The sequence below is a fragment of the Phaethon aethereus genome (assembly GCF_964289735.1).
Source record: "Phaethon aethereus genome assembly, chromosome: 14".
Lineage (NCBI taxonomy): Eukaryota > Metazoa > Chordata > Aves > Phaethontiformes > Phaethontidae > Phaethon > Phaethon aethereus.
This window is the reverse complement of record NC_138590.1, coordinates 8543331-8610765: the sequence shown is the minus strand read 5'-3', so window position 1 is coordinate 8610765 and position 67435 is coordinate 8543331. Positions and strand designations below refer to the sequence as shown.

General features: G+C 38.6%; 1 protein-coding gene across 2 annotated transcripts; it reads right to left on the bottom strand.

Moving 5' to 3' along the window:
* Positions 1-7587: 7587 nt before the first annotated feature.
* PWWP2A (PWWP domain containing 2A) lies at positions 7588-33750 on the bottom strand (the record flags this gene model as incomplete). 2 transcript variants are annotated; one of them, XM_082006286.1, is made up of 3 exons in its annotated part: positions 7588-7622; positions 19239-20206; positions 33050-33735. In XM_082006286.1, 3 exons carry the CDS (start codon positions 33733-33735, stop codon positions 7588-7590), a joined length of 1689 nt encoding a protein of 562 aa, XP_081862412.1. The 2 variants fall into 2 exon arrangements, with proteins under 2 accessions (XP_081862412.1, XP_081862411.1); XM_082006285.1 differs by lacking the exon at positions 7588-7622 and having other exon boundaries at positions 18526-20206; positions 33050-33750.
* Between the last annotated feature and the right edge of the window lie 33685 nt (positions 33751-67435).

The window sequence follows — 67435 nt, the reverse complement described above, 5'->3', positions numbered from 1 at the left end:
CACTATTACCGAGCGGCATTGCGCAGGACTGGCTTCATCGCTGAAGGTTGGGTTACTTTTATACTTTTGTCACCGAACTACTGGAGTGAAGATTAATCACTGGAGTAATTGCAGAACTCTGAAATCTGTCTGGCTAACCTCTCTTGTGGGCTTCACAGTCACGCAGCCAATCCAGCAGACTCCCACAGCGAGACCCTACCAACACAATGTCACAAAGGAAAAGCCATTAGTGAGCAATTACATTTCAGCAGGATTTCCCCTCTCCACCACAGCCTAATGAGGATAACCAATTCAAGAGGAACTGCTGCAAGAATGAATGAATAATGAGAGGAAGAAGATGGGAGTTCCTGTAATCTGGACAGAACAAGAAATAAACCCAATGAAGGAAAAGAAAAACATATGCTGGAGCTCTGCTCCAAGCACCAAACAGATGTGGACGTTCACTCACAGTTACAGGAGGCACCAACTGGTTTCAAAAGCATCAGAGAGGCTCAGGGCCATGACAACAGTTGCTACAGACAGCGTACATGCGCACAATCCCTTCAGTCCAAAAGTTAATTCAATTTTGGGGAAAGACTCCTGACTATCGATAACAGGACACTGCAATGAAAAACCTTACCTACAAAAGGCAGTACCCCTGTATCACCCACTAGTTCCTGGCATACTGTGCGCCATAAAAAAAAAATGCCTCCTTGAAATAAGAACCTCCTAAAAATCCAAGTTTACCTGAGCATCTCATTTTTTGTTTAGCCTAGGAGCTCAACTAAAATTGGAGCACGTTTTTCTTTACAGTAATAAAAAGTGCAAAATTTTTTTGCAAAAAAATCTATATAAATGCTACCTTCTATTTAGTGGGAGAGTGCAACTCCACAGATTCTGCCATTTGAAGAAATATTTGCCGCCGTGGCCCTTTGACTGCAGTGCCAGCGATGGAGAGCTCCGGTACAGAAGTTAGCTGTTACAGCACAACTCGCTTCCCCTCCTGTAGGGCACCACGGCGAGAGAACGCAACTCTGTGCAAAGCATTTCTTCCCAGAAATGGAGAAATACCCAGTTACACTTACCTGCAACGGACAGGCCTGTCTGAAACTGTCAGTATTGCAAGTGAAAACCAGCCAAAGAAAAGATCAGCAGGCAGCGCGCAGGTATTCAAAGGCCCAGCGCTGCCTCTGTGTTTCAGCTGCTTTGTGCCTTGCTGCAGCTGCGACAGCACAGACCTCTGCTCGCCGTGCGGTTCGAGCTGGCCCCCGGCTCTGCAGCTCGCTCGGCACTCACCGACTGCGCTGGAATCGCATCTGCAAGGGGCAGCAACCTCTTCCCATGGCATCCACCTTCCTGCTTTAACCGGGACTTAGCGTGTCACAGTCGCAGCCATGGAACAGAGCCATCAGGGCTTCTTTGCATCTGCCTCTACAATACACATATAGCCTTTTCTTGCTAATTACACAAGAAAAAGAGAAGTTTTTTCCTATTGCTTGTGGGAAGCATCCGGCTGGTTGAGCATAACTTGGTACCTTTTAGCCACTGTGGTGAAAATTAAGGTTGGATAGACACTTGTCCACGTGACGGACTTCCAGCAGTGGACTAGTAACCTCAGTTTAATCTTTAATTCCGGAAAAAAAAAAAAAAAAATTAACATAAATCAAAGGCTTTCGCATCAAGGACTAATGAAACAAGAAAGTTAAGACATCAAAACATTCTTGAACATTATTTCCCCTTAAAAGAGCACTGAAAAAAATCAAGGCTTTATTTGAATAAATGTTACACAACATTCTTTATCATTTACTTCTCAGCAAACCTTAAAGGGTGAATCATATTTTCCTCATTCAAGTCTACAAAATGAAAGAGGCATAGTGACCATTCAATATACAGACAAGAAGGTAGCATGGAGCAAAGCTTAAATATTAAGCAACTAAAGCAAAAAAGTTAAAAGCAATACATTACTGTAATTCTCTATCATTAGAATATCCCTGACAATTTCATTTCAAAATGAAAAACTGGTTTCAAACAAAATGGCTGCAATACTTTCTGTGAAAACAAATGCAAATACAGTTAGCTACCTTGTCTATCTTTATGCTATTTTCTTATATACCCATATTCTCCAATGCAGAGACCTGCATCTCTCCTAAGTGTATTCTCTATAGTTCAGCTGCTGTGCACAAGTGCTCACGAAGGTGAGGAAATACGAGCACTGGTTAAGAGATGTCACACAGGCAGGCACTACTGGCTTCTACTTACAACATCAATCAGTTTTCAATCCAATGTGCAATAACCCTGCTATTACAGTCCTGGGCCTTTTTCCTGAGCAGAAACTGTTTTGTGCCATGTTGTTTGGTGGCTTCTTTTTTGTTTGGTATTTTGTTTTGTTTTGTTTTTTGGTGTGTGGGTAAAAATGTGATTTATTAGGCCAAGACCCTCATTCATTGTCAATACAGTCGGGGTTTGGTCTCCGGAGGTGAAAGGCTAGCACATACATGACATCAAATCGCCTCCCCTTTCCTCAAATCGGATGTCTTAATTTTTCTAAATTGGAGTCAAATGTCAGGCCACAAACAGGATCAGACTGCTGATCCTCTTCAACTGGTAAAAAGGAAAAGCACTGTAGAACATTAACCTCAAATTAAAAAAAAAAAAAATTTGTAGTTTATTATGAAAAATGGTACAATTTGAACCTACTGTACAGCATTATACAGCTCGCTTCTAAGAAGTAGGCAGGAAGTATTCAATTTCTGGCTTTATAAAGAAAGAATTTACCTCTGAAAAATAGAAACTGAACCAGCACGAAGCATGAACTGCCTCGGTATGTGTGTATCACTGATATGCCTATCCTCGATTTGGATGCCTGTCCCAGCCTCTCACTTCCTTCCTCTCCGACTGTTTAACAACTATAAACCGGTTGCCAATATCAAACCCAAACGATAGAGTTGTCCTAACTTCCAATTCTATGTGATTAATTCAGGCTTGATACATGAAAGCTGTGAAACTGCCTTTGTGCCGATACAGATGCCTCTCAGAAAGGTTTCTCTTTTTTAAATGATCTAGACAAAGACACTCTATTTTCTCCAATCGAATCAGGATATTAGTAAGGAGGAAAAGAGTTTACTACAATTTTCATTTCTACAGAAACAAAAACTTTACTTTTAGTAGATTATGTGCACGTTTTCATTTCTTCAAAACAAATACTTATTTTCCCACATTATATAATAAATCCCCTAAGACCTTGGTAAGAAATGATACTGCTGAGAAAGTGTGCACACAATGTCAAATAATTAGTGACAAATAAATTAATATTTAATAACTCAATATTTCAGCAGCGTGTCCAGCATTCACAAGCTCCACTGAAATAAGTCTTACCAAACACCTTTGGGGGAAGAGAATGAAATCGATAAAACCCGCTAGGTTTCTTTTTTTGATTTACAGCTATTCAAAGAAGTCAATGCAACTCAGATCAACAACCATCAGAAACACTAATAAAACCTTTGCTCTACTTAGTTACCTATCTGAAAAATACTTATGTCAAAAGGAAAAATTAACCCATGATTTGAAATAGAAATGCCATTCCATTTAATCACTCTCCATTCACGATTCCCATCTTGTTATAGTATGATAAGCAAAATGCTGCTCTCTGCGTTGTAGCCCTTCTTAAAGTTATTCCACAATCCTCAATTCCCTACGTGTTACAATAGCATAAATAAAATGCAACCATATTCACACAGAAGGAGCTTTCCCATAATACAGAGATAGATGGAGTTTGTGGTCACTGTCCTTTCCATCACCTCTGTGGGAAATATTGGTCTCATATAGCAGGACTGTTCATATTGTACAATACAATTGGTTTTGGACATGCTTTTGATCACAGATCACAGCTCTGCTAACACCTGCACTAAATACTAACTAAGCCTCATAGAATGGAAAATTGCAATGCTAAAGTTAAGAATTAAAATAAAAGTTCAAAAGTTACAGTCAACTTCCCAGGCAACTGGCTCCGTCACTGGCACCTATCAAAACATACGAACGTGACTGTCACATTACAAAAAAACCCAGTCATTTGCAGTGATTCTTCATACTAATAATTCAAGTGGTTCCTTGCATGTAAGTGTCATACAGTCTTTAATAATTTCATGCGTCATTTATTGCAAAAAAGTTTTATAAAATATTTCCTAACATCTTTTTAAATTTTAAAGAAAATGTACATTAGGTACAGGTGCCCTAACAGGGTGTGAGGGGGAGCTTTAACATATTTACCCCCTTTGCCCTTCAAAAAATGTTTACTACTTGGTGAAGATTTCAGAGGAAAAATAGGACAATTCAGTCTCAGATTTCTTTCAGTCCTGATGAGCTGGTGCTCTTCGTGGCAGTGTAGTGAGGTTCCATAAAAACAGCAGTTGACTAGTGTCTCTGAGCTGAAAAGGGGAGAGAAAGGGAAAATGGTTAAATGTCTTCCAGAATATATTGCAAAAGTAGGTAAGCAAAATCTGAGGTGGCCAGAAAAGTTACCAGTTCACCTGCTTTGTGCACTGTGTGCAGAAGACAAAAAAAGTATTTACGTTCTCACAAGACATACACAAGTGAACAAACTCCTCAGTTGACTGGAGTTTTAAGAGGAGCTACTGTACCAATCTATGTTATATCTCACCCCGTTTCAGCATCCAGAGAGAATTTCGATTTTGAAAGATGTTTAAAGATAGCTAACAAAGGAGGGAGGTTAATACACAAAGTCTGTACAATGATGTGTAGTTCACAATACGAAGCTAAATCTGACACTGTAATGCCATTCCAAATGCAAGACCTAAGTGTGCATGGGAGCACTGAAGTATAAACCTGCAATCTTGTTTCTTTTCCATTATTACTTATGTTTTCCCCTTTGCTCCACAGAACTGGAATAAAATGATGATAAAGCAGATAGAAGCAGTCCAAGTAATAACTACTGCATGAGACCACCACCCGTCAGGAATCATTTAGGGTAGTGCAGAATCAGCACGGTCTGCACAGACCTGCCTCTTGTGTAGCGTGCAGAAAACACCGTTCTAGAATAACCTAAGTATCCTCTGGGGATCATCTGATCCAACCCCTTTACTCAAAAAACACACAGGAACAGAAAAAGGTTCCAACAGGACCAGGCCAGTCTTGTTGGTTCCTTTTACCATTCTGTTGGGCTTTTGACTGCTAGGATTATTTGAGAGGTATATATACATTTTCCAGTACTGACAACAGCATTGTGAATAACCCAACTGAATTGTAAAAAAAGAGACTCATAGCATGGACAGGAAAATCCTGAAGTTCTTTCTAAGAAGACAACTCTTCTGAATAATATCCAAAAGAAATACAAAAAAAATGAGAAGTAGGAGAGAGGAGTTTGTGAAAATGGTCCTACCACAAGAGGAGGCAGGGAAGACAAAGGGGTAACTATGGAGTATCTCAATTGCTCGGTTGCTCACTGTGCCCCAAAATGACAACACAAACCACAGAAAAATAATTCATTTTATATCCTATACAATGCAGTAGAATTAAAATAGGAATGGAATTTTGAGAAAGTTAAACAGAAGCAATGAGGGCTAATTACAAAATGTAACAGATCCGGGCAAAGATGCACTGAGCTGCTATATGCTGACAGTAGACTAGCAGGCATCCATTCCAATATCCAGTAGACCTTCATTTGGGTATGATACACAGCATTTAGATATCATTAAACCTATTTTAGCTGTGGTCCCCTCCAAGATGCATGAGAGAAACCTGCAGAGCCTCTAATATGCTAGGCAAAGTTCCACTGTATTCAATAGTACTTACTGTTGGTGCAGGTAACTAAACACCACAGTATTCCAGGCTGCAAAACAACCAATATTGGGTATTAAAGCATACGTCCAATACGAAATTCTCAAAAATAAGATTAATACTAAATTAGCGTCATGTATCCATGAAGTCTTGCAAAGAGAAGCTTTTATAGTACGTCAGAGAACGAGACTCTACTCAGAAATATCAAAAATACCATAAGAAGTTGGATGACAGTTCAGCCAGTATGTCCCAACACCCAAATTCAAGCTTCAGTGACACTACTACTAGCCCGCAAACTTCTGTGATCTACAAAGGAATAAACGAGACAAGAATTTGGTTCAGTTATCTGAGCGTGCATACAACTACTGCTAAGCCTAAGGAAATGGCCGGTTCACTTCAGCTCGGGGGTTCCCTCATTCTCATGGCAGGCAGTTTTACTTTTCACACTCTACCTACCAACTTAGCAGTCAATGCAGTTGCAGTGATTTTCAGAATCAATACCTGGCAAAGTCTGTTCATTACAAACCTGGCACTCGTGTTCCGGCCCGAGTCCATTCCTACAGCTCTCTTTTTGATTCTTACCATTCCGGAACACCCTTAGCGAGCATCAGGAGCTTCGCTTCCCCCACTGATGTTTATGTGCCATCGCTAGCGGATCCAGACCACAAACATTACTGGTCTTATCCTCTATTATAGTCCAGTCTTCTGTTTTACCAGCAACAAATCTCAGTTTATAAAAACTGAAACCAATGGATATCAAATATCTAATCCCAGACCTAAGGCAATAATACAGTACTAGATCAAACATTTTAATGTTAATAAAGTAAAAATCATGACTTCTTCATGTACATCAAGCTCCCTTTACAGCAACTGCATGTTCTCACTGCCCTATTTCCTCTCCGTGTCAAAAAAAAAGATAAAAGAGACGTGCACATATCCATGACAGATCTAAGTAGTAAATACATATTTGGGCTAGAATTCCCAATAATGTTCAGCATCTGCTTGGCTTTAAACATGTACCTTAAATTTCCTTATAGACTTGGGCATGCACTGAAAGTTAAGCATGCTTGTTAAGTGTTAACTCCCACAGATCAGGGCTTTGGAAAGGAAGAAAAAAAAAAAAAAGAACACAGAAAACAAACTTCATTTTCCTAGAAGAATGGCTCCCTAACTCTGGTCCATATGTCATCTGTGTGTTTCTCAGAGAGATCTTCCTGCTCACGTTTTCAGTTCTTTTCCTTGTTACTAAACTTCTTTAAAAAGACTAAAATGCTACTAAATTCTTCCCTGATTTTACTTTCACACATCAGCAAAGGGAGGAAGCTGTGCCTACAATCACAGGCAGCAGATGCACTGCTCACAAGGTAGATCCTACTAGGATGTGATCCACATAGCAAAAATTTGAGGATTGCTGGTTTAGGAAACAAAAATCTTTCTTTTTAATTTTTTTTTTTTTACCTTTATATTATACCTGTGAAGTTCTTTAATCTGATGATGTAATGCAAACTTCGAGCAGCAAGCCTAAAGAGAAACTTCGTGTGGATATTTTCAGTAAAATATGTACCAATCCTGACATCAGGTTAGGTCAGGGAAAAGAGCTGTATCTGAAGTGTTCAAGTAGAAGAGGGAAACAAAATAGCAGGTAGCTCATTACCTCTGTCCTAACCTGCTTTGCATAGGATTAGTTGATAGTGCACCCTTCACTTAAGGCAGGGCTTAAACCAGACAGACCTGCCAATCTCACTGACAACTTCAGTGCCCCCAGCCTGAATCCACAGTGGTCTGTCAGACACTGTATGGGAGCAGCAGGACTCGTCAGTCTGATGTAAAATGCTGCCATTTGTTGAGACCTATGGTAGAAAAAATCCAGTTAACAGGAGTAAAGAATTGGTGATGGTTTAAAAAAAAAGAAAACAATTAACCTGCTTGCCTGCCTGAATTCTTACTGAGTGTACTCCTACCACTTCCCAGAAAACAGCATACCATGAAAACATACTAAAAACTCACAGAAAAATCAGGTATCAACTTTTCTGAGCTTAAACTGGACTTTACCAGCAGAGTTAAAGGAAAATTACCATCATTTAGCAAACTAGCAGACAGCAAAACAAAGTATCTGCTTGTACAAACATCTATGCAAACACTGTACTGCCCGCTGAAGAAGTTGGTGCTCAAAGCCAGAGTGATACTATGAAATTTTGCCGGACAAAGTAACTACCTAGAATAAGTGGAAACTGGAGCAACGGATTGTAATTCATGGCAACCATGACCTTTCTGTGTCTTAGAGCAAAAAAAGCAAACTTAGGACACTATCTATTCAATATTGATAGCATTATACATCCATTGTGTAATGCAGCCTGTGATAAACCAGATATTTTCATATACTGAGAAATGCAAACAAGTGCGAAAGCGAGGCAGACAACTTGCCCTTGCAGCAATACTGGTAGCCAAATCTAGTTAATCATTACTTTCCTCCATGTCTTAGATTCGTCTTGCTTTCTAAAATGTAAAAACCACCAGCTATTTCTCCCCATTTTAGGACATGACTCAGACGAGACAGCAGTTTTCCCTTCCAGGTAAAAAACATAAAGATGAGATTGTGCCTTCTTTTGGCTTTGTATCTTCACACAAAACTGTGAGTGTACACTGCATGTCATGGTCAAATTACCAAGAATTTCTTTATTATAGTAATTAAATTTGCTTGAAAGAGAAGCAGATGAATCACAGTTGCAGAGTATATTGGAGTTTCTTTGTATTTTGCTTCTCATTCGCTATTACGAGTACTATAAAAACTGTTCCCATTTGGTTGCTCACACAGTCTTTAAACTGAAATTCAAAGCCTTCTTGCCAGTGGCATTATAATCTTTGTTGAAGCGATTATAGGATGGAAGAAAACAGAGACAACAGAAGGTGAAAAAGCAAATAGACCCGTTGCTCTCATGGATGTTATGATTTGGAGGCAAAAATCCAGGGTAAAAAGTAGATTAAAAAAATATAGGTTTATTAATTTCAAGAGAGTGTTTCCAACTGTTGCAGAATCTCACTATTCCCATGCATACAAACCACACACTTGTTACCTAAACATTTGTCAAAATTAATGAATATGAAATATTTTGTATTGTCACAGTGAAGCCGACTTCAGAATGCTGCATGTAGATTTAGCCCAGACCAGTGAGCAATAACCTTGGGCTGGATTGCTATAGGTATGAAAACTGTGTAGGGGACATCTGATCTGTCCAGTTAAAATATAATTGGTTTTACATTGTTTTACTTGCATCAATAGCTGTGCTTAGTATAGGACAGGTTTAAGGCAGGAGTATACGAGATTAGGCTCCTCAGATACAGTGACTGAAAAATAGCGCCATACATGTGCAGTCACGTATCTTATTCTCCTTGTATTGGGGAGGAACGTTTCTTACCCTGAAGCTTTCCCTGGTGTGAACCATGCAGAGCAGGGACCAGCAACCCCGAGAACAAAAGGTACAAAGAGCGGAGTTGCCACAAAGGATGAAGTGTCCCCGAGTCCTCACAGACTGCGCTTCGACATTGGTAAGCTGCATGCGTTGGCTCAATATCCATGTCATTAAATTCCCTGACCCTTGTGAACACAGCAAGTTGTCTGTTTTATCAATCAGTCAGTGAGTTCATTCACTTCGTGTAATCCACAATTTGTAAGCGAGTGATAGCAAAGCCTAATTCTGAGGGTAGGGCTCTCGCGTGATGTACAGTATGCTCACAGCAGTCTGGGCTCTCTTTTAAGGCAGTTTCATTCAACTGCTGGAGACTATGGAGTCATCACAAAAATTACCACCAGTAATAAACATAAGCATGTGTGTTAGAACAAGCGCTGACGTGGCTTACGGCCTTTCACCACTGACGTTGGGAACATCTGCCCCACTCAACTGCGTTGCACACAGCCGCTTTCCCGGGAGCCATCACTGTAATGGGGATTCTGATTTTTTTCAACGTGCAAATTTCCGTGATCCTGTGTGTTCACTAATGTCCAAAGAGAAGCACTGCCTTTGAAAGTATTTGTTTTTCTCTTCAAAGGCAAAGCAGAAAGACAACAGGCGTCGTCAAGAAGAAGAAAAGACAGCCCAGGACAAGGTAGAGTAAAAATAGCAGTATCTCCGATCACATGCTCTGAAGGAGAACATACACAGCTCAAAGTAGAGACCCCCAATTTAAAAATAGGTACAGTAACATATATGCAACTTCTTTAGGGGACTAATACTTTGCCTATATGCAAAACTATGTAACAGAAGAAACAGTGGATGTTATTTTACTGCTACAGATTCAAATTTTAACTAGTTAGGAAGAGTTAAAATAGGCTTCTCTTCCAGATAAGGAATTACTAAAAAGAAAGCACAGCTATTGCATTCCCGTATGGCCCAAGACAATCTTCAACAACAGGGCCTCAACTACAAGGAAAACCAAGAACAGTAACACATTCTTCAGTTTACATGCCTAATTCTCTGAAATATATAACACAGTATCAAGAATTTCTAAAACCCGGCCAAAACTAGCTTGTTCACATAAATGTATTAGAAGAGATTAGGTCCCTAAATCCCTCAACACTTGAAAAATCTCAAGGAAAGATTTTTTTTTTTCCCCCCTGAAAATAATCACATATTGCTAATGTGATATTCCAATCAAAAATATTCAGTGCTCAAAACCTTCATCTATGATTTAACAACAACTTGTAGAGGGAAAAAAAAAATCTGGTTTTGTTTTTGGTTTCTTGTTTGTTTTGGTTTGTTATTTTCCCTAGCAAAAATACAAATATACAAAATACAAAAATACAAAGCAAACAGGTTCACTTTTTTCTTTTTTGGGGGAGCAAAGCTAGAGGGGGGAGCTATTTTTAGTACTAAGCCTTCTCTCTCTTGTTTTTCTTGAGGGACTCGGGAATCAGGAGTGATTTGGGAGCTTTCACAAACACATTCTCAACGTCTTTCATGACGTCCAAGGTAAATGAGCATCATGAAATCATTAAAAGTGATAATTTCCTCCTCCTATTGCTCAGACTTCAGTCACTTGTTATTACAACCCCTAGCAAACACATTTCCTGGTATTTTTACCAAAAAAAAAATGTTTGTGTGTCAGAACCAAAATCTCTGCCTATTACACAAACACTACAGATGGCCAAAAGAACACAACTTTGTTGTCAGTCACCTTCCAGTTGAGGTTCCACACGAGTCGCCAACAGGAGAGCAAAAATAACTAGAGCATTCCAAGTACTAGCGAATGTAAGGATGTGTTCCTTACCACATTCATCTGTGTTCCTGTATGAAGTACTAACTGATTTTAGTGGCATTGTCTTCTAAAAGGTGACACGATATGCCCCTTACTAAAATCAGCATCAAGATGACTTCAGTTTTACACGACTCAAGAACCAGATCACAAAAAACAGTCCATAATTATTTATGAAATGCCATTCATATGATACCTATGTGTCAGCTGAAGCATTTAATCAGGTCATACAGAGCAGCTTGAGGTTCTAACCCTAACTAAACGTCTTTGAAAAATCCAGTTTTTATGCCTTTAGTTCCATTTTACTAGAGCTACTAATTACCAAAACTGGCACCACATGCTTTAAAATTTCAAACCACTGCAGAAGTATAATTAAACACCAGTATTTCCTAAAGCCAAACGAAAATCCTCTAAATGTTACTAAATAAACAATGATGCAGAATTAGCATTGGAATTGTATCTGCTTGCTTTACTGACAAAGTACCCTCTTCCCCTTTATGCACTTGTTAAAAACAGGCAAGGACAATTTTGTCACCAGAATTATGCTGCATTTCTGTTACAAAAACTTTTAGTGATGGTAACAAGCTAGTGAGAACACAGCTTGCCTTCCAAATCACAGCTTCATAGCACATGGCTGGCACGTGTAAGAATATTTCTTATTTATATCAAATATTGCATATTTGACATCAAAACCACCAGTAAGCAAACACGAAAACTGACCTAAATCTATTTTTAAATTAGTTTTTTTGGGTTAAGTTGACATTTTACATAAAGGATGTCATCCAAATATGATTTTGCATAGAAGAGGCCCCTGGCAGGAGATGCTGTGCAGTTTTACTGCACGTGGAACCTAGGACTCTATTGTTAGAAAGCCATACTTCCATTATCCTAAGCGTGATTCCTGCATGACTGAGAACAGGACACATGAGGCAGAATCCTTCATTATATGCGTATTTCTGCAAAGCTTCTGTTTTTCCAAAATAAGGATTATTAGTAACAAATTTACAGAAAACAGAGCCATGACAGGGTCAGGATAGATTATCTATTCTATCCCACACCCAAACACAGGATGAATTTAACCCATTCCTGACAGAGGTTAGCCTAATCTATTGTTTTTAAAAACCTCTAATTACGAAAACTAAGCAACTCTCCAAACACAACCCAGGGTTTCACTCTAACAACTGGAATAAATATTCTAGTGCCTAATCTTAAATCCCTGTCTTACAATTTTAACTATTATTTCTTGCCCAAGTTGAAACTAAACAGAAGTGTGTTTCCCCTCTGCCTCTGCACCTATCTTGCAGGTATCTGCAGACCTCAAATATCCTCAGTTCCAATAGTCCTTTCTTCCTTCCCTGGACTGAGGAATAAAATCATTGGCATAGAAACTGCATTACAGTTGTTCAAAATATGCATGGTCCTGATTTTGAAAAGAACTTCTCAACTATGTAGTCCAAATAAATCCCACAGATCCATTTGTCTTCACGCACTGAACGAGCAAAGCCTGAATTTAAACTCGCAACAGGGGATCCTGGTTTGTTCCCTCCACCAACTTACACCTGCAGCCCCTCGGACCGTGGGTAGGTAGGCACAGAAGATCAAAGGCTGTCCATCTCCATCGGTACAAGCACAGGAAATCAATTTTCAGTCCTGTGCGTACAGAAACTATCTGGGAAGGTTATGCAGGCACGCAAGACCATCCCTTACTCCCATCTGTTCCCCTATTGGATGTGCAAGGTGGCTCAGGTCTTCCAAGGTACAAAAGCCCTTGTCTTATCAATGACATTCATTTTCTATGCTGCTGCTTATCCTACTTCACGCCAAGAACATTGATTGCTTTTTCTTGGGGGGAAAAAATGGAGCCATGGATCTGAGTTCCCTTCAACAAGCGGTACCTGGCACTAAGCTTGCCAGTGCTGCCCAGGGAGAGTTATCCTGGCTGCCCAATCTGGTAGCAACAACAGAACTGCGCAGGGAAAAAGCATGACAGCAAGACAGCCACCAAAAGACTGTCTCCACAGCCATGCCTGGGAACTGCTGTTTTGCCTTGTGGTCATAGAAGGGCAGTTGTGTCACAGTTTAATTAAAGAAAATAATTCATAAACTAATCTAAGTTACAGTCTGGATTGGTATGCACGTCCCAGGTACTACAGAAGAAAGACTGAAATGTATGAGTCAATCATAGGAAACTATAAGCTGCTATTAGGATCTAACAATTAAAAACCAATAAGAGTTTGATAAGAGTTTTGTAAAACTCCATCTAAATTACCGTAAACAGGTCTTGCCACCGATGTCAGAGAAAGAGCAGTTCAAACTAGAAATGTGCACAGAAATGCCAGCAAGATGAGCAGGTAATAGAAAAGCCATCTTACAAGGGGCTCACACTAACAGCATAGGAGGGAACTATTTAAACTAAAATACAAAGCTGTCACAAAGAACAGTAGTTGAGGCATTTTAAATGTTGAATAGGAATTTGCCATCATAATTGTTAAGGACACGTATCAAAACGGAGGTTCTTCTCATTACACATTAAGAATAATTTGAAGCTCAGTACTTACATCCACATCTCACAAGCCTGGATCTAATGGATCCTTAGATAGCTTGATAGCTACTACAAAAGTTGTCAATGCTACAGGCCTCTGCCTGTCCTGATGTTAAATGTGGATGATCTCTGATCACTACAGCATGTCAGAAGAAGCTTTAAGGATGTTAGTTATGCAAAACCTCTGTTGTTATTGATACTCAATTTTATTTATAGGAATAATTTTACTATATTATTGCAAGTATAGCCTGTCAATATCCCCAAAAGGTATGCTACTGGATCCTGTCCTAAAAACCAGACACACACACGCTGAATGTAAGTGCAGCTTAAACTGACAAAATCCTGTAGCAAGTCACTCCATTTCCACAAGCATGAAGTAGATTCTAGATGAAGTTCAAACAGCTGACTGTGGGACAATGGCATACATTTCACCAAAATTCTCCCACGAGCTCTCTAAAATAGGATAGCACTACTCCCTTCCACTGAACTTGCAGAGTAATGTGTTCTTCTCAAACAGCCAACTCATAGTTCTTCTTCCAGGATCACATCTGTCTGAATACACCAAGTTCCTCTCTCTTCCTTCAGGTTCCCTATGGCACTTCTATTTAAACCCTTTAAAAGTAAACTGAAAATACACACAGAAAGCACCTCAGCCTTTAACCAATGTAAACTCTATACTGTAAGATCACTTTCAAGTTTGATTTAAATAGCATACCTATACTTTTACCACACGGCTTATAACACAAAATACTGCCACCTTACTGCCCTTTTAACCATAAGCTCACTCTACTTAACTCCCAGTTCTCGATCTTTATCAACAAGTTAGTGTAGTGATCCCACTGCATTGACTGCATTTGCTTATTCCTGTAGGCATTTATTAGAATAAAGTTATAAAGAAACATGAACTGAAATAGCCTTTCACTGATGTCAGCCTCCTTCTTTCCGGGACCCTTCAGCCAAGAGGGCAGCTCTATTTTTTCACTGTACTTCACAGAATATACATGAGGACCAGCTACTAAGATCTATTTTCCAAATTTCATGTTCCTATTCTACTCTGACAACTTTAGCAAGAGCTTATAGAAGACATGAATGGAAATCAGTTCAAGGACTTGAGAGTTAAACTAGAAAGAAATTTAAGGCTAGCAATGCAAAAAGCAACTCTTACCCCTTCCTCGCTTCCCCTGATGCACTATTTCTTAAACCTAACCACATTTAGAAACTACTTTTTTTTTTTAAAGAAAAAAAAAATATTTTACAACATGCTGAAATAAGTCTTGCCTTAGTCTCAGCCTTGCACAGTTGACCCAAATTATCCCCACTAAACACACCCCTCCTGGTAAGATAGCTGTTAGTTCTGTAGGTTTCAAACTAAAGATAGCACTGTCTAAAAGAAAATATCATATAATCAGAGATTATTATCTCATTAAAGTGTTGACATAAAATTACAACTCTGATTAGAAAAATAACAAATATTTGTTAAATTTCCTGTAGAACTCCACTTCAGAGACATATAAGCATTTCACATTTGCTTCTAGCTTTACCCATGAAGCAATCACACCTTCAAACACTCCTGTTAAAGGAAATCATTTGTAAGTTTTGGAATAACTACTCTTTCTCAAAACATTTTCACTGAAGCTAAAGATCTTCAAAGGAAAAGTAGGCTTGTACTAGAAACTCATCACCATCTGTCACACCTTCCCCCCCTAAGTTGAAAGATCATACATATTCAACAACTACACTGAGGAATTTCATTAATTCAAAGAGACATCATTTGCAATTTATTAAGCTGATCGAAAGCTAACAGTCACTCTTTCTGCTGATGTTTGTCTTCTCAAGACACAGGCTGCTTGCAACAGTTGCACAGCTTAATTACAGAGATGCACTATCCTGGCACTGTACAGGCATGCTCCTGTCATGAGTTATTTTATAAGTCATTTAAACTGTCAAGCTAACTCAGAGATGGTAGATGTGTATCCAACTGCAAGAACCGTCGTGCCCACTCCAAGTGTAGGCATTGCTGGGAGCAGATAGGCACGTACAAGTGTGGGGGGGTTTGCAGCTTATAACTAAAACAGCACTAAGCTTTGTCCAGGTCTTCAAAGATAATCTACATGCAGCATCCACACTGCCATAATCAAGGTTACTTAACTGAAACCAGACTTTACATTAAGCCAAATATTTTCTCCACTGTAAACTCTGTTATATCTAGAGTGTTAGCTACTTCAGAGTGAAAGGAAAAACATGAATGGGGTATTTTTAACCTAATGTAACATGGTGGTATAAAAAAAAAAAAAAATCTGTTTTCAGACCTGTTAAGGCTGAAGTGATAATGCACATTCACTATAAAACTTAGGAAAGACTTCTTAAAAGACTGATAACTACAAATCAAAACCAAGACTCTTTAAATGTCTTTCATAAACAGTTCTTTTGAACATAAAACGATCTAAAGAAAAAAACCCCTCTCCCACCTTGCCAATGAACACCTGAGCAAACTTTGACTATGTATGCTTTAGTACTATTCTAAGTTTATATAAATTAAGAGGTAAGAGTACAAAGCTTCCAGGTCTTTTAAAGAAAAAAAAAATAACAATATAAATATTGATTTCAGCACTACCTGGCTCAGAACAACTAACTTGCAACCAGTTCACTTGAGCTGCTAGATCTCAAGGAACTAGTGTAGACTTCTAAATCATGTTGTATGGGTTCTTGACTTCAAGAAGCATTCTGCTTTAATAACAAAGTACGGCTTATTGACTTAGAGTAACTATTTCTGTTTGCAGGAAAGAATACATAGAAGAGAAACAGGATTTTTTTTTTTTTTTCCACATTATGAAATTTATTGTGTGTTTATCACATTCAAAAAGCATTGACCAGTGGGGGTTTTTTTGTAACTGTTAGAATGCCAAGGTAAAGCTGGTATATTCGGAAGCTTAATTAGCACCTAACAGAGATGACCGTAAACTTGAGGAAAATTTGAACAGCCATTTATTTGACACTTTAGACTTCCAATAGTTCTGTGGGCACAACAGAATAATTTTAAAAGGTAAAAAGAAACTGAATGCTTTGGAAAGACCAGACACTATAATGAACATACGAAATTTAATCTTAAGAGTTAAAAACATTTTAAGGGTTTGATGATTAAATCCTTACCCCCATTTTCATGTCTGTTTAAAATCTAACTTGAGTCTAAGCTTAAATTTTTACAGCTGTCATGATTGCCTACATGGGCAATTATGGAAAAAACAGGACGAAAACCGCTTTGGGATGAACACTGAGAGATTCTTCACAAGGCATTGCAAGGCTGAAACAGGAGTGGGTTGGAGAAGAGACAGTAATTCACATGGTCAGATAAGGACCAAAACTAGAAGAAAAAAAAAAAATGTAAAGTCAGTTGCATGAAAATGCCCCAACATTGAGCAAAAGACATGCAAGAAAAGTTGAAGTAGCAGTGGAGAGTGGGTCTGATTAGGTTTTGATGGATGGAAAAAACTGAAAACATTTCCCCACTGTATAAGTGATATTATCCAGTCTTTATTCAAATATATGGAACAAAATCTAATTAAGGGAGAAATTTGATAAACTTTACAGAAAGCCCTCTACAGAGCTACTTTTGAAACGAAAGGGACAGATAATTGCTAATCTCAAAATTAAGACTGAAGTATACCAGTAGTACTTTACAGCAAGCAGTTATCTTTAAGAATGCGTGAAAAAGGACAAATTTACTTTTTAAAAGGGTGTCCTCTAAATACGGCATACATATAAAGTACTCTAACATCCTGGACTTTTTTCAAAGCTTTTTGAGAAACACACACAAATAATTCAGATTTAGTCAATTTTATTTACAGTTTGTTTTTTTACATTTCAGAGCATTACACAATTACATATTCTCATTTTCTGACCTGCAAACAGATACCTTAAACGGAAATATTAAAAAAATGAAGTTAGATACATCCAAAATGCAACAATTACACATCTGACAATTCACAAAGTGTAATTTACTAGGACGTATCCTAAGAATTTAGGAACAACCAGTCAGGAGAAAATCTGACCAATTTCAGCAATCAATTATTTACACATTCAAAACAAAGCCTCTCTTAATCTAAACCTCCAGGCAAATGGCCTGAAAGATTTCTTCAGGAAGAAAGACCAGAAGTTATGATTCACACCTATGCAGCATTAACAGCCCTTGATCCCAAATACTGAGTGACTTCTCAGCTTTGTCTTAGAGCTACAGGCATCCCTCTCAGCTTCTCAGACCCTGAAGTGTTATATTTGTGCCCCCATGTGCATAGAAAGGCTGAGTGTTTAAGTGGTCACTACGATAAAACCCCATTTAACCTGGTCTTTAAGTTACATGAATTCTTCTTCCTTAAAAGTTTCAGCAAGTCTTGTAATGCCATTTAAACTGGCCTATGGATTGGGGCATGCCTCCTTAAGACATTTAAGCATGCTTTGAACCAATTTGCACTGGCCAGACTAAATACATTAGAGACTATTTAAAATAATTTTTAAAGACCATTTAGACAAGGCTTACATTTCTACACTTCCCTGATGGGCCACCTAAAAAAAAAAAAGTCACAGCTACTACTTTCATCCCTTGTGTTAACCCTTTGCCACACAGCAACTAGTTATATACTGGGTAGAAACTACTAAAAAATTCCCTGCAAATAAGCTGCCTTTCAGCTGAGGCTATGGCTCCTATGCATTGGGTGTTTGAGGAGTTTTTCTTTAAAAAAAATTCTCACTTGAAAAATACTGAAGTTCTCACTTTAGGCTAATTTTGATTGCATGTTCAATTTGTTTAACTGTCAAGAAACTGCTACAAATGGAACAACTTTTGTATAAAAAGAGCAATCAACCGAGTGCAACTTCTGACTTAGCAAGTCCTTCATGGTAGTTCTCTAACTAGGCTATGAATTTTGTGGAGCCTCCAAATTTCTTGCCTACCTTACTTTCCATGTTCACGTTTCAAACTGTGTCAGCAGGGCCCGAACTTCGGGAGTCAGCTGCTTAGCAGCCTTAGCTGCCTCTGTGACAGCCTTGCGGTAAAGACCCTTTCTCTTCTTATTAAAGCGCAACTGGAAGCTTTCTAAAAAGGGGGATAGTTGTGCAAGAGCAAGAAAAGATGTTGTTGTGGAGCCAAACCATGAGATACGAGCCTCCTGTCGAACTAAAAGGCCGTTATCTTTCCGGCTCACAGTTATGGTAAGAATACGGGCTGGCCACCAAGGGAAGCCATAAATCTTGGCCCAAACAATGTCCCCTACACATACGGTCCTGCCATCTGGTGTGACACATTTAGAGACGTTTTTGGAAAAGACTTCTGTTTTCAAGGAATTACTGAGCTTTTTCTCTTCCTTTGAAGAGGAGGAGGAGGAGGAAGGTGCATGCATGCTGCCTGGAGGAAAATCAAAGCTTTCAGTAGAGCTACACTCAGAGTTGGTAGATTTCAAATCATCTGTGCTATCACTACTACAAACTGATGCACTGGAAGAGTCAGATTTCTTTTGATTAAGGGTCATGTAAACCGTTATATTGCTTTTGCTGCCTCTCTTGCCCAGTGTCTGGTGTTCATCCTGATCAACAGTTACATGCACTTCACTTGTGTCCTGAACCTCACTGCTGGCCTCTTCAGGGCCTTCTGAGGGGCTCTGATTTTCTGAAGGGGCCTCACCTGCTGAGCGGGTGGAGGAGCAGCGAGACTGGGGCTTAGTTGCCATCTTGCCACTCCGTATTTTCTCAAGTCCTGTCTTGAGAGAAGAGTCATTTTCTTCATTCCGATACCTTTGTGGCTTTAAACGCAATCGGGGTGGGAGGGAACCTGAGCTGGTGTTCTGAAGACGCCGTGTGAAGTGGACCTTTGAATGTGCATTTTTGGAAGAGGAGGTTGCACTCTGCTTCTTTTGTGCCTTTTCTTTGGCCATTTTCAAGACTTCCCGAGCTTTTGCATGATCCATGTTTTTGCTCTGGAGAACTTTTTTCGTATTTAACTGCGCTTTTGAAGTATTTGCTTGTGCAGAAACTTTAACTACTCTGCTTCTGCTGTGGGCAATATTTGAAACCTTGACCACAGCATTCCTTTTCTGGCTTTCATTTTGGCTTTTTCCGTCCACTTTATGGTCAGTCTTAAGTTTTTTATTCACAGTAGTCACACTCTCATTTCTTCGTTTTTTATTATCCTCATATTTTGAAGAGTCATTTGCATTGCCACCTTTTTTAATTTCCTTTTTTTCTGCAACAACACTGTTTTTGCACTTGTCACATAAGACCTGCCGGGGTCGTAGTTTGATAGCATTCATGATAGAAGTGGGTTCCTCCCTGTACATTTTACGCTTGGGCCGCTTAATTTTCCGGGGTGGAGGCTGAGGTATTGACTGGTTATACGTGTCCCTGATAAACAAAGGAGGAGGATATGGTGCTCCCTCATGAAAGAGAGGAGGTGGTTTAGAAGTCCATAGGCTTTTAGCTATGCTAGGTTCTGATGGCTGCATGAGAGAAGAGTCATCAGGGACTGCAGCATTAGATTCACGCTTCACCTGTGCCTCATCTTGGAATGGTTTACTTTGGAGCTGCATGGCTTCAGGTTTATCCTTGTATTCCCTTTTAGGAAATATGGTCACAGGGATTCCATGGGGTCCAAACCTTAAAGAGAAAAAAAAAATTAAAGGTTTTGAAGAATCTTTTGCTACATTTTTTAAAAAGCATTTGAAAACCTGCCCACATTATGTAGCCACCATTTGAAAGACATGAGTCCCAGGAAAATTAAAGCTTCATATCTAGCCTTATGGTAAGCTTTGAAAAAGCAGGATACAAAAATCAAGTCCGTAGAGAACGTGAAATGCACAACTTCACTTATTATCAGTTTCTCTTGCATCCACAAGGTGCCCTGAAAACATAACAAAAAGTATCACCTAGACACAGCAGCAGCAGAATTAACTTTGTACTTTTAGAAAATTCTTATAGACATACAAACTACACACATCCCCATCAACTCCAAATCTACCCAAGATTAATTCCCATACTAAATCAACTTATGTGAAGAACGCATCTTCAGTAACTTTTAGAAAATTCTTCCATTTTTAGCACAGCACAAAAGGTTGGAATATGTTTCAGATTTAATCAAGGCAAATATGGACTGAATACTTGCATTGAACATCATGCACCACCATTCTTCATCCATCTGATGCATTACAGCCCAAAACTTGCTAGCTTATTAGTTTGAGGTTTTTTCCAGCACAACTACCCTTATTTCACAGTATACCCATTCCTCCCTGTTTTGTGAGCAAACAATATTTCAAACCTTTGCTTACTTTTCTTCAGACAGTTCTAGATATCTGCTGCCCCATTTGACATGCACAGGACTTCTCATCACCCTGATCAGCTCCAAGAGAGAGAACGAAAAATCCCAGCATGACTTAGGCATTAGCTCAACTTTCCTATAGTAACAGAAGTAGCATGTTGCCTAACAGGTAACCAATACTTTCTGCAAAGGGTTGTGCTGAGGGAAACATTTTATCGGTTTGCAAAGCCTTATGCTTGCCTTCTCAAGAGAGGAAATAAAATGATAAGCACATTCATTTTACAACAATGTATCTTTCAATCCCCAGAACAGGGCAGGAGGGATTACAAACCCTTGTTTAACCTTCCTTCTGTTCCACTCCACAACCTACCAGCCAGCTGAGGAACCAGCCTCACACAGAGCTGTCACCAGGCTGTTCACTGCTCTTAAACTCTGCCCGACTCCAGCTCACATACACAAACTAGTGTTTGGCTTATATTAGTCAGTATTTTAACAAGTTTGACCTTAATGCAGTAACACCACGAAAGGCAACATTGCAATTCAAATGCCAAATCATCCCTTTTGAATCACTAAACAAACACCATTGTGTTTATCCCATCCCACCTGACAGGATAATGAAGTAATTACCCCAGATTTGTCCCCAGGTTAATGCTAGTTCATGTTGCACTGCAGCTGCTCAACTGCAACATACTCTTAAATGACTGAACTCAAGTTTATTTACAATCTACAGTTACCTCTCAACTGAAGATAAATGTTGAATACCAGCCTGTTTTCCATTCACACTCCTGCAAGAAACAAGCAATTTATACAAGTGCCTACATGTTGGCTTTATTCCTTCAAAATTGCTTGGAAAAAATGTCATATGTGTTAGAAGATTCTTTACACTGTCACCAACAATAGCTATCACTTGTTTGTCCTTTTGCTTATCTGTTAAGACTCTTTTTACACTTAAAAGTTGCAACTGAAGCAAACAACCCATCCAAGATTAAATTATCCATCCAGTTTGCACTTCATTACAAAAGGAGAACAGAAACAGCAGACAACCTAAGCAAGGGGCAAACAAACAATTTTGTCATCATAAAAAAAGAAGGGAAGCTGAACACATGACAATTTACAGTTTAGTATCAACATGGGCACTGCTGTTACCCTACAGTTCAGTACTGTTACATTCATACCTTTGAACTCTGGAGACAGAGGCAAGAGACCAGGTGGGCAGCTGGAACAGTTTGGTCCCTATCCATGGGCTGATAAGTGCTCTTTACCACAAAATATCCCTCCACCCCACAAAAGTTCGTTTTTGAGGTTTGGACCCACTCCAGTTGAATTCCACACGTCCCTCCAGAAATGAGCAGCATAACTAAATGCAGTCTTCTGCACTAGTGAAGGCTAGAGTGAATTATAAACATTTAGCAGCTGATACAGGCTTTCTCCAGCCTACAGTCTGGCATTAAACCACAAGCGACTCACTCATAACGAAGTTTTAAGTTCCCTAAGTCCCAGAAGTCCACCAAGTGTAAAGAAGTTGCTTTTCCACAAACACTTTTCCTTCCACTAAGGATTAAGAGCAAGTTATTCAATTCCAAGTAGGGCTTTAAAATAAACCATCACCTGATAATAATTAAATTAGCAATATTTTCAGTGTTACTTGCATCAAGAACTTCAGCTTCAAGTGCAACAAGATCCAGATCCCTTCTTTCACCACCTGATAAAGATTACAGGATTTGGAAAGAAGTTAATTTACTGGAAGAGTCGAGAACAAGACAGGGCAAGGTCTCTGCTGTGTAAATTTCAATCCCAGACAAACCACAAAAGTAGAACCAGACAATAGTGTGACATCAAATAAGCGAAACCCATGCAGAAGAACATCACTCAAAACTCTTTTCACTGTCTCAGGAACAGCATTTCCTAGCCCCTCACAAGACGTTTCCATGCCATACATACTGGTCCAATGCACCAGCCTTTCGTCTAGAAAAGACATTTATGCTGACTCCATGTTCGGAAATTAACAGTGACCAGAGAAGAAGAGGACTGCAAGGAGGTTCTCCAAAAGGATCCCATTTAATTACTTCATCTCTCTTTTCCTAGATTTTGTTCTACTGCCTCACAAGAAAAGTCAGCATGATTAGGACTCCAAATGCATAAAAAAGTCTAACAGAAAGCTCCACACATGACTGATACCATGAAGGCATCAAAGATTAATACTGCACCTTAGATTATCCTTTCCCTCAAGCACCTGTGTAATACTCAGGCCAAACAGCTGAAGAACAGGAAAGCCAAAGTGGAATTTTTATCTAAGATGCAAACCTGTTTTAGTAAGACACAAACCAATCCAGACTGAATCTCTGAAGCCAGAGTCTGTCTCACAAAAGGTACTGTTTTAACAAATGAACTAGACTCTTCTGCCCTGTCTACCTAACAATTAATGAATTGTAGAATTAGAGAACATTCATGCATATCATCTAGTGACAGTTATGGAAGAGCAAATGAGACACTATTTCTGTAAATGATGCGTCAATACAGAAAAAGACATGACTAGTCAAGATATAGTCCTCTTGAAGTACGAGATAAATTTGGTAAGCCCAGGGACTGAATATTACTTCCAACAGCTGAGTGTATGGTGCCTTCTCTTTGGTTGTCATCCAACAGTAAGTTGCATCCATAAACATTCATTTTTAAATTATATTTGTTTCCTCCTTGGCAAATGAAGTTCTCCAGCTATGCAACTTGAAAGAAAAATATGAAAATTAAGAAGAGAACAATGGCAGAAAAACTTAGCAATGAAACAGTAAATTATACAGGAGAGAATGAAGACAAAGAGCAAGGTAAGAAGAGAGCAAAGGCAAAACAAAGAATGGCCTATTTTTCTTAAGGGAAGCAGCGAGTGAAGATGTGATCTTAAATCTCTCCAAGACAAGGCATGACACAGCATCTAATTAGTTCAACAGTGAACACAAGTATTTTTTGCATATACTAGAATTTCAACCCCTGCTTCTCATACAATCACAATAATAATTTTTGTTATACCAAACACACATTTGAAATAGCTAGGAGTGCCACATGTATGTAGGTCAGGCATAAAAGTTGCAAAAGCTAGCATTTGGTTCATCTACTACAGAGATTACGATGGACTAAAAGGCTACCATAGAAAAAAGGGTTAAAGATCCAAGCAACAGAACTCAGCTGTATCATGACATTTACCGATCTACGTTTCAGTCAATGACTGGGCAGTAGAAGATCATCTCTTGAAAGAGACCATTTTAGTTACGCTCAGTGATACTACCTACACATTTCATCTGTCACATGTTACACATTTAAGTACTATAAAGAATTGCCTTGTCTTTATTCTAACAAACTACTTTTTTTTTTAAATATATTGATCCCGAGTATCACCTGTCCCTATTATTATATCGCTTTCCTCCAAAAAAGGCTATTCTTGGAAAGACATATTCCAGTTACTGTTTGCTTAAAAAAAAAAAAAAAAAGAAAATAAGTTCTAGCTGTTCATTGTACAGCCCACTCATGCATAAAATACAGTTCTACCTCAGACTATCACTTAAAAGAACAGAAGGATTCATTGATGGGGAATGGAAAATTGAAGTGTTAGGAAAACCAAAGTAAGAAATAGGTATTTCAACCTAATTTAAGGCAGTTTTGGAAAGCAGTGCACTGCTGCTTCATACCTATGCAAAATTAGAACCAGTTTTCCATGTTGCCAGCTTCCTCTCCTGTAAAGGTGTCCTGGCTCTTTTTTGCTTTGAAAAGGCACCTCTAAAAGATAAGACAGTTGAGACCCATCGTAAGCAACTTATCTCCAAGAACTTTTGTAAGTAACCTGAGCAATCAGTAGGATCTAATCATATTTCTGCTATACATATCACTTCAATATACATATGCATTAAAGACATAAATAGCAATAGGAATATCAGGGACTATATTTAAATAAGAGACTAATGGGGTAGATGAGATCAATACTGACAGACCAGTGATCTTTACACTGAGAAGAGCTTTCAATTAACTAGGGTATGCAGAGATAGAAATATGATAAAAACAGTCAGGTTTTATTTCCACGGTTTGTCAACTGTTAGTGAATAGGTGGACATGGCATCTTTTGAAATTATGTAAAAGCTAGTTTGGGTATCAAATCTAGAACCCTGTCACTTAAAGCCATATAGATTTGTATTACAGATATGTAAACTTAAGCACTTCAAGCGAAGTACAAAAAAAAAATTTTCAAATCTAAATTCTATAGCAGAATTACTACAATTAATACATATTACTGTGTGATTTGTATGCCAAACACAGCACAGTTAGAGTATTTAAAAAAAACCAAACAAACATGAGATAAGGAACAAATCCCATTTAAATTCATAACTGTATGTACATAAACATCTAAACAAGACATCCCGGGGGCAAAGTGTTTTATGCTACTATGTGAAGTCTTAAGGTCTCATCTTTAGCCTCCAATGTCTAACTTTTACTCCTCTATTAAAAGAAACAAAAATGAAAAAGCACAGTGCTCTGCCAAGAAGAGTCAAAGGAGAGAACCCACTGAACCAGTTCAGAAGTATTTCACATTTGTCTGCGAACACACTGAATTAACATCAACAAAGCACAGTAACCTCCAGTGTTGTGATAAGTGTTAAATCAAGTCTGTTGTAAATGATTATGATCAAAACTCATCTTCACCACTAAATCAGACTACAGTTATCTCTGACTACCTTTTTATGCATTGCTCTTGTACTCAGTATCATCCTTAGTGTTTTGCAAAAGCCAAGACAAGCAACAACTTCAGTGATTTTTATTGCATGGATAAAAGTTCAAAGACTCTGAATGCTGAGAGTATAATAATACGCTGAAATAATACAGAGCTAAGTATATATATTTCATGTGTGTATCTACACTGAGGGTTTAAATTATAATATTCAATGTAATGAACAATTAGATCATAGCTATCTGAACACAAAGTATTTCAGAACTCCTCAAAATAAGCTGTATTCAAAACACAGATTATGCAATAACCTACTTTTAATATATAATTTACTTGGTGTGATGAAGTGCAATATGGAACACATTGCTTCAAGCAGCAGGCACCTTACTGAAAAAGGCATACACAGAAGCCAAATTATCAACTCAGTGATTTACCTCCTGAGCAATGTAACAGTAGGCTAAATAGACTAGAAAAATGCGTATTTCACTTAGAGCTCTAAAAACATGGCAAAGGACTGCAGTCTAAGTGACTCTTTGGAAAGAACACATCACCAAGAATAGATATTGCCTCACCATCACAAACTCTCAGCACCAAGAAAAATGTGCTTAAAGATATGATTAGTTCAAACTTAGTAACATGTGACAATCCACATCTAAGCAAACTAGTAGGAAGCTTACATACTTGAAGACTTTTACTAACTAATGTTAAGCTTAGTGTTTTTAAAACAGGTACACTTGCTTGAAATCCACCTTCTTGTTTCTGGCACACTTGCAAGACCGAGGAAAGACCAGAGGAAGGTATGTGTGGAATTGAGTTTGAAAGACTGTCTCAAGAAAGCTGGTTAGGAATATCCAAGCTGATTTCAATCATTCCTAACCACTGTCATCTGGGTCTCCTACTGCTATCTCTACCCAAGTGGAAACCAGCAAATGGACACCAAACAATGCGCAAATATACCAAAGGCTGTATTAGCTCAGAGTACACCTCTCCATGAAGTTAGAACCCCTTTGAATGGTTTCATCTTCCAGGAAATTGAATCACGGAAGCCCATGTAGTCAGGATGCTGACACAGACTATGAAGAATTATCTGTAGATACAGAAGAATCTCTAAGTTGATAAACCTGAAGAGTACACAGGTGGTCCCCTAATCACTGCTTTCCCCCACAGAAGTGGGAAGGTACCCCTTGTCTTTTCATTGGAAAGAATTTACAGGTGAATTCACAGAATTTCCTTCAGTTTTCCGTAACTTGGAGCTCTATCAAGGATACAAAAGTACACTTTAGAAGACAGAATGCTTTAAGTTTAGGCTTCCTGCTAACTACCATAATTTTATTAGCATGCTTATAAAGCTGAAATTCTTTTTAAACTGAAATTATCTTTTCATTTTTATATCTGTTGTCATTATCAGTTTCAAGTGTCAGTTGAATTTTAAAGTAGATGCTTTGCTGATACATTTGGAAGTATTACACAATTACAAAATTTTATGATTAAGATAAAATAACTTCAATATAGACCTCAAGATCACCCATACCAGTCAGACCCAAGACTCATGGAAAAGAATTATACCATTTATTAATGGATGAAATGTAAGCCAATTCAATATCAAGATGGCCAAGATTCATCAGTCCCATAACAGTGCAAAGAAAAAAATATTTAAAGCATACTGAAAATTTGACCTCCATCTGTCTCTCAACACTTCAAGTCAAGTCAAGCTACTCTTAGAAAGCAATGGCAACACACACTGTTGGAATACAGAAAAGCATACCATAAAAAAGAACAGTTGAACAATCATCTGTTGCATCACAGTCCAACAAAGAACAGTAGTAGACTACAGCTACTTTAGGAAAGTTTGAGGCACAACCCACAGATGCCCTATCTACCAGCAAGATTACAGCTTACTGATTTGAGAAAGGGAAAAGTCGACACTCCTTGTTGCTCAAAATCAGAAGCAGATTGGCAAGTGTTTTCAGTATAAGCAGCATCTTTAACATGTTTCATACCTATATTAGCAAAATCCTAAAAGCTAGTGCAGTTTTGTTAGCCATTTTCACTTTCCAAGTGGAAACTTGGAAATGAGTGAGCCTTTCAGAAAGCATTTGGTAAGTGACCACAAATAACTCAATAAAGTTTTGGATGTAGATAGAGACACAAGAGACACTATTTTCATGTAGAAGCTGAAACATTACAAAATCATAGAAAAATTTAGATTGAAGGCAATATCACAAGGTCTTCTTCTGATCCAACCCTGTCCTCTAAGTGGGGCTAAATTTGATGCTATAGCATTCAATATTACCTCTGTCAGTCACAAGCAAGGTATATGTAATTTACCCCCTTAACCACACACACACCCCCCACACCTATGCTTCCAGTGTTCTGGGAATAAACGCAAATATCAAAGAACTGTTATGACTGTTCCTTAAAAGCTAGAATTTTACCAAGCTCCTTTACACATCTGAGAAACAAAAAAAGAAAACAGGTGATGCATTGTAGGATGACCTTGCAAACTGACTGTAAGTTAAAAAAAAGAACCAAAAAACAAACCCAGCAAAAACCCAGCCCAACAAAAACCCACAGCCCACATAACCCTGAGTAACAGACATTTCTTTACTGTTGAGAACGTGTATCATAGAACATCAGTACTTCTATAGAATTTAAACCTTCCCCAGACAAGGACAACCAAATGTTATTGCTATTTATTAAGTTATTAGTAAAAGAGAACTTAAGAGCAGGGAGAAACATGCCACGTTTTTTCAAGTAAGACTTCTGCTGTTCCCTTCTCACATCAGCAGATCTTGATTTTCTCAACTTGGGAGTACCTTTTTTCCCCCTCCCACTTTTCTTGGCGTATATGGTTACAACACACTAGATTCATCCTGCAGAGTCTACACCAACATAATGCAAGCATACATAGACCATAAGTTTCAAGAAGTGTTAAACTTAAATGATTTAAAAATCTAACATGTTCTGCAGATTAAGACAATGTGAGCTAGGGAATGGATGCAAGTTCATTATTTATCCTTATTCTTTTGCAGTAGAAAGTTCAATGAAGAAATTGAGGAAAGCGTAGGATTCAAGAGTCGCCAAGAAAGCAGCAGTTTTCAGTTAGTATTCTAGGACTGAAGAATTATTAATAAGTCTATAAAAGTTTATTTTCATATATAGTTCATATAGTTCATGCATACCTTGCTGCCGGAAGTCTTTCCTTATCTTCTACAACCAAACCCCAGTCTACTAGCAATACACTGGGCATCTTTTGGATATCGAAGGCTTTTAGGTAACAAAACTTTTTGCTCCCCTTTTCCCCCCTCAAGAACTATTACGATCACACACAAGTCAGAATGAAAATAGGTTAGAGAAAAAGACAATAGGAAGACACGTGTCCACCACATCTGTAGGATTAGAAGGAAAATTTTAGTCAAATGATAAAGCCATATAAAGTCCAAGTCCTGACTGTTGGCAAAACAACATAAATTTAATCCCCCTCTTCCCCTTAATCTTTGGGAAGGGGGAAAAAAAAAAATTGCAGAAATAATTATCCTCTCTCCAGAAGAGCAAACTAAAACCAGGACTTCTTAATCCTACATTTTAAGATTCACGAATGCTATGCTCATCAGGTATTTCCTTACTGTCTACTTCCTCCAGGTGCAGAGCAAGATTTACACTAATTCTGAGCCAGCAGGTGGCATTAATATCTCATATACTCTAAGCAAACACAGTGTTAGTCAAATGCTGGATACAGGCAAGCTTAAAAACCCTATTTAAGCCCCATACCCAACGAGTAGTTTTCAATGACAATGGCATGGAAAATTAACTACAGTCGTGCATGAAGCATTCTACTATCCACTCTGACACAGTAATACAGGATTGCCTTCTCCTGCCTGCATTTCCCATCTCTCCTATCAGCATGACTCCATCAGGTATACACTGAGGAACTCTCATCAGAACCTCATCCTAGCATGCAATATGGCACTTTAAAGGTTTATTGCACAAATTAAAAATGTGATCCTACTGTTAAACTTTATTACTACTGTTGCCATTACCTTTTGAGTAACAAAAGTGAGGATACATCCCTCTTTAAATTATGATTTACTGCATAAGAAATTGATTGGGGGACTCAGTAGATGCAAGTTCCTATTTTCTGCTGATTTTCAAAACTTCCTGTGCAGCTGCTGACAGGTACACAAGACTGCCATTAGTACAGGCAGATAAAATACTTCCTTACGTCAAATAAACATAGGAATAAACTCCACTGAACACTGAGGTGCTCGTGTTATAAACTCCTAAAAGGACATCCTATTTTACAGGTGGTAGGAGAGGAAGAGGAAATCAAACCTTCAATAAAAAGACCACTGACTTCATATCAACTCCACAAGAATAAAATGCAAAGTCAGTGCATCGTTTCAACAATGGAAACAGAATTAGGAAAAAAGAAAAAACGAACAACAAAAAAAAACCCAAAAATTTTAAATTGGAAATATACGGGGATATTTTTGCTTTTATTTCACCTTGAAGTTCAAGTAATTTCAGAACACTTGAGAATGCTAGAAAGAATCCAGTGGACAAGTTTTTAAAACAGTCATTAAAACTTACTCTTAGTACTGTACAGAAGTAGCACCTTCATTGCTGTGAAGGAGAAAGCAGAAACTAAGATTCAAAAAGGACTAGGAATTATTTTCTTACAAGTATATGATGAAAACAGTGTTAGCATGTGCAGTGAACACATCAGCCACTTTTTGAAGTTATTGAATGAGTAAATTCTAATACAAAGTTTCAATTCTAATTAATAAGAACTGGCAGGCTTAAGATATTGATCCCCTTTGCATTAGGAAAGTTTATAAGATTATCCGCATGGACTTGAATGAGCTAGTGGAGACAACTTTTGGTAACCACCCATCTTCCATACTAGAAATCCCAGTGTTTTTATCTAAATTTAGATGGTTTTGATTTAACCCTACCCTTCCTTTTTTTTTTTTTTTTTCTTTTTTGTCCAGTGGAAAAACTCATTATAAGAATTCTCGTGCCTGCCACAGATACAGAAAGAAGTTCATGAAAAATGTTAATGTTCTACAAGCCCAGGTACTGCTACACAAAACAATAAACAGGTACAAAGAAAAGCTGACATCTAAATAGTACTATAATTTAGTCACTTAAAGTCATAAAGTCTAGAATAAAATATAAATCTTGGGCATTTATGTAACACCTGTTTTCTGGTAATTCTTCAGTTTCTTAAAGGTAGCAAGTTCACTTGCCACTGCATTTCCTGCTCTGAGACACCTGAACAGACACTCCTATTGATCTACAAATATTTACTTGTCACCAGCCAAATGTTATAGACCTTATGTCTAGAAACACAAATCTTCTTGTTCAGGCACTCCGAAAAGCTTGGCTTTTAGAATTTAAATTTTACCTTCTGGATTCTCATGTAACAAGCACCTCTGAAAGAATCCAAGATCTTATAAACGTTGGTTGGACTTGATGATCTTAAACAGTCTTTTCCAACCTTAATGATTCTGTGAAGTGGTTCCACTGCATAAGAGAATCTGGGAGTAATAGCACAAGCCTTCGTGTACCACTTTTCCACAGTTCTTACTGTGAAGACTTGCCCCAGGGCCTATGCTTAAAGACAGGGGAAATTGAGATGCATGCTTCTACTGAAGCAACAACGCGTAAGAAGCGGTTTGCCTGCTACCGATGACCTTTACTGCAACGGACTGCAGTAGATTTGCTGCATGAGAGAAGGATCTTCAGTGCACAAGAAAACCTCAGGCAAATGAGGGTATGTTTGTGGTCAATGTGTGTTTAGTAAGATAGGATCTCTTTCAGGAGTAAGGGAGAAGCTGACATTTTCCTTCTTCACGCATAGACCCCTAGAAGTACAGAAGCACGTGCTTTATCACCCTGCTAACCAGGGCAATAATATAATTTTGCTAGTATCATTTCAGACCTACAAAAGAATCAATGTTAACTAGCACTACAACTTAAGTTGTAATGCCTTCAGGCCTGCTTTGAGACATTTATTATCTCACACTAGAAGTGACTGCAGTTTGCAGATCCCATTTTAGTGCTTGGCTTCAAAAGACAAATTGATAACTTAGCATTTCAAGCCACAACAATGGACAAATTTAAAAACTTACTCCCATGGCATTATCCAGAACTTGGGTTTCAGAAAAAACCTTCTGTTTCAAAAAAACAACCAAGCAGCTAGGCCCAGGACAAAAGTGCTGGTCCCATAATACTTTTTCTTTTAGAAAGTATGGACAATATTGATATTACTGTAAGTTATTAAACAGCTACAAGTAATGTAAAAGGGACTGATAAAAGACATATGACCACACATGCCGCTTAAATCTGGAGGAAAGAAGTGCTGCATTTTTTGCATGCCAATTATTTTAAATAACCCTGGTCAAATTTCTTTTTTTTCCTCATGTACCTGCATAGTCCTTATACATCTAGAAAACAAACACTAAGACGAAAAGGTATTTTCACCTGTAAATAATAGGTAGACTGTTTATAAAATATAGTTATCACTGATGACTTCTGGCCTCCCACAAACCCCTTGCTATAGGAAGGCAAACACCAAACCGCACAGTCTAATAAGGCTTTCAGTTATTTTGTGATACATAAGAGTTCCGCCCAAAAAAAGGATATTTAAGAACCAAACTTCACCCCATTCATTGCATACAAGGAGCAATTACTTCAGGACTGTAATAGCCTAGCTTAAAAACCATTATTCTGAAAAATAGCATGTACTGAAAAATAAGGTTACCTAGGCAATGTAAGACACAAGCCAACAGGAAAAACATCTCTGGGTCTGCACGTTTGTACAAGGACTGGAATAAATGCTAACGTCTGCAGTTCAGGTCCTTTTTCCCGGGCAGACAGGGATGCTGCAGGCCCAACCTGAATCCCAACCAAGTCAAAAGGATGTGCCCATGTGCTCGCCCCTCTCTCAGCTCGCCCATTTTCTCATTCCCACTCGGGACTACTTGTGTTCAGGACAGCACTACAAACATGCGGCCAGACAACCGCCGGCCACCGCTCGCACCTGGGAAGGGCCCGCTCCCCCTTCCGCGCCTTGAGGCCGGGAGCGCGGGGCTCGGCCCGGGCAAGAGGGGGGTCCTGCCCGCCCCGCTCCCTCCGCCTCCTGCTAGCGGGGCCGAGAAGGAGGACACCCATGAGCTGCTGCCTCCGTTTCCCGGGGAGGACGCGGGGCAGGAGCCGCTGGCCCCAAGGCGTACCCACGGCTCCGGCCTCCCAGGGCGAAGGAGAGGAGGCTGCTGCTGCTGCCGTCGCGCCCCTCGGGCCCTGCCCAGGCCGCTCCCAGCCGCAGGGCGAGCCCACAAGGGTCTCGGTGGAGGCCCCCCCCCCTCCCCAAGGGCAGGGGAGCCGCAGGGCGGCGCGGGCAGGCGGCCCTGGGTGAGCTCGCTGCCGCCGTCGCTGGGTGGGGGCTCGGGACGGCTCCCCCGTGAGGTCTCACCTTTTAGAGAGGTCCATGAGGACCCCAGAAAACAGCTTCTCTCCCAGCCGGAACGAGACTACCAGGGCGTCCTCGATGATGTGATCCAGGGTGACCCGCACCTCGGAGCCGGGCAGCAGCGGAGCCTCCGCCTCCCCTCCGGCCACAGTCACGGGCACCGGGGACTTAGGCTCGACAGCGGCGGCATCAGCAGCATCCGGCTCCTCCTCCTCCGGCCGGGACGGCTCCTCCCCGGGCTCCGGCTCCGCGGAGCCCCCAGTAGCCGGCGGGCAGGGCTGCGGCTCCTCCTCGGGAAGTTCAGGGTGCCCAGCAGGCGGCGGGCAGGGCTGCGGCTCCTCCTCGGACTCCGGGCTAGGCGCTCCCCGGTGCTCGGCCTGGGGCGAGCCCACCTCCGGGGTGGAGGGCGGCGGCTTCTCCGTCCTCTCAGCTTCCGGCTCCCGAGTCCCGGCCGGGCTCCGGGCGAGCTGCACAGGCGGCGGCTCCTCGGCCTCGCCGGGAGCTACCTTCCCCCCGTCGGCCTCCTCTCCATCAGGCACCACCGACTCCACAGCCTCGGTCACGGCAGGGAGAGGGTCCGCGCCGGCCTCGCTGCCCGGAATAGGCTCCATCTCGGGCTCAGCTTCACCAGCCCCCCCATCGCCCGACACCGCTGCAGTCGCTGCCGCCTCCGCAGCCATAGCCGCCATTTTCTCTTGCTGCTTCACCACCGCCTCCCTCCAGCAGCGGGATCGATAACCACGGCCTTCCCCGCCCGCCTGGGAGGGAGAGCCCGCCCCCTAGGCTCGCATCCGGCAGCCTATTGGTGGGCGCGGTGCAATTTTCTGCTTCTACTGGAGAGTGGAGTAGTCCGTCAAGTCCAGCGAGAACTTCTCGTTGGCCAGCGGGGACTTCATTCAATGAAGAGTCGGGAAGAGGAGGAAGGGGTGCGGCTCGGTGCTTTACAGGCCGTTACAGATTAGAGGGGTTGGGTCTCTAGGGCGGCTGCGCCATCTCATTGGTAGAAGGAGGAGCCGCTCTCGCGGGAAGCTGGTAATTGGCGGCGCCAAACGTCTGTCAGGGGAGCGCGAGGAAGGGTCCGCGCGGTGGCCCGCATGCATCCTGCGCACGGCCGGGAGAGGGCGCGAGGGAAGATGGCGAGGGCAGGAGGGCTGCCCTCGGGGCTGTTAGTTCGCCCTGTAGCGACACCCCCGCGGGCAGAGGTTGTCTCTGTCTCCCAGCTTGTGCAGCGCTGCGCCCGCCATCGTGCGTGTGCAGGCGGGGGGTGCTTCTGGTCTGTGGCGCTACCTGCCCCCGTGCTGTGGGGGCGAGTGGGGCCCTTACTGAGGGGAGGGGGGAGTGAAAAACAGTGTGGTGAACGGGCGGGTCGCTGGGGAAAATGTGAGGAAGGCAGAGGGCCTGGTGTCTTTTGTGAAGTAAATCAACACTTTAAAAGGTTAAGTAGTATGAATTAGGTATATCCGATAAAGGTGAAAAGCGCAATATTGAAAAGGAGAGAAAGAGTTAACGTGTTCCCTTAAGATGTTCTGAATCAGTGATTTTTTTTTTTATTGTGGGATTGTTGCTACTGTGTGGGCGTTTTTTCTGCCCAGGTAGGAAATCTTGTAGTTCTAAACAAAAATTAATGAAACAGGAAGAGGTTTAGTCTGTTACACGCATGATTTTACATTTTGGGAAGCCGAGTCCTTTGTAGAAAGGAGGGATTTGTTAGAAGGAAGGATGGATGAGAAAGAAAAGTAGGAGCAACCTGAGACAGAAAGGCAAAAGTGATGTTAAAGCATGAATGGTTTCCTAGTGCTGTTATGACAGAGATACTGTTCAGCAACAAATTAACTTTTCTGAAAAGTAACAAGTGAAATCTATAAGATTTTATTTAAAAATAAAGTGACTTTTATTGGCAGACTTCAAAGCTGCTACCAACAGTATGCTTACAGTAGAAACAGGTCTGCACCCCGGTTTGTCAGGTAAAAAACTTACAAGTAACGAGCATGAAGACGTAATTAAATTTTTGCAAGAAGTATGAGAAAAAAACTCACCTTTTTTTCCCTTTGTTGTAGGAAAAGTGAGTTATATTTAGTTAAAAGACTACAATAATGCAGGGAATTTCTTTAGTAGTAATAAATGAGGATGTGGAATATATAGTCTTCTCTAAAAGCAAAAAAGCTATGTGTATGCAAGTAAAACATGATCTTGCAAGCTGATAACTATAGGATTTTAATAAGTAATAAAGGCATGATTAACCTACTCTGATCATAGTGATTTGACTTGCATAACAGACAAAGACTCTTCTATCTGATAGTGGTTTACTTTGCATGGTGAACATAATGTTTACATTATTCGTGGTGTAAAGTGTGTAAGGAACATATAGGAACATCAGGAAGAACAGCTAGTCACAATTCTGGAGACAAATATGTTAGAAATATAGTTAAAACAATTTGCTAAAGGTAAAACTGCTTGCTAAATATAAAAAACTGCTTAATAAATTTTTGTATCTTTTACCGCTGTATTTGTTAAATCAATGGTTTGGTAGTGTGGATGGGTAGAATAGAATGTGTTTATTGGGGGAAGGAGTAGTAGATACTGAATTACAGTATTTTTTTTCCAGCCATGCTTGCAGCTTTGTCAGTCTGTATCACAGAGAAACAGCAGATGGATTCAGCATATGATCTGTGGCTCAAAAGAAATCAGATTTGGTAAGCTTTTCCAAAACTACCTACGATTAATACTACTTCCTAAATAATTTTGAAACAATTTTGTTAGACCATATTTGTAAAAGATCTGTATTCTTCATCCTGAGACCATAATGCTTTGAATGATGGCAACTGTCTAGGTGCTCCTAAGGCTGAATTATGCTCGTTGCCAGAATTCTGGAGAATAATGAAAAGATTTGTGTTGCTACTGAGTTACCTTCATTTCAAAGCCATCCCTGTGCAAGGTTTTCAGTTTTCATTCAGATCTGAGATTTCGGGGTTTTCTGTATGTTCTGCCAAGGAGAATGCCATAGTGGCTCTGGAAGGTTTACAGAAGTTGCAAATGGTTTATAAACAGTTCTCATCTTGAAGAAGCCTGGTATAAAGAAATGGTTGTAGGAGTGGAAGGACAACTCTGCTGTTCTTTCCTCTCATTACTTTTGGTCTGTGCGATTATGACAACATATGACGTGTAGAAAATGAAGATTTGTTTCCCAGAAACTTTCTACCTTATTCAGATGAGTCCTAGGACAGATTAAAGAAACGTATTAGTGAAGACAGCTCATATGTAACACCAGAACTGTTTTTACATTGCTCTCCTACGCAAAGAATTTAACTGTGCTTGGAGGTACTCCAGCTGTATTTCAACAGTAGACTGAACCATACTCTGCATGCGCAGGACTGTTCTGCATGTTCGTCTGTTCGAATGCTGGTTTACTTATTACTGTTTTACACTAGTAGTAATCTATTTGTTCATCCCAAGACTAATATTGTGAGGAAAAGACATTACATTAGCTAGAAGAGGCTGGCAGGGTACAGGGTGTGTATTGTCATATATTCTATTCTAATTTTTTTTTTTTTTTTAACTCAGGAGATGTAGTACTATATTTCAAAAACTTACAAACACTTGCACTCAAATAGAAGTTTGCAAAAGCAAAGTTGCCAGACAGCTTTCATGCAGGGGAGGCCAGAACTGTCATGGTCCTTACTATAACACAGCATGGCTTGTGTAGATACTTTGTATGGTTGGTGATTTTAATTGTGCTAGCCAGTCAGTTCAGTTAGCCACAGTCCATTTCTCTGGTGCTGCCGAGCCATGGCATAGAAGGATGGCAGTAAATTCTGAGCCTACAAGAAATTACCAACTAATACAAAGACACTACTCAGCCCTTGAGCTGATGGGACATTAAGATCCAATAGCTCAGCCCGGCAGGCTTTTTGTTATGTTAAGCTCAGACTTATGTAGAGAATGGGCGTAAAATGGAAGATTTCCTCTTGCAAAAATTCGGCGAGGTTAATGCTTACCGAAATCCACCTTGCTTTTCAGTAGGTGTTGCTTATGGCAGACAGTTACCATTAAAATGCGAACTGTCATCCCTTACATCTGGTGAAGACCCCAGCAATCCTTATGCTAAGCATAGGAAACAAATCAGGATGTATGGCTTGTTAACAATCTGAATTGTTTCACTGCAATAACAGAGAAGATTATGTGCTTGACCCAAACAGTTTAAACTGCTAGGGGGTCTTTAAATAGAATGTAAACAGCTCCTTCGTAGTATCATTTGCATGTTGAAAGGTGCTATATGTGCTTTTAAAAACAGGTAAATAAGGACATTTATATACCACTCTAATGGCCAACGGAAATATGATAGCATAGGTAACCCTTAAATGAAAGTATACTAACAGCAGGCATGTAGATGCAGGATGAAACTTGTAAGTTTAACAAAAAAGTGCTTGCTATGTAATTTTTTTTCCACCCCAAATTCCTTTGATCAGCATTTAATTTCTGTTTATTTTAAATCTAGCCTGTAATCTCATTAGGATAGGGTTTGTCTTTTTGTGGCTGGTTTGCATAGTGATTGGCATAGTTGGGGCCTTGTTTCTATCCTGGAACCTTTAGAAGCTGCCAAAAGAAAATAAATGAAGTCAGTGAAACAAATTGCACTAACACTTTCTGTAGATTAAAATGAGCCTCCATGTGTTCAGCAAGTGGCAGAAAGGACAGAAGTAGAAGGAAGAAATCATGAATTTGAGAGAAGAAGTGATACAATTGGAGGGAATAAAATGATGCATTTGAAGGCAGGAAAATGCAAAGTTCTATGAAGATGTGTTAACAGCATATTGGCAGACTGGGTAGCTGAAGAAGTTTTAGTAAGTTTGGTTTGAGTGAGTGAACGGATGTGATGTGGTTACATGATGCCTGTAAGAAGTAGATACGGTTGTATCTGTATGCATGGGTATACATGGGTGAAAAAATTGTTTCTCTGTGTGTAAGCTAGGACGCGATAAGGATTGGGTCTAGCAGACTTGACTGTTTAAAGGCCTGAGCTGCTCAATATTAGTGATACTGATTTGTTCTGTCATGACTAAAATGTATTACTGCACTGACCTAGCTATGAATAGAAAATCTTGAAGTTTGTGAATAGTCACAGCATGTATGTGTATTTCAGAGAATCATAGAACAGTTTGGGTTGGAAGGAATTTTTAAGGTCATCTAGTCCAACGCTGATTTCAATTAATAAGTGCATTGGGTTAGGGTGTGTAGAGATGATGTATAGTGGTAACATCATTCTCCGGGCATCAAGTTCCATAAAAGTGCACTACCATGAAAAGAGCCAACACAAAATGCAAGGTTGTAATGGAACAATATACATAAATGGAGTATAATCAGGGTTGCAGTGAAGCCAAAGTGCATGATTGCAGCAAATCTAGAAGTACTCAGCTTCCTTGAAGCTAATTTAGCTACCAATAACAGTGAAACTGTGATAGCAGTCTCCAGAATGGGCTGCACCCTGGTAATTGCCTAGTAGCTGGAATTTGTGGTGTTATTGGTATCCAAGCTAGCTGGATATGTTTAAGTTCACTATGCCTGTTCATGCTGGAACTGATCTGTTTTAGTGTAGGCATATGAAAGCTCTGCGTGTGTGGATTTACAGGGAGTGTTTATAGTGTCTTGGTAAGATAGTAGGTATTTTTCCTAATATCTAGACTGGTACATAAGAATTTTAGATTAGAGGTTTACAATTTGAAGTTCTAACAACCTTGCTGAGACTTTGTGACTCCACACATTAAAGGGATTGTGGTTTATATATATCCAATAGCCCCAGTCTTTGCTGACTCTTCAGAAACAGCACTGAGAAATAGTGTACTACAGGAAATGCCATACTTTTCTCCCTGTGTCAATCTGAATTGTAATGGCAATAGCTTCCTGTGACTGCTATACTGACAACAATTTCCTGTGACCCTGAGGAAGGTCTGAGGGTCTCACAAAACCTCCACAAGTCAGGGCTTAGGGACCACAGTTTTATGCTGTGTTAATAAATTCATTTTAACATTACTCAGTGTTTTCAAGGCATGATCTGCTATTGTGAAATTTTCAAGGCTTTCCTATTTAAAAAGAAAAAGTGTAACCAATGAAAGTCAATGTATGTAAGCAACGCAGAGGAATATAAGCAAACAAAGTAAAGATTGGATCTTGATTGTATGCTGCAGACTTACTACTTCCATAACAAGTTAGGAAAGTAATGCTCTTAAAACAATTTTTAATTACATTTAAGCTGTTTTTAAACTTCATTATTGATTTATTACAGAACTATTGGTTTGGGAGGAGAAAATGATCAGTCATTCCTGTAACATTTGGTAACTGATTTTTGTAGCCATATGAACGTAGAGCTCATTTGGTTAGGTTTATGAATGATCATTAAAGGATTTGTAAAATCTCACTGCATGCACACATGCCCCAGAAGCCTACCCTGCAATTTGAAAAGTTAATTATATGCTAAATTTCTTGTGAACAAGAGATGAAGTCAAGGAGTAGGGGTTTACTTAATGTCCATATGGAGAATTGATTTAAATCAATTACCATAGTTGGGGTTGCTTAAAAAAAAATTGCAACTATAAACGATCCCTTGGGGCGAAGCACTGGCATTAACTTACTGCTGACATGTCTCACACTTATTTTATAATTTTAAGGAAATGTAAGTCTGAAACTACTTCCTGTCCTATCTTTTAATCTGACTGATTTCTGCTATCTTCTGAAATCTGTGCATCTGTAGGTACTGGTGGTATCCACATTGTATCTCCATATATTTTTGCATTCAGATAAAAAAAAAAACAAAACCAACTTTGAAGATGCAAAATTGCTAATACTATAATTGTTTCATATTTTGGCATCTAAAATCTTATCTCTAGTTTTGCATGCATACATTATAACTGTCTTTTATTAAAAGATCTTTCATTATTTAAATAAAAAAATTAATTCATCCTGCACTAAAAACTACATCTATAGTATCTCTCAAACCGTGGTCATTGTTATTAAATTATTAACTTGTTGATTATAACAAATTCTTATTAGATCAAGTGCCAGTCCTTTTCCCACACATATACACTAGTCCTCTTCCACAGTTACTTATTACCAGTATTATAAGTTGTGGGTGTGGAATGAATTTATTCATTTATATGATACAATTTTGTAGTGCCCAGCTAGATCAATCAATTTTATTGAGTCTTGAAGACTTGGTCACATTTTAGACTAATTTTGATTTACTAAGACATCAAAGAGCCACGTTTGCAGGGTATCCTTTTCAAAAGTACTGTCAGGACAATTCAGCCTTCATAGGGCTGTGGGGCAGAGATGTGTCGGTGTACCTACAAGAGGCTGTTGGGCTAGGACACCACTCTGTCAGCGCATGAGCTGCCTTGTCTCCGAGTCAGGTATGAAATACTCCAGTTCCTTCTTGCTGGAGCTACAAACCTCATGATGAGCTGGCAGCCCATCTGACTACGTCTTCATCAAGTATGGCAGGCAGGGAAGTAATTCCATTCCCCTGCTCTGATAGTCCAGGTGGATTCAGTCGAGGAGGTGCTAATTGGTTAACATGGGCCTAAATGACTAAGAAAGTTCATTTTCAGTAGTGGTTTAGTTACAGGGGAAGGTATTTACATGACCTAATTGAAGTGCCTGGATTAAATGGCCAGTTTAGGAGCTCTGTTAGTAAAGAAAGGAATCGCTTTCAGGACAGTGGTTCAGAAAAGGTTGCTAAGCTAACTCCTAAGTGACCTCAGAAGCCCATCTGTCCTTTTGACTATACAGGTAGTCTAGTTCCACAGTTTAAAGATTGAAATTGTGATTATCACCTGTACTGCCATATTCTCAAGAGGTGAGGAAGGTTCTACAAATGTTAACAAGTGTCTGTTTGGGCAGTAAGTGACCAACCTGTTTAGGCATCTAGTTTCATTTTGTCTTAATTTTGAGTGCTAAGACTAAGTATTTTTGAAAGCATAAAGGCCTCAGGCTCTCTGAATAATTTTGTAGCTAAAACAATACTTATGTTTTCAGGGATTACATGAAACGTAATGCAATTTCTGACTCTATTCAGGAATTGAATTATTTTAAATTCTTTAAACAAACTTGAGTATGACTTACAGAAGTGTTCTTCCTCAACAATTTTTAATTAATTTTAGGAAAGTTTCATTTTTCTGTTAAAAAAAATGTTTTGCATTTTCCATGTTTTGCAAAGAGCAGAACTGTAGCTAGTATATTCTCTTTGGATGACTCAGTGCCAAGAGCAGCATAGTTGAGGACTGTGTTACTGAATTTAAGATCTAGGGAAACTGAAAACTGGTTTCCTTCGGATGTCAAGTGTTTTTTTTCTTTCTTTCCACCTGTTTAAATATCTCCCTGTCTATGATTTGTAGTGAACAGAGTAGGATATATTAGTCAAGTTTTAGATGATCTTTTAGCCAGAGCCTCACGGTGTTTTAGCATAAATATAAGGTTGTATAAAAAAAATCTGTGTGTAAAGGAAACCGTTTGCTTCAAGTAGTCTATACACTGTTGTTCTTTCCTGTGGTAATGCAAGTCTTTGTATATTTGGATATGGTAAGTTATTTCTAATTTTGTGACTTAAGTGCAATGTACACATTTTAGTTTTTCTGACTTGTCATGAATATTTGTATATGATTCTACTATATCTGGCTGCTGCTTTTGCACCTTGATTACATGTCCATTCACAATTGCAGATTTTTGCAAGTAAAAACTTATATTTCAGTTGCAAGATGATGAATTTATAGGAGAGTCATGCATGTTCTCAAAGTGTCTAAATAGTTCTAATCAAGCTCCCTATGTTTGATAGGAGGTGGAAAAGCAATCATGTCTTGCAAAACGTTTAGTTGTGTCTTATGTAGACATTTAGTTGTGAAAATCTGCTGCAGTTCTTCACATTCCTTTATCTTTAGGTATAACTTACTGCTCTAAAACACAGTCATGGCTTTCAGAATCCACAGGGTTGCTGAAAGTTTAATTTAGCAGAGAGGTGGTTTAGTTTTGTCTCCTGTATTCATTTAAAAATGTACATTGTTGATCTTTTAAAGATCTCCCCTGTGATGATACCATCTCCTTTGACATACTACCAGTAATTAGTGAATAGATACCTGTTCTGTGTCCTCTAAATCTTTACTCTTTCAATTGCAGATTGAAAAGAAGTCTTTTAAGTTTTTTCATTCCTTAATTATATGTTTAGCACTGACGTTTATGGCACAGTATCTGTCAGTTATTCATTGAAATACGGTCCTAACATGGCAAGCAGGACTGGGCCTTACCTGAATTTGAGTAGGAGATCCCTACAGAATACTCAAGTGATTTGCTAATTGAGTCAGTAACAGTCTTTCCCTGAATCAATGCTAAATCAGCATCCTACACTGAGTAATGGCTCACGTAGCAGAAGAGTTTTCTCACATAAACTATTACAGAAAAATTCCCTTTATGGATACTCTGTTCTGACTGAAGAAGGCTTTCCAAAGAGAGGCCTTGTCATGCAACTTCTAATTTTCATAGTGCAATTTTTAACTGTGACTATCCTTTGCAGATACCCTTGCTGCTGTGGCATAATCACTTCAAGCTGCCCTAGCACCAGTAGAAATGGTGCTTATTGGTGCCACAGCTGTTGGTGTGGAGAGCCCTGCAGTTGTGCCAGCTCTAGTTGCTAACCGAGTTATTTCTTTTACTTTGCATAACAGAAGAAACAATTCTAGGAGTTCTTGTAAGGGCCAGTCATTGCTAATACTGGTATGTTATGTAGCCTTAGCCTGAGGTTTCATCCTTTGAATGGCTCTCTTTGAACCTGAAGATCTGCTCTGGGACTAAACTCACTTTCGTCTCTCTGTATTTTTAAAGTAACTGTCCAAGAATTAAGAAAATAATTCCTTCAAGGAAGCTGTTCCAGAATAGGGATTGGGGAGTAGCCCTTGTAGTATTCCTGGTGGTACTGTCATTTGACTTGAAATGTAGAACGAGCAACTGAAGTTCTTCTGGTGCTTTTCCTAAGAGTTAGGATATTAGTCTTGATGATGACTTTGATATTTTCTTTTCTGTGGTGGAGTGGTTTGTGAGTTGGGTTGTTTTGTTGTTTGCTTTTTTTTTTTTTGTGTTTTGGTTTTTTTTTTCCCAGTTAAGTTGAATGCAGTAGCCTTAGGTATTAAGTTGTTGAAATGTGTTAAGTTCTGCTCTGGAACAGGGTTGGGTTTTAGCTACTACGTTCCCATCTGAGACAAAGGCTTAGAAGCTTCTTTTTGGCTTTAATTCCCTGCCATAATGTCCTCTTTTATCTTGTGACACGTACTGCATTAAGCCATGATAATGATGGGTTTTAGAATCACAAGGATACTTCTGAATCACTCGGATTCATTTGTAAAAATGGCAGGTTCTGCAAAATTTTATGTTGCTTTATACCTTGAGCAATATAAACCAGCTTCTTAGGATCTGTGTCCTCCTTCCCTAGCTCCTGAGTTCCAGTCAAGAATGTCTAATTTCATGAATTTTGTGTGTTCTGTATGGACACTTAGGTATTCTGTAGGATGAAAGGGGCTATTTGTAATTAAGATTATGTAAGAATTTACATTCTAAGCTCTAGTTCTTTCTTATTACTTTGGGACACCTATGGGAAAGACTTCTAGATTTCTGTCTGAAAAATATTAGGGGAATAAATACTTTTTATTCTAACTAAATTAAATGGAAATGAAGGAATGGTTAATTTATCAAAAGATAAACACTCTGTAGCTCTAAGTCTCAGTCATTCCAGTTGGCAAAATGAAGTTGTGGTGTGATTAAATGATCACAAACTGTATTTCAAGGAATGCGATATATCTTGGGAACATTTTGTATGTAAGTGAGTTTCAGAATATCTCCTCCGAAATGGAGAAATTTATATGGCTAAAGGTATGAAAAATTAGTTATACGGTACTGAAAAAGGAAACCAAGTACTTAAATGCTATCTAAAAAAATGCATATTAAGGGACAAAAGATGTGTATGCAAACTTACTTTTGGCATTGCCTAACTCTTCTGTTCTTACCCTACTGTCTTTTCCTGATTTTTTTGTTTTGTTTTTAAATTAAGGTTACAAATACAATTATTTTATCTATGAATACATTATCTTGATCCATTAATTTCTGTTCAGTCTCCTTAATTATTTAAGAATGCTGTTTGTGAGAGAGGTCCTTGGAATGTTTGTGGCAAATAAACAAGGCAATAAGTATTAGTCAAATATGTGGCAGACATATATCTAATATGAACTAAAAATGTTATAGCTATGAAAGATGAGTATTTTAAGTCTTACATAAAGAGAATAGCAAGAAAATATTGTATACAAGTATTTACTGGAAATTTCCAAGTAAACCAAATCTTCCAAATTCCTTTTAGCTTGTCAGTACTTTTTTTTAACAGTTTGTAGGTTTGGTTGTCTTTGTCAGATCACATCCAGTGTGATTTTCTTATGGGATGAACACAGCAACTGTATTTCTTTGCACCAGAAAATAGGAGCTGGAAGTATTTGGGTAGCATCTCTGAAAACCATATTTAATACTTACTGATGGTCATCTGTATTTTGGGAGAAGAAATTGTATTGAATGTCAAGGTCCCTGGAAAAAGCAATAATCAAATAATAGTTGGTATTCAGCTGAAACATTAGACTTCCAGTTACAAGTACTAAATCTTATTACTTAACAACGATTCTGCACATTATTATATTTTGTTTTAAAATATCTGACACCATATCTGTTGTTTAGGATTCTTCAGTGAGTATTTTGGTTTAATATTAGTTATTTGTAGAGCATCGATTAGATGTTAAATAGTTATTTTCATGATTGCTGAAGAGGTCTATGCGGCTGCAGGTAAAGAAATATCTAGGAGATTCACTGTCCTTTTGAAATTTGGAGTACATCTATATTCAAATTTGTGTTTAATGAAATGATAAAAGAACAAAGATAGGGACAAAAAGTGTCCTCTATTTGCATAGGGTAGCCAGAACTGTTACTTACAAGTTGGATTATGTTTGATTATGTGAGAAAATAGGCAGTCAATTAGTTACTGTTGCATACGTGTTGGGTAGGGGAGGGAAATTACTCGTATAGAAGTGGAAGGAAAATGTTTTCAGAGGGACATAACTGTCACCTTGTTTTTCTTAGCTGATGTAAGACTGAGTATTGGAGAAGTTTTCATTTGTCTTACAACTGAACTGAGGTGGGAAAATACCTTGATAAGCAAATTGAAAAGAAGATTGAGAGTTTTACTTGCTCCTTTCCATTTCTTTCTTTTACTAAGCCCATATACTACCTAATTCATTTGGTAGTATGAACAAGTTTAAACTTTACAAAGTTACTAAACTTTACAAGTTTAAACTAACTTGTAAATTATATGGGCATATAATTAAGTAACACTTCTTTAACACATTGCCAGGTATAACCCAAGTTACTGTAGCAGCCTATGTGACTCCATGCCAAGGGTGAGGTGGAATACTGTTACTTTAAACATTGTTTCTCTCCTACCAGAGAAAGTGCTTCTACAAGTCCTCCCAAGGGGATGTATTTTACTGCTGGGTAAGCTATTCATTTTGTGACAGAAGAAGACTGACATCCAATGTCTCGTGCAGTGGTTCAGCTGACTAGTTGCAATCTGTTAAGCTGCTGGAAGTTGTTTGTGTTTGATCATAACTGGTTTTAAATGTTTTTGTTTGGAAGGGACCAAATTGCACTAAGTGAAAGTACAGTTGAAAAGTTTCTCAGGATTTTCCATGCCATTCCTAAACCTTTCCCCAAAATTATTTTTGGTGTTGGACACATGCATTGCTGTGTATACTATTATGTAGTTAGTGTAAAATACATGAATATTTACCTTTAAATTATATGCAGTGTGCTTGTTTGCATAGTGAAACAGGATACACTTTCCTTTAAAGATAAGTGTTGGGGTGTTTTTGTTGTGAAAAAGCAAATTAAGAAATTCTGTAATTATTTTCCCTTCATAAATATTAGTACATTGGGTACATAGCAGATAAGAAACATTCTGATGTCCTCCTGTTAAAGCACTGACATCGAAATACAAAATGTATTCTAAGGTGTGATAGACGAACACCTTCCTTCAGGGTAGGAATTAAACCCATTTACTAGAATGTCTTTATAAGCATTTAGGGCCTTTGAAAACAGACCTTAAATCAATTGGTGAAAATCCTCAGTGTCCAAAGCAAATGGTAATTTTGAAAAGTCAGAACTGTTTTTCCTCCATAGTCACATGGCAAATCATTGACAGTGGTGTAAACACGACCATGTTCCTGTAATTGCTGGAGGCAGCTGCTCAGCAGACCTAAGAGTAGTTCTCTTAAATTGATGACTTCAGTTCATGTTTGCTGAGCATCAAAGACCTAGTTCATTTCTGACAATTAAATGGAATCCTTTATTTCTGCAGTTGTACCTCTTCTTCATCAATAGCTCTTATTTCATCTAGGCTTTTGTTCTGTCTTGTTCCTTTTTTCATCAACATTTCTCTTGGCCATCTATGAATAATATATAGGAATACAGGAAAATCATTGAACAAGATAATCTTTTTCTAAATTAAAATAATTTGACCAAGATCTCTCAAGTATATTTGGTTCTTTTGCTTAATTCTTGAGCTGTTTATTCCCACTGTCCCGTCCCTTTCACACATTTCTTTTTAATTTTTACTGCTATTAGTAATTATCTTTCCTCCTTTAAATATTGTGTCGAGCTGGCACTTAAATTGCTTGTTACAATCACTGGCTCTTAAAGTGCTTTACAGAACACTGACTTACATAGTCTACATTTTTTTAAAAGAGAGAAAGGAGGGAAGAGTAGGTTGATTGTCTTTAGTACTTGATTCAGTCTGCCACACCAACTTGTGCACTAGCCTTCAGTTAAGAGCTAAGATCAAAGCAAGCTACCAAACAGGGGTACAGATATGGTAATGTTTATTTGGGCAGTATATTGGCCAAGGTTTGTTGGGTTTGGGGTTTTTGTTTGTTTTATTTTTAAATTTTCCTTTCTATTAAAGTACTTTCAAAAATGCAGATTGAAGGTACATGGAGGTGTTTGTATGGAGCACAAAACAACTGGCCCCAACCCTGGTTGTAACTTCTACCTGCCACTGTAATACAAATAACTATGCAGCTTTTCCTGCAGTACCAGAAAGACTATTTGTATCACATATAATTGTGTTGCATTTTATCTTCCAGACCATATTATAACTGCAGTGTTGTTCCTATCCTGATCCCTGCCTGCCTCTATGCAAAAATAACTATCACAAATTAATGGCTATATTGTTCAAGAATTAGTTGGTTTGTGATGGGTTGTGGGTTGAAACCCATGTGCTACTACTGTCGTGCCTGTAATACATTGGTGACATTATTGCTGGAGCTAGGATAAATTGGGAGGCCTAAACTCAAGTATAGGTAAGTTAGCTTGGTAATTAATTTAGAATTTCTCATAGAAGTCTTTTGAGCAAATTACAAAAGTCTCTTTTGCCTTAAATAATATGTCAAAGCAATTCTTCTGTTCTTTGGTTGTGGAAACACAGTGGTGTTTCTTGAGGCTGTTCTACAGCTGTAGACAAGCTCTGTTGACCCCAAGATCCAGAGAACTTACAGCTTTTGAGGTGTGGCTTTTCCTTATCTGTGGTCCCTGGAGATAAATCTCACGTCCAGTAGGAATAACAGAAATGGTAAAATACTGACCTTAATTACTTACAGAAATGGGAATCCTACATAGTCAATTCTCATTTAGTTTTTTTGTGCTGACAGAGCTTAAGAAGATGGGACAATAGAGGAAATAGAACTGACTGGTAATCATTTGGAACCTTTGTACTACCCGAGCTGAGGGAAGCAGCTGCCAACCCATCTCCGACACTGTGTCCTTCTTTTTGTCGCTTATTTGTAGCTTCAGTTTTGCTGGCTGTGAAACATGGACAATAACTTTTCTTTCATAGAAGTGTAATGTGGTTTAATTATAGTGAATGTTTAAAAACAACTTGAGGATGAAAAGTGCCGTGTAAGTGCTAAATGTTATCCTTGACAAAGACACAGTAACCAGACAATTAGTCTTTCAGATGCATCTAGTTATTCCATAAATTACAAATTAATTTCTATCCTTAAATTAAGCGTTATTGACACATTCAGATTTCTTTCTATTTGGTTCACATGACCGATTGGATGTATTTCAGTAAAATGGCTGGTGAAGGTAAGTGTGTTTTCCAGCTAGACATTGCCTTACATGCAACAATTGTATAAGGATTGGCTACAGATCAGAGCTAAGCACTGCAGGAAGGTCAACAAAATAGAACAAATTTGTACTGGGATTTTTTAGGTAGATTTCAAATGTGTGCTTATAATTGGCAGTCCCTCTTGAAGTCACCTTGACTTCATGGTTTACCTGAACAAGAGTGAGTAACTTTTATCTCACATCCTTGTCTTACTGCCCACATGCCATTCATAACTGGCATGTTTTGTAATTGGATCTTCCTTTGTTTGCTATCTACTATCTATCTGATGTTTTGGAAGTCATAAAATGGAGACACTATGGAACCTAGGATTCCACACTGACGTGGTTCTTTCTGCCTCTCTTGTGATACAGTTTTGAAACAGTTCAAAGGGGAGGCGTGTGGCATAAACAACAATGTATCCAAGTTTTTCAAGCATTTCTTGCTCGCTTAAAAAGGCCAAACAAAACTACTGAAAGCTGTAGCATACTGCTTAGCCATGTCTAAGCTCTCAGTTAAAAAAACAAAACCAAAAACCAAACAAAAAACCCCAATACGTCACCTCCACCCACACACCCCCCCCCCCCATCTGGTACAGAGGTCTGCAGTTCTCATGTGAGGCAGGGGGTGGAAAGCTGCTCTGAGCTGGAATCTTCCCATACCAAGTAACCATCAATATAAAGATATCCAGGGTAATATTAATTTCTTACAGAATTCCACTGACTTTTGAATCCAGTTACACTGAGGGTGAATTTGTCCCTCATAGTGTCTGCAAACACACACAAAAAAGCACTAACAACAGTTGGAGAGGTCATGGCCCATTTGTGTATGCTAATGTCTCTGTGCCTGATGTGCACATTTCATCTATCAGATGCTCTGTTCTCTGACTAAAATTAGAATAAAAACTTGCAGCTAGCAATTTTCAATGCCAGACTTTTTTTTCCCCTGGATATTTTTTTTTTTTTTTTGTAATATTTTGCTGGAGGATTGGTTCTCATTCCTTCTTTGTCTATCTGTTTCTCTCTTCTTTCTGTCTTTACAGAGATTTCCCTTTTATCCACCCTCTTACTTCCCCAGGCCTCATCTGATGTGCAGGGATTACCAAGTCAAGAAATGCTATCATCACAGACAAGTATTTTCAGGTCTTCTGATCTTGAAAATGTACCTTATACTGTATGTGTCCCTGTCTACTCTGTATTTTTGCATTCTTCATAAAAATAATGAATGGTCCCTAGTGTTTAATAAAAATGACATGTTTATAATTAATTATAAAATATCACAGGTATTGAGGGGAACTATATAGGGAAATAAACTACAGAGATTGCTTTCAGTCAACCTTTTGGGGAGAAGGGTGGAAGGGGAGAGTTGTTGTGTCCTTGTGTCCTTACTTTCTTTGGGAGACAGTACAAATTTTCAGCTATCCCTGTTTCACAACATCCCCCAGAATGAGGACTAGCTGAGGACATTGTTGCCATCTTGTCAGTAGCCTAGGGGTATGCATATAGCATTCAGCAGCTGGAGCTGAGTGCTGTCATCCCACCTCATCTTTAACAGTGAAGTTAATCTTGCAAAATCTCTTCATTTTTCTGCCATGTGCTGAACAGCTTTTCATTTGCATCATGAAATGTGTGGTACTTGAAGTTTCAGGTGGGAAATACCTTCCTTCACCTAATAAAGGATAGCTATGCTATAACACATGCCTTAATTCCATTAGCAGTTATGTATTTGTGCTGCTGTCTAACTGGGCTTGGTTAGCCTAAAGTTGTAGAGACCTTTCTTTGCTAAAACCCTGTGAGCATTAAGTATGCAAGGGAGAAAATGCTGTACTACTTTCAGGACACAAACATTCCCTTGCACATTGACAGCAAAATATGCTTGGCATGCAGTGACTTTCAGTGCTCCCTGAAATAAGAGCACTTAAAAGACACAGTCTGGCCACAAGACTGCAGAGTTCAATCATTAACACAGCAAAATGACAACATGAATGTTATGTCCTGATTACTAAGATATCTGCACTTCTGACCACTCTAATTCTTTCTAGATCTTAAGCCATTTTGCTCTTTTCAATACATCACGTTGTGTTCTCTTACAGATCTCTATTATTGTCAGTGTCTCGTGTTCTGTTTTCTTGTAGACTTTTAAGTTGTAGAACCTGTTGTGCTAAGTGTATTTCAAAACAAGGAAAAGTGTATCACCTTTATTTTATGCATATCTGATATGCATGTTTTCTCACCATTATCTAATCTAATTCCAGGTAGGATCAATTTATGGAGTATTCAGACTCAGCCTGTCTTCCTGTCAGAGCTCATCAGCAATACCCAGGATGGTCCTTGGCAATTCACTTCCTTTTATAAAGTCAGGTCACTTTTTAGTTGTTCTTACTAGGTTATCTTGTAACTTCTAACTCTGAGAAAACACTATTTGCCATTGGTTTGCACATCAAGAGAAAGAATCCTTCCAGCTAAGAGCTTTCTCTGTTATCATTCAAGGGTGTGCTTGATTGTCAATTGTTGGGAAATTGTGTTGCTCTTATTCAGAGACTCCCTTTAACTCAAGCCTTATAGCCATAGAAAAAATATTCCATCATCTTCAGAGCAAAATAGGCTGTGGTTCTGATGATACTGTAATCAATAAACCACTGTGGTTTGTTATGTCAGGGTAAGTGGTTGGCAGCTGGTCCACAAAACCATGTCAGAGATGATTAACATAAGAGACTTGGTTATCCTGTCAATGATAAGGACACATGGCGATCAGTGGAAAAATTTGCAAGATGGTACATGTTGTTGCTTGTCCACAAGTTTTGGGAATGTAGAGTTTGAGTGACACAGTCAAGATGCAAACTCTGAGAAATCCCTTTCCTTGGTCCTGTCACAGAGAAGTCCAATAAAATTACAAATGCCAAGGTATAACAACATACCTGTCACTGTGTCATTCAGTCTGTGTTTAGCCATGACTTCTGCATATCTCTCTTTTGACAACTCTAAAGGCAGAAGATGAATGTAATTAGAACTAATCTTGATAATTTGCAAGACATTGTTTGTTCCTTTTAACTGCATTCCATAAGATAAGAGTGGCTGGATCTTGCCTTGGAGCTCCTGCATTTGTTGTTTGTCGTGATTATTGTCTGTGTTCTACTTGACGGTTGAAGTCAATGGAAGTTTTGCCAAAGCATAATACGCAGAATTGGATTCTTGTTTATATTTGGAGAGGGTTGTTTTGTTAGCAGGAATCCATGAAGAGTCTTGACAAGTGATTTTGGGACAGTGAGCAGGGTTTCAGAGCATTTTGGTGGCATTTGAGCTGTTGCATTACAGGGGTGGGCATTACAAGACCGAAGCAGGAAGGCTGTGTTGTATCACAGCATGTTTTTACCCACATCAGGCAGTTTTCCAGAGCTGTGCGCAGCCCATGGAGTCTGACAGCAAGGCTGAATTCAGGACTTTGTGAATGTTCCTCTGTCAGAAAGCTGGAATGGGGTGGTTCAGATTTTTGCAATTCTTCCATTAGCCAGTACGCTTCTAAAGTTGCAAAAGCCCAGTTTTTATATTGTTGAGGTTATCGGGATCTCTTGCGTTTTTGTCATGTACCAAAGTCCTCTCTTTCTCTGTCTGGTTAATATCAACTCTTAGGATGGAATCTACTGAGGCTGTATACTATTTTCTACAAAGTATCTTGCAGTATCTGTAGGCCAGGAGTTTCAATGCTGTAATTAAAGTATATAACGTTGTATTTTCTAGACAAATGCTCAATGTCACTGCACTTTTTCTTGGGTTTTGGTTTTTTGGGCCTTTTTTTTTTTTTTTTTGTGTTACTGCCTAATTTAAATACTAGAGAGTAGGTTGCAAAGTAAAGTAATATGCCTGCCTTAGGGAAGGAAACTTGAATAGTGGTGCTCACTAGGTACTGCAGATTCTTAAATGGTACTAGAATGCATGAAAATAGTGCAGAATGTTTAAACACACTATGTTATTTCACTGGGGCAATAGCAGCAGTGTCTGATCTTGAATTACATATGAAGGATGATGCAGTATTCATATATTTTATAACACAAATTATCTTATTTCTAGAGCTGTCCAACTGAAACTCTCCCCTCCCACCCCCCAGCAAATAATAAAAAGAAAAATGCAAGCCTTCAACAACAAGTTTCACCATCCTTGTGAGGAAATATGTTGGTGTAACTATGCTGCTTTTCTTTATAGCTGTACTAATCTAATTCCCCGTGTGGAGGCTTATCACAGAATAAAGGCCAAGTCTGCAGTGCCAAGGATATGCTGATGTAGCGTATAGCACAGTTGTTTTTATAACAGGTGGAGTTCCTTCCCCACTACAGCTAAAACCATGCTGAAAAGTACATACTCTACTAGGAAGAGATACCTTTGCAGCCTAAATTTATTTCTGTTCACTGGAATGGTTGGTTAGAAGTGTGGTTGGTTTTTTTCATGCTTCTAGTAGGCATAGTTAGGCTGCAAAAACATTGAGAACTGATTTAAAAATTCATTTTTCCCACCATCGTTTATACTACTATGAAAAACATAGAAATTAAACCACAATAGAGGTACTACATTCTGAAAAGGAAGGACATATTAATGACTGCTTTTTTGTGAGGTTATAGGATTCCTCTATTTAGGCTCAGCCTAACTAATTGAATAAAAAAAGAGGGAAAACTGATAGAAAAACAAATTAACTGTACCATATCATTCTATTTATTATGGGAGAAAGACTAAGAATCACTTAAAAGTGCAACACTGCTTCCAACCAATCTGCCCTTCATACAAGGTTCATTGTTTGTGTTTTTTGAGATCTGCAGTCTAGATAATTAAAGTTGGAGCAGCACTGGCATTTAGTATTACTTTCACTTCCTTGTCATTGATTACTGTGTTGGTTAGATGCTATGTTTCTTGAATGTTTCATCACCAGTTCTTGTACTTGAATTTAATATATGTCTGGGGGTTGTCAGTTTGTTTTGCTTTGGCATCTGTTTGAATGACAAAAATGTTCTGAATTGCAACTTGAATTTCACAATGTATCCTGTCAAGTGACATATCTTTGTAGTAAATAAAGTATGGTCAATCATACAATGCAATGTAAGGGTCTGTGTCCCAAACGAATTAACAGAATTAAATCATGCTATCTCTTAATGATAATGGAGAAGTTGCAGTTAGGATTCTGCATAAATGCTAAAGTAGTGAAATGTCTTAGCAGTGCAGAGGAAGAAACAGAAGGAGGAAGGAGAAAATCTCTTATCCTCTCCGAGATGAAAAATCAAAGATGTAAAAATCAATATTGTTTAAAATTCAATAATTGGAATATAATCAATCATCACAAAACATCCTCTATACTTTTGAGGATGATGCATTTAGGAGCAACTTTTGATTTGATACATTTTTGTTATAACATGATTGATATAGTTATTCAGTTGCCTTGTGCAATCAAACGACTTTCACTGAGGCTCTCTTGAAAAAAGACAGATATTAGGTTAGATGTCTAAGCTACTGATGGCTCCAGAAGAAAAACTACCTATCTAAACTTTAGCATTACTCTGAGTAACTTCTTTTTGCTCAATGGGTTGCCCTCATGCACAAAGTTAGGAAGTTCTTAAAGTTCTTGAAATGAGTAAAGACAGCAATCGTTTGGCATTGACACCCTTACCTGATGAGGTTCTGCAATCAAATTGTAGACAGGTCAAATTCTGATCCTTTAGGATTTGCATACTAAGTTTTTCCAAATCTAAATCCATTCCATTCCATCTTTTTCAATAGAAATATTGTTTTGAATTTTTTAATAAAAAACATTGATAGCTCACACACAATAGTAGCATTGTATCTAACACTGAACAGAATGGAACTAATAACAAAAAACCCCGAACACTTATTTTCAGAACCTAAGCCTAGAGATTGTGTAAGTCTCACTAACTGCATAATCATTAGTAGTACATTAGACTGTAATGTTGTAGCATTTTTTGTATTTTTAATAATCCATCTTTTTTGTAATACATTTTTTTGTTTGCTTGGTTTTGCGTATTAAATTACCTGTTCTCTGCTCAGGCAATATTCTCATTGATTTCAACAGGAGTTTGCCCAGCAAAGAACTGAACAAGTATGCAGTAAAGCCCTTGGAATTTTGCCCAGTGTTTTTCACCTGGCAGTGTCCCTTTATACATATTTCATAATGTGGCCTACCCTGTACTTGCAGGCATAGAACAGACTTTGCAACTGTCTCATGTATGAAACATGAAAGTTTTGAACACTTGTGTAAGCCACTCTATTAAAACAAAGTAGTATTTTATAGTTCAAAATACGGATGTCTATTTTAATGCATTGTAATTGGGGAAATTTGGTACTATTTCTCTGGGTTTTCATCATGGGTTTGTATATATGTATGAGTGGTTTTCTTTAATTTTATCTCCGTGGTACAGCAAAATTTTTGTAGTTGTAAGGGTTTTTACTTCTATGGCATAAATTTAACATAAAAGGCATTTGTGATACTCATTATGTTTTTCCCTCAGAATAAAATCAAACTGGCTGATTGATGCAAGCTTGAAGCAGTGACAGACCAGATAAATACTGGTTCAGCATTCAGATTGGAGGCCAAGAATTCTTTGTCACATCAGTAGAGAGATTGTAGTTACAATTTGACTATAGTTTTGCTGCTTCTACACCAATCTCAATTTGATTCTACTTTCTGAAGTCACCGAGGGTGAGTCAGATCTGGTCAAGCCAAAATAAGCTCTTGAATCATTCCCAAATGATGGAAAAAATGAGTCAATTCGGAGAGCTAAGCAAGTAGAGACAGTCATTATAGGCAGAAAGCAACCACAAAGCTTTATATGGTTCAATGGGAGAGGAGGTCCACCCAGTGAGTCAAGGTTGAATTTCAGGGCTCTTCTGTTAGCAGAGCTGGTGAATGGCCAGAAGAGAGGTACAAGAGCTATGAATGGGGGGGAAAAATGGACTGATACTTAGGTTATGTGATTGGGTTTGGATTAATGTAAAACAATACACCCAGAAGGGAATAGGTTTGAGCTGTGGCTTAGACTTGAACATTCTTTTGAGGGGAGACCAGGCAAATTAACAACATGGAAATAGGCAGTGGACTTAAAACTCTAAAGGCAGGTGGAGAGCCTCTGACATCTTACACAGTGAGAACACAATTTCTTGCATTCATTATCATTTTTGTTGCCAACTGCATTGGCCTGGGTACACATACTGCAATTAATAACTGTGCTTTCTCAATAGTTCTGGGAAAATCTGTGCTACTGTCATGTACCACAGGGAATCGTTACTATTTTGCGCCAACTGCTGTTAGCTGGTGGAGAACTCATGCAGAGACCTAGAAAACAGGAGAACTTGATGTATAACACAGTAACACATCAAACGTCATGTTTAAATTTGCTTTATTTTTTCATAGTAGTGTTTTCCAGCTGTTCATGATCATAGGCAAAATACAGCGCATGTGCTGAGTCAAAAATGAGGAAGAGTTACTATAATATAGAGTTGGCTCTATGAGTGTGGTTACAAAATTTGGTGAAAATTCCTTATATAAAGGCAGGGCCTCAATGATAATTTTAATATATGGTCAGGTATGTATAAAGACAAATTCCTTTTCTTTTAGCTCTTTTCTCCTCATTTGTAGCCTATTGCTGCTACCTCATTACTACACCGTTCTTTGCTAGTGCAGTAAATCTGGAGACCTAATGGTGCACAAGCCCCTTTGAGGACAGCACTGACTTTTAAAATATTCATTTCTATGCCGATCAGGGATATCCCGGTCTGGCTGTAATCAGAGGAAGAAGGGAGGAGACAAATAATCGCTGAACATGAGTGTTTAGGGAGCAATTTCTGTCAAAAAAACAATCAGCAGCAAAGGTGGATATGAGCTGGCCTTGCACCCCCAAGCACAAGTAAGAGTGATGTGGGCTTGTTTGATAGCCATAATAGTATAATTGCTTCTTTCTATTCCTTCATCCTCTAGCCAGCTGCTTCTCCTTCACTATGCTGAAATGCCTGTTGTTTCTCTCTGCTAACTGCTGAGTAATGTAGGGCTAGTGAAAGGTGCCAGACTGCCAGCAGTAGGATGTGCACTTCTTTGTTTATACCCAGAGCAGAGGTATATCACGAGCCCTGACAGTGCCCCTTGCTATACCGGTGAGATACAACCCTGACCTGCAGGGACAAATCACAAAGCAGAGGATCCTTCAGGGCAGTTCAGTTGTTGGTTATTTTTTTGTTTGTCAAAATGGTGCCAGCTGTGGGAGTGAATTGCTCGTTCTGGAACATCAATACAGCTCTGCTTCCAGCCAGTGATCCAGACAGAGATCTGTTCACAGTCTGAATTATTCCAAATGGAATAGGCCTTTGTGCTATGAAATCAGTTTGCAGCAAGTCTCCAGCTACTGGGAATTGAACTGACTACTAAATTTATCTCACACAGGCTTAATGAACAATCATCAGGTAGTAATGATCCTAACCAATCTTGATTTAAACGTAAGTTATAGCAGGGGTTGGATTCCATATCGCTAGAGGAATTTCTTGTGCCATTCAAACCTCATCAAAGTGTCTTGGTGAAAATGATTTAAGCTAACATGTTGTACTGCGTGTTGGCAAGCAGCTGAGGGAACCTGTGTATCAGTTACTGTGGCTCAGAGGTAACATGTTAACTCACAGTAACTTCATGTGTGCCTCAGTCCTGTGCTTTATTCAGACAGATGCATAACTCTAGACTTTTTTTATTTAATATCAGGGTAACAACACTAGCAAGGTGTGTCCATTAATGCTACCTTCAGTGGGTAACCTCTAGATTTTTTTTTTTGAGAGATATTTAAACATTCATTATGATAGTGAAGAGAAAAAAAAAAACCCCACAAATTATATAAACTCATATCTGACCCTGTGTGAAAAAATAATACAGAGGCCACAGCAACTCCCAAGCTGGCTTAGTCAAGCAATGTCACATAAAGCTCTCTTTAATTTTTTATTTGGACCATGTCTGTATGGAGGTCACAAAGACTTAAAAGAGAAAGCACTGACCAGACAAAACCAAACTTTTCAAAAAAATACCACTGTTGTAGGAGAAGGATTCTTTCTCAAACAAAAGACTGAAAATTAGTATTGAAAGGATTTCAGTGTTCACTGCTATTTCAGTTAGTTGTGATTCCAGTTACCGGTGACTGAGCAGAGGGAGACCTGCAGTGGTTGTGTTCTTAGCTTGCCTCTCTCCTGCTTGTAAACTACAGTGCACAGCAGCAAGATGCTATGAACCTGGTTCAAACCATTTCTCTTCCTGACTTTTTGTGCTGTGATGACCTCATATAAATCAATTCTACCTTGATCATCCTTCCTCAGGAATAAAGAGATGTGAAAATTCTCACTGCAGTTCCTCATACCAGTCTACATTTCTGCTTTCCTTCAGTCCCTAATTACAGGATTGGGACAAAAACCTCTCCTGCTGCTTCCACCCTTGTGAACATCACGCAGTGGCCAATAGCCACCCTAGTGATTCTGTGCTTCTCTGCAAGAATTACTCCTTTATGCAGGGACCTACATAGTGCATACATCTTTTCTGAGCTTTTCAGCTTTGAGAAGCCTGAAGAGGGGAGAGAAAGCACATCTTCTATCTAGCCTTTGTGCAAGCACAAGAACAGCAGCATGTAACAATCTAATAAGCATTTCTTCTAGGAGAGGAAGCTGGAGGCAGTGATGCAGCTGTGAAGTTAGGGCACAGAAGGTCTAAATGCCTCTGGCTTAAGAGCTCTTAGTGACACTTGGGTTCCAAATAGTAATGCTGTGTGGCAACAGTGCAGATGAAAAACCCCACAAAACCAAGGTATAAACTGGGCCTAAGAGTACAAATCACTTGTAGAAAAGCTGTATAGAAATGCAGATTGATGTTTTTAAAATCAACAGTGGAAACTGATAGATTCCCCTTTGCTTTAAAGTCCATATTGTGCACCCAGATTTTGTAGCACACTCCATGCATGTGTGATTAGCAAAAATCTATTTTTTTTCTGTGCCAGTCCCTGGAGATAGCAATAACTTTAAGGCATTGTGCAGCAGTGGAGGTGTGTTTTTATAGTGAATCATCTTTTCACAAAGATTAGAACTTTTGAGACAAATATGCTCTCAGAGGATGATCTTCCTCAGCAGAAAACATTTTTTTTATTGTGAATGTGAATGGTCTTTTTTGATACTTTTTAAAGATTTCCAATTTTTTTTTTTTTCTGCAATATTTTCAAAAGTTTGTATGGATTTTATCATCTTACCAAATTGCTGTTATAAAGCCATTATTTAATTACTACATTTTCTACTAAGCTAAGAGTTTTGGTAAACTAACTTTGTCAAAGTTCATTTGCATAGTAGTAAACAAAAAAAATCAAGGTGATTGACACTGTTTTGAATCCTTGGTAAAGGAATTAACATTGTAAGTTGTTTAAAACATTTGATAATTATTTTCCAGGTTTGTGCCAAATATAACTTTTGAGACAGATGGGGCAAAGAAGTGGGATCCATTTCACGCTTGTATTTTCCTACTATATTGTGAGTTTCATTTGTGCACAAAGGGCATTTTTCATTTGGCTCAGTGGCCAAAGTAGAAAGAGTTGATTATATTGTCATACACTCATAATTTAGGTTGGAAGGGACCTCCAGAGGTCATCTAGTCTGACCCCCACTCAAAACATGTCTAGTTAAAGGCATGATGCCTTAAAGTTTTGATGGTCAGGGCCGTCTCTACTTGAGTCTTGACCAGTGCCAAGGATGGAGATTCCACAACCTCCCTGGGCTACCTGTTCCAGTATTTCTCCAGCTTCATGATTTAAAAAAAAAAAAAACAACCAAAAAAAACGAACAAAAAAAATCATTATAGCTAATAGAATTTATCATATTCCCAGTTGTCTGTTCTTTCTTCTCTTATCACCATACCTCTGAGAAGTGTATGACTCCATCTTCTCTCTTTCCTTCAGTAAGGTACTTGTAGAATGCAATAAGGTCTCCCCTTTGTCTTCATTTCTCCAAGCTGAAGACACCCAGTTCTTTCAGACCATCCTCATACATTGTACCCTTAAGTATTAGCATTTCCACAGGTAGCAAGAGGAAAGCTAGTCATAAAAATGTAGGCAAAACAGAGATTTAATCCTTTAAGTATAGCTTTAGTTGCTGTTAATTATCAACTGTTTTACTGCTGATTCTAGTATCACTCAGTGAGGGACCTGCTCCGGTTTTGTATTAGCTCTATTTTTTCCATATGTTAGCCTTCTTTCACATCTTTTCTCTGTTTCAGCATTTTTTTATTCTCCTCTATCCCACCTGCCAAAATGAAAGTCATGAAATAGTTAATATTGTTATGTAAATCATCACAGACTTGCATGAGCCTAACATTCAGAGGAGCTGAATAGAGCAGGATAAATCATTTATTTCTCTTCAAACAATTGTCTCAGCCAGAGAGAGCTTTGAAGGTAGGTGGAAAACTTGCTGTTAAACAAGCGCAGTGTAGCATTTTCAATCAATATATTAAATAAGCTGCCTATATCTCAAATTTTGTAAATACAACAAAAATTCCAATATCATGCAGGAAGAGATTAAGTATTTTGGTTTCTTTAAATCTTCTGTCTTTTAGGACACAAGCTGCAAGTAGCCTTATAAGCTACAGATTTTGGCACAGAAGTCTATCTGTGGCATATCTGAACGTTTATTCGGCTAAGACGCAGAACTAAAGCTTTATCACTAGATGGCAGCATGGCTTATGACACAGATGTGTCAACCTGATTTTCAGAGGCTGCTCTGAAAGTCTGTGCCTACTCTGGAGAAACATTCACAGAAATTCAGACTGGTTTTAGAACCACCTCAGCATGCTCACCAGGGGAGTCACAAGGCCAATCCTGGGCACTATAATCCTGCATTAATAGTGGATGCAACTGGTTTTTAAACTTTGTGCAAATTTTGTCAAAGCATTTTCTGTCCGAGGAACCAGAATATTGGGAAGTTGTCACCCTATCCGATCACTGAACTAAACATCCAAATTTTTAAGCATCCTGAGAATGATGACTGATCTGTATATGTTACCAAACTAAGCCATCCCCAAATGCAAGTTTAGGCTAAGAATGAATTTTTAAAGAATAAACAATTGTCACTGTTTAGGGTTTTTTTGTTCACTACTGCTTTCTCATCATTTAGGAGGAAAACAGCTATCGTTTGGTACAATGAAGTAAAGAAACTCCCAAGTGGAAGTTCAGATTTTGAAGTGTTTTCCAAATTTTCCTTCTGATTCCAGAGGGAAACTTTAAGAGAAATATGGATTATTCCAGAGTTTATCTTAAACTCACAGCTGTTAAGCACATAGTCTCATTTTCCCAGTTTCACATCAGTGTTGTTTGGTTAATAAGAGCAAATTTATTGCTGACCAACTCAAGAATAAATAAAACCATTGAAGACGTCCCTCATCAATGGCTACAGGCTAGATCTAATAAAAGCAGTTAATAGAACAAGCAAATGCAAAGATCTGCTTGTTTCAGAGATAGTGAAGAAATGGGAGGTGAGATGTATGTATTTTCTTTGCTACAAAAGTATATTTACTTCTGTTAAATGTATCTAAGGAAACATAAACAATTTCAGATTGTTGTAAAATATGCTGTGAGTTGTGACTGTATCATACGTATCAAAGCATAGCTGAAGCCCAAAAAAGTACTTCTATGCAAAGAAAACTGGCTTTTCTTGTATTTTGAGAAAAGAAATGCGTCCTTCTCTGCACTGCACATTTTCATACTCTTTCTGTGCTTGCACAATACTGATGTGCTGCATCAGTATTTTCAGCGTGGCACATTATAAACGCTGCACTAGTGTAAGAAAAATTCACTTAAATATTGGTTTCTCATGTCTTGCCATTGAGATCGAGACAAAATGCTTGTTTGCTTTGCTTACTGGGGTAGCAAATAGCTTATCACCATCACCAGATAGCTGTCTGTTCCATCTAACTCTTCAGGTGAGCTGCAGGACAAGAGAATAGAGGAAAAGCTTGAGAGAATGAAGGAGAGGATGGGAGGAAACTGGTAAACATGATTTTAAAATATAAGGAAAAGTCAACTGCAAAACAGATGTGCCTTCAAAAAAAAAAAAAAAGTAATATCTAAACGTAAAGTTCCCATTAACAGAGATTCAGGAACTGCAGCCGAAGGAATCCTTTGGAATAGCAGAATTTAACTGTGCATGGGGTTTACGTGCAGAAATACAGTGGCAGGCTTTACAAGTGCAATAGATGGAGGTTAATACACTTCAGGAAAACTGGTGGAGATGAAGGGCGATGCACTGGAGAAACCATTATAGCTAAAAGATGGAGGGGTGTCTATTGTTTTAACAGACGGCAGTGAATCAGGATTTCTGGCTATTAGTCCCATCTCATATGACCTGGGGCAAACTATATAATCTGTATTTAAAATACAGCGCTATTGCTTTAATGATGGAGGGCTGGAGAGCAGCAGTCTGGAAAGCAGGATGCATAATAAAGTAAGCTGTGTTTATTCCGTGCATACTGAACTCTGAGTAACCCTTGTAATAGAAGGAGTTCCCCTGGCAGGCCAAGTGGGGAATTTGGCCTTTCTTTAGCTCTGCAGCTTTGTGTATTTGCTTCAGTAACCACTGATGATCCAGATACAGAGATGTTGACATTACAGAAGTAAAGATGCATGAAAATAAGGAAGATGTGAAATTGCAGTATCTTGAGGAGGAAAAAAAAAACCTTTTTTTTAATGTCTTCCATGTTGGAAATAAGAAAACGTTGCATTGGCATTTTCAGTAGAAACAGTCTGTTTCAAAATCAAAATATGTATTAAAATTTATTGGAATGACCTAGAAAGTTTTCTTTTGAGATGTACAAAACACATATCTGCATTTCTAAATGGGGAATTGTCTTACTGAAGCTGAAAGTTAACCCCTTGCTCAGCACCCATTGTTAGCCTGCATTTTTCATCACACATATCATGGACTAAGCTCTGCAATATGTTAAAGAAAATGCTCTGAGTATCACAGACTAGAGGGAAAAGGTTAAGGGAGTAAGACTGCTATCAAGGCCTATTAAAAGGCACTTGTATGTAATGCATTAATGGATTTGAGAAAAAACATTTCAGATGTTTTAAAAAGGTGTTTGTTTTACAGCAAATTAAAAATAAATAATTCTGTGTTTTCCAGTATTAACTGTGATTTTTTAAAAAAATCCAGAAGCAGCATGGTATGTAAAAAATTACTCAAAAAAAAAGATAAACTTTTTTTTATATGAAAGCTATATATAAGCTTGCATTTTGAATAGTGATAATGTAATTCAGCATGTACACTGCAAGTAGAAATATTTGCTAAGGAGGCAGCTTTAGATATACATTCAATAAAACTAGGTTGGCCATGAATATGGGAGCAATTTAGACTAGACATAGTGCTGGGGCTATTTGAAACCCTTACATGTTTCTCTGCACTGCTGTCATGCTCTTTCAACACATTGATTCCTTAAAGTAAAGGAAAAATAGGGCAAAGACAGAAGCTCTTAATGTCTTTGTTCTTCCTTGAAACAGAACTTAAAACTAATGAGTCTTTCTTTAAACAGTATAAGGCAGAAATAGAGACAAGTGGAAAAAACCTATGTTCCTGTGCTTCAAAATGTGGTTATTTTTTTTTTAAATGACTCCTTACCAATGCGAAGAAATCTTTTGTGCTAAATAAATATGACACAAAGTTCTGCAAAATCCTGAACACCTCCAATTCCTGTTAGATTCTCAATTAATACAACAAAATACATTGTCTTATAAGACTAAAGAGTAGTCTTTTAACAACAAACATTATCTACTTAATAAAAGTCCATCATTTCCTTCCTTATTATCCATAGGCTACGTACCAGTAGCCTATGCTTAATAAGCCAATAATGTGAGTAAAATTGAGAAAGGAAAAATAATTTATGTATAATCTCCTTTTTTTTAAAGAACTTTACATTTTCAGTGTTCCTTATCTCTGTAGATTTTTAAAACCTCTCTCTTCTGTATAGCAGGTAGCACTTAAAAACTGATCTATTGTTTTATAACATGATTTGTTTGGGAGGAAGCAGAGGAGCTCAGCAGAATTCCTACAGACAGAACAAGTTAAAACATGGTGTTACATATTGTTCTTTATTGACTTCATGAAAGTCCATTGTTAAAGACAAGCTCTGTGCAGCACTTCTCAAAAAAAAAAAAAGCTAAAATCAACATCATGTACGCTAAACCATCAGTTGCTTAGTTTCTTAGGTGGAACAAAGCATTCTGTGACTATTACAGTGGATTGAATGCTGCCTGCTAGAATGCAATAATAGGGCGCTGCCGAAGAGATATGCAAGAAGTAGGGATAACACTGTAAAATATGCAAGTCAGTTCAGTGCATATGAAAATACAAGCTCTAGGACTGGTTTCAGCAAGTTGCCCAGCTATCATGACTGGCCTGCTGCCACCAGAGTCCACACAGAACTCCAGTTTATACTATAGAAACAGGGGAAGTTCCTGAAAGACCCAAGTCCTGGTTTTATCCCATGTTCATCCTGCTGCCTTCTAAGCCTAATTTGAATAAAATACCATGCAAATTTTGTAGGTAACTGTAGAGAGGAGACTTCCAGAGCATGATACCTTCCAAAAAATTGTGGCTAAGAATTAATTTGATTTTTCTTCTTGGTGGTGGTGCTGATGTGTGGCAGGGACAGCCTGTTGCATTCAGTTGCCCTTGCTGTTATTGGTTCCCACTAATCTTAAATGCAGGTACAGTGCACATTCATTTTATATTGGTACATACCTTTTTCCCCCCTTTTTGGTGGTGACTGAGGATTACTTAGAAGACCACAGCCATGTGACAGAAGTCTCCAAATAAGACTAGATTACCTTGAAGATAAGCTCCCACTTGGAGATATGTTGTCCTGATTTGTCAGCAAGTACAATCATATAGATACTATCAAGTAATAAAATCTTTACAACACGTCACATGAACTATGTAGATAAAGGGGAGATAACCATTGGGTTTTGGTCAGAAAAGTCCAAATGAGTAGTTGTAGTGATTCTTATCTTTGGGGATCTCAGTTACTAACTTTATTAGAACTATAGTTACTGTCTGTTAGGGACTTCTAGTTTAAATATGTGGAACAAAGACATATACAGAAGTAGTATCTTTAACTCAGTTTGCTTTTACCAGAAGACTCCGCAGATAAGGTTGAACTATATCTTTCATCTTAGCAACTTTTTAAAAATTGTCTGTATTAGACTAAAACCATTGAGGTTCAAAATGTTCCATAGTGGCTCTTAATCCAAAGATGATATTTCAAAAAAATCTTGACAGTTTTGTGTAAGCCAAAGTGATAGTAGCCTAAATTAGTTTTACTGTGCATTTTCAGATTACATGAATCAAAAGTGGCGTGACAAAAAAATCTTCAAGGCTTCTGTTGTAGTCATTACTAAAACTTAAAAATCAAGATAGCTTCCTATTTCTGCTGTCAGTCTCCATTACCATTGAATTGGATTGCAATTAGTATAAGATAACTAATTAAAGGGAAGAATCCCAAGAAAGAAAAGAACAGTTAGATTCACAAGAAGTTGCTGGTATCAATCTTACTGTAAACCAAAATATTTTAGTAGTCTGTTAGTGATCTTGGTTTAAAAGGTGGGGATTGTACCAATTAAACTTGTTTTGAGCTGGAAAATGTTATAGGTCCCAGTCACCTCTGTTCCAAAAAGGTTATCTGAAATTGGGGTGAGTGAAGAGGACTACTTGGATGATAAGAGAAGGAAAAAGCCTGCCATTTCAGAAGCATCTAACAGTTTGGCATGGCTTAGCTTGATTTATTTACCCTAGCAAAAAAGAGGATGTAATTGTTCTCTAAAGCACTTTGGAGTAAAGTCAGAGAAAGCTCTACTTAAGAGAAGTGGTAATGCTGGCACAAGTACAAACAGGCTTAGAATAACCATGCATTAATTTAAACTAGAAATTAAAAGAAGATTTTTACATACCAGGGAGTAAACTGCCTGCTAGAGTAACAAAGACAAGGAATTGTATCGAGTGCTATCAATTCTAGAAGAGACTGAAATGATAACAGAGATGTCTCTCCCAGTTCTTTGTTTTGGTGCTTCTAGTCCAGGAGTGCTGATTTGATTTACTTGGGTGTTGGACTCTGAAGAGACAATAGGAAATAATGAGTTCAGAATTTGTACTGAGCCTTCAGCTTGCAGAAAATTTGTTCAGTGAACCTGAACTAGGCACACATCAGTAGCTCAATTAGCATGAGCATAACGCTCCTTTCCCTTTCCAGAACCTTGTTTACAATTATGAGTTTGGACTTCTTTATTCTTTTTATATAGATCATGAAGTATAACTCAGACCATGATTACAGTGATCATTTTTCAGTGGCATAGCCACCTTGTGTCGATACTCCACCAGCTGCTTGTTCCCTTCTCCATGCCAATACTTGCATTATGCCAGTACAGCTGTTTGTGTGATCATGTGAAGAACTGCATGAGAGCACTGATCCAGCTGAAAAATACCTTTTCATTTTATCTTTGGTATTTTTAATTCAAATGAGGCCCTCGCTCTGGTTGCTACATTACTGCATAAACGGTTGTGCCAGCACGAAGTGGGAGGTGGCTCAAGAACAGCCAGGAATAACTTGAGCAATTTAAGCAGCAGTGTCATATCCTCAGACTGCTCTCAGTTGCTGTGAGGTTTGCAGCCACTGCTAGGCCAATGAAAGGGTACATGTTGTTGATAATGATGATGGTGCCATTCATCTCCCTCTCCTCTCTCTTGTACCTCCTGCTGTGCTGGCAGGGCCTGACCATGCAATTGAGACAGTTCAGAGAACAAAATCAGCTGAAAACTGATGAAACCACCTGAAAACTAAGCACTTTTTTTTTTTTTTTCTTCCCCCCCTCCACCCCGGCTTAGTTTTTTATCTTTTTAGTTGCACAAACCAGACTTCAGCAGTCCCATTGAGGTAGCACTCACAGATCAGGAACAGCAGTCAGGGGCAGCAGAACCAAACACTTCTTACAGAAGCTATGCCAGCTTGTACAGTTTGAACATATCACTTGGTTATCTTGGTCTCTGGAAAAAACTTTTCTGGGCATCCAAACAGACAAAAAAGTTTTCCAGATAGAGGGTTTTGGCAGGAAATAATCAAATTTCCTTTTAGGGAATCCCAAAAGTATTGGATTTTTGGAGGATCTGTGCCTGCCTCCCCTGCAAATGTTTGCGTCTCTGAGCTTCTGGTAGGGTCCTTTCTTTCCTTTTTTTGTTAGGCAGATCCTACCCAGGATCTGGGACAAGGACAGAGTCTGTACTGTGTCACCTGTAGAAGTCCTGTAGAGCAGGCTGGTGCATTTTTGTTCAATATTTGGACTCTGTACAAGCATTGGCTTTTCAATAATTCAGCCACATCTTGTTGGTAATTACTTTTGTACTACTTAGGAGTTTAGAATAGTAACACCTAATACTATACTAAATGGATACTTAATAAGGCAACATTATAATAGGACTCCCATGGAATTACACATTACATTAACACTGAATGAGTTCATTCTGAATTCATTATGAATGATTATGAGTGGTTAGTCTGAATACCAAAGGAATTAATAATCATTAGCCATTTACTATGGAGGGTTGCTGAATAATTGGCACATATAGCTGTATTAAGAATTTACAAGCTTTTCTGAAAGAATCGCTAAGTGTAACTTTCTTTTCACTGTAGAGTTCCTACTTTTATTCTGAATCTGTATTCCTTGTTCAATTGCATTCCAGTTCTAAAAGCACTTCAAAGATAGTCACTCAACCTAGTCCATTCACTAATGGCATTACTTTCCTTACCTCCATTTTGTCTTTGAGTGTATCTCAGTTGGCTTTATACAACACACCTGAAAGGTTAATAAACTTTAAAGCATGCTGGGAGATATTCAAGGGCAGGGTGACTCCGACATGACAAAAAGAATGCAAAAGCGTTATATTTATGACTTTGTGGCAAGTAAATTCTGAAAGTAAAGATACCCAGGGCCTTTGATTTGGTTCCTGAAGGTTCCCTCTGTTCCTACCAGCAATTGAAGACTCAGCTGTTTTGCATATCAGAGGTAGCTGACTTGGGAGACAGAGGGAATTAACTGCTCGCTTTAGATGAACTTTTCCCTTGGGTAT